Source organism: Zea mays, chromosome 9, assembly GCF_902167145.1.
Source record: "Zea mays cultivar B73 chromosome 9, Zm-B73-REFERENCE-NAM-5.0, whole genome shotgun sequence".
Classification (NCBI taxonomy): domain Eukaryota; kingdom Viridiplantae; phylum Streptophyta; class Magnoliopsida; order Poales; family Poaceae; genus Zea; species Zea mays.
The window spans coordinates 87,981,524-88,053,612 of record NC_050104.1 but is presented as its reverse complement, the minus strand read 5'-3'; the positions used below and the strand labels follow the sequence as shown (position 1 = coordinate 88,053,612).

The 72,089-nt window shown below is 49.3% G+C and overlaps 2 protein-coding genes across 3 annotated transcripts; both read left to right on the top strand.

Annotated features, from left to right (window-relative positions):
- Positions 1–19,886: 19,886 nt before the first annotated feature.
- Positions 19,887–28,436, top strand: LOC100284378 (peptide transporter PTR2). 2 transcript variants are annotated; one of them, NM_001157273.2, is given in 4 exon segments: positions 19,958–20,106; positions 20,269–20,377; positions 21,673–21,890; positions 26,721–28,296. In NM_001157273.2, coding segments are annotated over 4 exon segments (1,779 nt in total). In that variant the 5' UTR covers positions 19,958–20,103; the 3' UTR covers positions 28,170–28,296.
- A 21,223-nt stretch (positions 28,437–49,659) lies between these two features.
- On the top strand, positions 49,660–50,189 carry LOC118473362 (LOB domain-containing protein 13-like). The gene is made up of 2 exons (XM_035962604.1): positions 49,660–49,776; positions 49,872–50,189. Exons 1-2 carry the CDS (start codon positions 49,681–49,683, stop codon positions 50,022–50,024), a joined length of 249 nt encoding a protein of 82 aa, XP_035818497.1. The 5' UTR covers positions 49,660–49,680; the 3' UTR covers positions 50,025–50,189.
- Positions 50,190–72,089: the final 21,900 nt, after the last annotated feature.

Sequence of the window (72,089 nt, the reverse complement as noted above, 5' to 3'; positions counted from 1 at the left end):
CACTTTCCGATATTTAATATCTCTGGCAGTACAAAATCGTCTATCTATGCAGTTGATGGACGTCGTGACCGCATACCTATATGGGTCATTAGATTCAGATATATACATGAAGGTTCCGGATGGAATAAATGTACCGGATCCAAAGGCAAATCGTAACATGTATTGTGTAAAATTGCAAAAGTCATTGTATGGCTTAAAACAATCAGGGCGTATGTGGTACAAACGCTTAAGTATTTTCCTTTCTAAAAAGGGATACACTAATAATGATGATTGTCCATGTGTTTTCATTAAGAAATCCACATCAGGTTTTTGCATCATATCAGTGTATGTTGATGACCTTAACATCATTGGAAGTGATATTGATATAAATGAAGCACGTCATCATCTAAAGACGGAATTTGAAATGAAAGATTTGGGTAAAACCAAATTTTACTTGGGTTTACAACTTGAGCATTTGCCCTCTGGCATATTCGTATATCAAGAAGCCTATGTCCAAAAAATATTGGAGAAATTTAATATGGATAATTCATATCCCTCCAAAACTCCTATGGTTGTGAGATCTCTTGACATGGAGAAAGACCCATTCCGACCTAGAGAGGAGAAAGAAGAGATTTTGGGTTCAAATTACCCATATCTAAGTGCAATTGGTGCGCTTATGTATTTAGCAAATAGTACCCGGCCGGACATTGCATTTGCAGTGAATCTACTTGCAAGATACAGCGCTGCTCCTACTAAACGTCATTGGACAGGAGTAAAACATATCCTTAGATATCTCAATGGTACAAGAGATTTTGGTCTTTTTTACGCAAGAGGCCAAGACTCGACTTTAATTGGATATACAGATGCTGGCTATCTTTCAGATCCTCACAATGCCAGATCTCAAACAGGCTTTGTTTATTTATATGGTGGAACAGCTATCTCTTGGAAATCAACCAAACAAACTTTGGTAGCCACTTCCACAAATCATTCTGAAATAATTGCTTTATATGAAGCTTCCAAAGAATGTGTATGGCTTCGTAGAATGATTAATCATATACTACAATCTTGTGGTATAGGTTCAATAGAATCACCTACCATTATCTATGAAGATAATGCAGCTTGTGTTATTCAGATGGAAACTGGTTATATTAAGAGCAATATCACTAAGCATATAGCTCCAAAATTATTTTTCCCTCATGAATTACAAAAGGATGGAGAAATAAATATTTTGCAGACTAAATCATGCGACAATCTCGCAGATTTATTCACTAAGTCCCTACCTTACTCCACATTTTCAAAATATGTTGAAGGTATAGGTATGAGAAGACTTAGAGACCTGCAAAATTCAGGGGGAGTAACTCTCACTGATACATAACAAGTTCACATCATATTGCACTCTTTTCTTTATGTGGTTTTTCTCTCACAAAGAGTTTTTATCATATAAAGTTTTTAATGAGACAATATTAATACAAGCGTATACCATATCACTCTTAATTTTCCCACAGGGTTTTTGTAAGGTGATATGAGGTATAGTAGAAATTTTAAAATGCAGGATTTTCATTTGATGGACTCAATCAAGGGGGAGTGTTAAGGATAAAATGATTTCGTCCACGTCAGCAATCCGGAGGAAGAAACACAATTAATATCAAAGGTGGAGATTAACAAGATCGACGGTCATTAGTTAATAGGATTAGTGTTAATAATATTCCTTTATGTAAATCCTGTTCCCGAACAGGCACCTTTCTCCCTCTCTCCTACGACGAGGAAACCGTCCTTAGCGAACGGACAAGTTTTCTGTCGTTTCACTATGTATAAATACACACCATCATTGAATGAAAAAGTTACACATCATTTGCTTCAGTCCCTTCGTTTTCTAACACATCCGATGCGCTACGCCGCTTGCTAGCTCTGGCCTTTTCGGCTTTTTTTTTTTTTTTTTTGCAGCAGAACACCGTCGGCGCTGCTAGGAGTTTAAGACACAAAACACACTCCTATATCCTGAAGTGCCACTGCTACGTACCAAAGACGAAGGGCAGCCGAATTGGTAAGAAAATGCATGACACATACATCTGTATATACATGCATGGCCGTGCTTTCGTCTACGCCTAGCTAGCTAGGACTCCTCGATCGACTTGCGTACCACGGCCATCTGCATGCCCAAATCCCACCATGAATTACTAGCACATAAGTAGTAGAGCATGTTATATATACGTGCGTGCGCGTGTGTGTACATGTTTAGAGCATTTAATTTATAGTAGGTATTTTCCCTCGTGCTTCCGGCACACCGAAAGCACGCACCCCCAGATTCTGAAAATGAGGGGCCACGGGATGAGGAGTGAATGCATGCACAAACAGAGAGAAAGAACCATCACGAATAACCCTCATTAGTCCCAGCCTTTGCATTTATATATCCCCTACCCATTAATTTGCAGTAGTGTGCAAAGCATGCATGACCACAGGAATTAAACACGCCACACATAGTGGTTCCAGCAAATAAACGACCACAGCTAGCTAAGCTATCTACACCCATCATGCATGCTGATGGAATGTACACGAGCGAGCGAGCGAGCGACCAAGTGGCCATGCAACTCGTGTTGCTTGCAGCTCATGAAGTTAGAGCCACCAAGCGTCATACGCAACCAAAGGTTCTTGGCTCATTTGCTCACAGTAACCTCATGTCCTCATGAGAACCAGGTTGGTTGGCTGTAAGAAGGGCACCAGAGAGAGAGAAGGCAAGGGCGAGCGTTGTCTTGTGAGCCAGCTGGACTCCCTGCATGGTCAGTTAAGGGAGGTCTTCCTCGTTTTGAGATGACCAGACGCTTATCGACAAAAAAATGTGCGTCTTTCATCGTGATATGTTTGTTGGACGATGTGGTGTCATCCAACAAGCAAGCTTGTCGGCTAGTCTGTTCACTTCCAGCGATATATATAATATTGGAAGTCTAGAGTTTTCAATAGTTACAGAAAGTCTCAGCCGCCCCCTCCCGCACCATGGACCGGCCTGGACGCTAGCCCCTCCCAGCCGTATGTGTCTCATTCCTTCCTTGCATGTGCGTAGTTTGTTTTCATTTGCATGCGCGAAAAATTAGGAAGCGTTAACTGCTGCATGCATGGAAATTTTTTTGATTTAAATATTTTATTCTGTCCATAAATATAGAATCTCTATAACAGCCCTTCAGCTAGACTCGTTAGAAAATATTTTATGAAATATACTGCTACTAACTATGCTACACCGTGTACATATTTATGCAATATGAAACGTTGCGTAAAAAATCAGTTTCCTATTGCATGTGCACAAATTTAGGATGGCTATAATGTGCGTTGATAGAAAATAGATTGACATGCATGGAAATAAAAAAATCTGATTTTAATGCTTTATTTCGTCCATAAAAATAGGATCTCTACAACAACAATGCAGATAGGCTCGTTGGAACCAGTTTATGACATATATTGATACTAATTATGCTACACTGTGTAGATATTTATGCAGTGTGGTACACCGCGTAAAAAAATTATTTTCTGCTGCATGCGCATAGATTTAGGATGATAACAAATGTGCATTGAAAAGGAAATGGACCGGCATGCACGGAAAAAAAATCTAATTTAAATACATTATTTCTTGCATAAATATAGGATTTCTCCAACATCTGTGCATCAAGGCTATTTAAAACCAGTTTATGATATATACTAATATTAATTATACTACACAGTGAAGGTATTTATGCACTGCGGTAAGCTGCCTAAAAATATGTTTTCTGCTGCATGTGCACAAATTTAGGATGACAAAAATGTGAGTTGAAAAGGAAATAGATTGACATACGAGAGATTTATGGAATCGTGGCAAATGACCTCATTTCTTAGAGCGATTACCTTTTTCTAAATTTCTATTTCATTGCGTAAATGTATACATCGTAAATATATCTTATACATATAGCGTAAATGGTAGGAACCCAATACACACTGGATTAAGTAAACGAGATAATGCATAAAATCAATATATTATTTTGCGTAAAATGCGAATAGAAATATCATAAACAGACAAATAGATTGAAGCGGAGCCATGAACTAAAATATATGTTGTAAAAACCTATTGAGGTTGATATAAATATGTATACAAAATAGCATAAAAACAGGGCCGCCGCCTCGCGTCTGGGATGTGTCGTAGCTTCGTGCCCAGTGGAGGCTGTCGTCATTGCTCGCGTCTAGGGAAGTCCGTCGTTGCCGCTCCCACCTTGGATGGCGTCGCAGTCATGCGCGGCTAAGGGGTCGACCCCCGCGCGCGTGCATCCAGGGATCCGCCGCAGCAGTCGCTCCCACCTTGCCGTCGTGCGCGCCTTAGGGGTGTCGTCGTCGCTCGTGTGCCTCCGAGATCCACCGTCGTGCCGCCACAACCTCTCCCACCTCGTCATCGTGCATGCCTCAAGGGGTCGATGCCGCACGCGCCTCAGGGAGACAATGTCGCGCTCATGCTCCCCGCGATCCACCACCACGCCCGCTACCGACTCGCCGTCGTGCGCACCTCAGGGGCCCCCGCCGCGCGTGTGCCCTCGGGATCCGACGCCGCATCCGCTCCCACCTCGCCGTCGTGCGCTCCTCAGGGGGCACGCCATCGTGCACGCCTCAGGGGACCTGCCGTCGCGCGCTTGCCTCAAGGACCCGCCGCCGCGAGCGTGCCCCTCGGATCCGTCGTCGCGCGCTTTCTCCCAGGATCAGCCGCCGCGTGTGCGCTTACTCCCAGGATCCGCCGCTGCGCGCGCACTCTCGAGGGTGGGGGCGTAACCGTCGGCGTCACTAAAACTGAACCCTAGCGGTTTTGAGCTTCTTTTATAGATGCTTCGAACTTTATCACATTCCCTAATAGCAGATATAGGCTAATTTAGGAACATCTAATTTAGGAACATCGTTAATCAAACTGTTTCATTTTTCTACTTAATTTATTAGTCATCACTTTCAATATTTATTTTCGTATAGACAGACCATGCACAATTGATCACTGAAGTTATTAGACAGTCACCATGAAAAAATAATGCGCTGGTATATTGGAAACTGTGATGTGGTGGCCTAATTGACTTATATATATAAATATGTGATAAAAGATGTAAATTATGAAGACAATTATAATACTACATAGAAAAAGCACAACAGAGTTGACTAGACAGTCTCTGTAGTGGTGGTTAATTATCTCAGTCATCTACACGGATTTCCAGAGGTGGCTAAGGATAGATGATTAAAAACAGAAATGGCCTCTAGAAATCGATTTGTTTAGTACGGTGTTTCAAACCGTCTCTCTGCAAATTGTCCTCCATAAATCATAAATCTGGAAAAAAACTAATTTTTGAAGAAAAAAAGAACAGGAATACGCCAATGGGGCTGGGTGAAATGACGTGGCTCGTCGGCTCACTTGGTTCGTGGTCAGCTCGGTTCGGTAACTCGGTTCGATAACGAGTTGGCTCAGTTCGTTAACGAGTCAGCTCGCGAACTAAACGGTTAACGAGTCAGCTCGCGAACTAAACGAGCTATCACATTTCAGCAGAATGAAACTATATACATATCATTTACCAATATTTGATGAACATATTATATCTGTGTGATGTCTATGATATATAAGTTAAAGTGATGATTGATGAACTGTCTATATGCGTTAAATTGGTCTGTGCAACTATAATTGTGAGTTAAACTGATTAACATATGTGTGAATTGTGAATTGATGATGAATTAATGAGTGATGAGTTGTTTATAATTTAGTGTTACATTGATGTGGTATGTAAAACTATGAGTATAATTAATATTTTTTATTGTTAAATTGGTTTAAAATTAACTAGAAATTGATTATTATATAAATGTTTTTCTGTTATGGCTCGCGAGCTAATGAGCCAGCTTGTTAAGCTCATAAACAAGCCGAGCCAAACTGACTCTATGGCTCATTAGCTTAACGACGAGTCATCTCGAAATCGAACGAGGCGAGCTGCCTGGATATACGACCTTAGCCCTACGACATCAACCACAAGTGGCCGACATCACATAAGATATGTTTTTTCAGAAAAAAAAACGAGTGTTTCAAATAACCGGGATTATTCCTCTATTTGTTCCATCTCCACTCCATCCATAACACTTATTTTCGTCTGGAATATCCGTCCTTCTAATTTTATATTTATCTAATTTTGAATGAATAGTTGATATTCTAAAGAAATTTTAAAAAAAAATGTATATTTTTTTAACTTTTCAAGATCTATAACTTTAGTTTTAGTTGTTTCTCAACCATTTCGGTTTAGAATTTAAAAACATAAAAATCAAATTTTGGTCAATAAAATGGTTTTCGAAATTTGCAAACGAAAAGGTAACCTCCGATCCCAGGTTGTTTGAATTTTTTGAATTTCAAATGTGAGAAATTGAAACGTGATTTCCTATTTGCAGATGATTTCAAATAAAAAAGGTTATCAACTAAAGAATTGCATAACTAGTCAAGATTTATAACATTTTATTTTAATCGTTTCCCCCATCCAAAATCGTTCAAAAAAAGCTCAAATTTTACTACCCATATATGCATATCATTTACGCAGTATTTGATGAACATATTATATCTATGTGGGATGTCTATGGCCTATGAGTTAAAGTGATAATTGATGAACTGTCTCTATGCGTTAAATTGGTCTGTGCAACTATGATTGTGGGTTAAACTGATGAACATATGTGTGAATTGTGAATTGATGATGAATTAATGAGTGACGAGTTGTGTGTAATTTAGTGTTACATTGATGTGGTCTATAAAACTATGAGTATAATTAATATTTTTATTGTTAAATTGGTTTAAAATTAACTAGAAATTAATTATTATATATATTATTTTTTGTTGTGGCTCTCGAGCTAATGAGCTAGGCAGCCAGCTTGAGCTCATAAACGAGCCGAGCCGAGTTGATTATGTGGCTCGTTAACTTAACGGCGAGTCATCTCGAATTCGGACGAGCCGAGTTGAGCTGGCTCGATATACCAGTTGAGCTGGCTCGATATACAACCCTAGCCCTAGGACACCCACCACACTTGGGCCACAACATCACATAAGTCACACGATTTTTCAGACAAAAAACGAGTGCTTCAAATAACTAGGATTATTCCTCTATTTGTTCCATGTCCACTCCATCATAACACTTATTTTCGTCTGGGATATCCGTCCTTCTAATTTTATATTTATCTATTTTTGAATGAATAGTTGATATTCTAAAGAAATTTAAAAAAATTGTCAACTATAATTTTTAACTTTTCAAGATCTATAACTTTAGTTTTAGTTTTTCTCAACCATTTTGGTTTAGAATTTGAAAACATAAAAATCAAAATTTGGTCAATAAAATGGTTTTCGAAATTTGCAAACGAAAAGGTAACCTCCGATCGCAGGTTGTTTGAATTTTTTGAATTTCAAATGTGAGAAATTGAAACGTAATTTCCTATTTGCAGATGATTTCAAATAAGAAAAAGGTTATCAACTAAAGAATTGCATAACTAGTCAAGATTTATAACATTTTATTTTAATCGTTTCCCCCATCCAAAATCGTTCAAAAAAAACTCAAATTTTACTACCCATATATCCTATTTTTAGTGGCGGCTGCAAAAAGAATCGCCTCTGGAAAACTGATTTCTAATGGCATCCGCTAGAGCCACCTCTAAAAATAGAGGCATTTGTATGCACTGCAGCTAGAGAACTACATACGCCTCTATAAATGCAATTCTAGAGGCCTCTATAAATGCAATTCTAGAGGCAGGTCAGTTGGAAGACGAGAACTCCGGTCGCTTAAAATCAATTTTGTAGTAGTGCTAATTAACTCTGTGTTTTATCAAGTGCTCCCTTTGCCTTGCTTCTGATACTAGTTGTCGGGTACCGTAATTAGGGGTACCCCCAACACTCCTAAACACGGCTGGTAACCACCATCAGCGCAAGCTGCAGAGACTAATGGGCACGATTCAGGTCAAGGCTTCGTCTACTCAAAGGACGCGATCTCGCCTCGCCCGAGCCCAGCCTCGGGCGGGAACAGTAGTCTCAGGCGAATTCACGCCTCGCCCGAGGGTCTCCTCAAGCAACGGGCACGCCCTCGACTCGCCCGAAGCCCAGCTCGGGCAGACTTCGTTGTGAAGCAACCTTAGCCAACTCACTTCACCAACCGACCGTATCGCAGGCGCATTCAATGCGAGGAGCGCCTGACACCTTATCCTGACACACGTGCCTCAGTCGGCAAGGTCGAAGTGACCGCAGTCACATCGCCCTTCCACTGACCGACCTGACAGGAAAACAGCGTCACTCGCCCCTCTCCGACTGCTGTGCCACCCGTCAGGGTGAGGCTGACAACAGCTAAGTCCAGCCTCAGGCGCAACAGGAAGCTCCACCTCGCCCAACCTTGGACCTCGGCCTCAGGAGGAGGTCTCCGCCTCGCCCGACCCCAGGGCTCGGCCTCGCCCTCGGCCTCGGAAGGTGGTCTCCGCCTCGCCCGACCCCAGGGCTCGGCCTCACCCTCGGCCTCGGAAGGTGGTCTCCGCCTCGCCCGACCCCAGGGCTCGGCCTCGACCTCGGGAGGAATCGCGTCCTCGCCCGACCTTGGGCTCAGACCGACTGCGCCACAGGGGATACATCATTACCCTACCCCTAGCTAGCTCAGGCTACGAGGGAACAAGACCGGCGTCCCTTCCAGGCTCGCCCCGGTAACAAGTAATGATGGCTCCCCGCGTGCGTCCATGACGACGGCGGTTCTTAGCCCCCTACGGAAGCAAGGAGACGTCAGCAAGGTCCCAGCAGCCCCGACAGCTGTGCTTCTACAGGGCTCCAGCGCTCCTCCGACGGCCACAACACCGCGTACACAGGGCTCTAGCACCTCTCCGACAGCCACGTTGGCATGTACACAGGGCTCTGGCACCTCTCTGCCGGACACGTTAGCGCATAGCTACACCCCCATTGTACACCTGGACCCTCTCCTTGCATCTATAAAAGGAAGGTCCAGGGCCCTCATGCGGGAGGGTGGTCGCGCGGGAGGACGGGCTGACGAATAGGCTCGCTCTCTCTCCCTCGCGAACGCTTGTAACCCCTACTGCAAGCGCATCCCCCTGGCGCAGGATAACACGGGCCGCGTTCTTCCCCCCTTGTGTTCCATCTCGCGCCAACCCATCTGGGCTGGGACACGCAGCGACAATTTTACTCGTCGGTCCAGGGACCCACCGGGGTCGAAACGCCGACAGTTGGAGCGCCAGGTAGGGGCCTGCTGCGTGTTGACGAACAACTTCCCGTGGAGTTCCAGATGGGTAGTCTCTAGCATCTCTTCAGCCTGGGACACTGCTCCGTTTTGGGAGTCTCGAGTTCATGTCCTTCGACGGCAGCTACGACATGGTACTCCTTCCCCCGCAGCGCGACAGCGACAACGACGGCTGTCAGCTCGCCCGGCGACGGCGGACTCGACGACGTCTTCCCCCAGTGGCGGAAGAGCAGTATCCGGGTTTGTCCCACCACCTTCCTCGCCGCAGGAGGAGGAGGCGGGGCAACCGTGGCCAGGCAGGAGGCGACACCTCGTCGGCTGTCGAGCGAGTCGACGACGCCGGCACCCCAGCAGGGGACATGTCGGACGTTGACCTCGCGCCTGAGACGACGGCGAGTGTCGTTTCCCCGCAACGTGCCAACCCCAAGCGAACAGATGACGCCAGCACTCTCGTGGAGGACTTGCTGGGCGTTAGCCTTGTACCTGAGATAACGGTGCAGTCCGCCCCCGACGCGACTTTGTCACCGTCCATCGATCGAGAGGTACCGTCCGTTTTCCACCCTGTGCCTTTTAGATTCAGCTTCGATCCACCAAGCGACCCCGCTTCGGTGAGCGCTTTCATAAAGGCATATCCTAACCTTCCGGGGTACCATATGTGGTCAACCTGGGACCGACTGACGGCCGTCTCGACCTACGGGCCCCCGGGTTCCGAGGAAGAAGACGAGCCTGACTCTGGTTGGGATTTCTCTGGGCTCGGTAATCCCAGTGTCATGCGAGACTTCATGACCGCATGTGACTACTACCTCTCCGATTGCTCCAATGATGGCCACATCCTTGACGACGAGGGTTGTGGCCCAAGTCGCGAATGTTTCCACGTCGATCTAGGGGGTCACGACGAAGGCAACCACCTTGGTATGCCGGAGGATGACGATCCCCCTGGGCCTGCGCCTCGCGTTGACATCCTGCGGGAGCTAGCTGTGGTCCCAGTCCCTGCGGGGGGTCAGGACACACAGCTCGAGCAAATCCGCGAGATGCAGGCCAAGCTCGACGAGGAAGCAGGACAACTTGTGCAGCTCCGGCAAAACATCGAGCAGGAGTGGGCAGGCCGAGCACTCGCCGGAGAAGCGCGTCATCAGGCCCGGGACGTCCAGCGCCGTATCGCTGACAATGCCAGGGCAATGCTGCCCCCGGCTTCCAGCGGGGTCGGCCAGAATCTGGCTGCAGCGGCAATGCTGCTCCGAGCGATGCCGGAGCCATCCACCACCGAGGGGCGGCGTATCCAGGGAGAACTCAAGAATCTCCTGGAGGATGCCGCGGTCCGACGGGCCAAGAGCTCTGCCTCCCGAAGGCAAGGGTGCCCCCCGAAGCATCGCGCAGCGACTTCCCGATTCATGCTGGAAGCCTCGGTCCACACCGGGCGCACGCGGGACGCGATGCCTGCAGCCCCGGGTCGCCTCGGCAACGAGCACCATCGCCGCAACCGTCGAGCCCGCCTCGACGAGAAGGTGCGCCGAGGCTACCACCCCAGGCGTGGGTGACGCTACGATAGCAAGGAGGATCGGAGCCCCTCGCCCAAACCACCAGGTCTGCAAGCCTTCAGCCGAGCCATACGACGGGCGCCGTTCCCAACCGGTTCCGAGCCCCGACTACCATCACTAAGTACTCGGGGGAAACGAGGCCAGAACTGTGGCTTGCGGACTACCGGCTGGCCTGCCAGCTAGGTGGAACGGACAATGACAACCTCATCATCCGCAACCTCCCCATGTTCCTCTCCGACGCCGCCCGTGCCTGGCTGGAGCATCTGCCCCCTGCGCAGATCTCCAACTGGGACGACCTGGTCAAAGCCTTCGCTGGAAACTTCCAGGGCACGTACGTGCGCCCTGGGAACTCTTGGGATCTCCGAAGTTGCCGCCAGCAGCTAGGGGAATCCCTGTGAGACTACATCCGGCGGTTTTCGAAGCAGCGCACCGAGCTACCCAACATCACCGACTCGGATGTCATCGGGGCGTTCCTCGCCGGCACCACTTGCCACGACCTGGTGAGCAAACTGGGCCGCAAGACTCCCACCAAGGCGAGCGAGTTGATGGACATCGCCACCAAGTTCGCCTCTGGTCAGGAGGTGGTCGAGGCCATCTTCCGGAAGGACAAGCAGCTTCAGGGACGCCAGTAGGAAGACGTCCCCGAGGCGTCCGGCCAGCGCGGCACGAAGAAGAAGGCCAAGAAGAAGTCGCAAGCAAAGCGCGACGCCGCCGACGCAGATCTTGTCGCTGCCGCCGAGCACAGGAACCCTCGGAAGCCTCCCGGAGGGGCCAACCCGTTCGACAAGATGCTCAAGGAGTCGTGCCCCTATCACCAGGGCCCCGTCAAGCACACCCTTGAGGAATGCGTCATGCTTCGGCGTTACTTCCATAAGCCCGGGCCCCCGGTGGAAGGTGGCAAAGGCCAAGACAACGACAAGAAGGAGGGCGACAAGGCAGAGGAGTTCCCCAAGGTCCACGGCTGCTTCATGATCTACGGTGGGCAAGTGGCGAACGCCTTGGCTCGGCACCGCAAGCAGGAGCACCGGGAGGTCTGCTCGGTAAAGGTGGCGGCGCCAGTCTACCTGGACTGGTCCGACAAGCCCATCACCTTCGACCAAGGCGACCACCCCGACTGTGTGCCGAGCCCAGGAAAGTACCCGCTCATCGTCGACCCCGTCATCGGCAACGTCAAGCTCACCAAGGTCCTCATGGACGGAGGCAGCAGCCTCAACATCATCTACGCCGAGACCCTCGGGCTCTTGGAAATCGATCTGTCCACGATCCGGGCCGGTGCGGCGCCCTTTCACGGGATCATCCCTGGGAAGCGTGTTCAGTCCCTTGGACAACTCGATCTGCCCGTCTGCTTCGGAACTCCCTCCAACTTTTGAAAGGAAACCCTCACGTTCGAGGTGGTCGGGTTCCGAGGAACCTACCATGTGGTGCTGGGGAAACCATGCTACGCCAAGTTCATGGTTGTCCCGAACTACACCTACCTCAAGCTCAAGATGCTGGTCCCCAACGGGGTCATCACCGTCGGATCCACGTACCGACATGCGTACGAATGCGACGTGGAGTGCGTGGAGTACGCTGAGGCCCTCGCCGAGTCCGAGGCCCTCATCGCCGACCTAGAGTGCCTCTCCAAGGAGATGTCTGATGCGAAGCGCCACACCGGCAACTTCAACCCAGCTGAGGCGGTTAAGTCCGTCCCTCTCGACCCCAGCAACGATGCTTGCAAGCAAGTCCGGATCGGCTCCGAGCTCGACCCCAAATAGGAAGCAGTGCTCGTCGACTTACTCCGCGAGAACGCCAAGGTGTTTGCGTGGAGTCCCTCGGACAAGCCCGGCATACCAAGGGATGTCGCCGAGCACTCACTGGATATCCGAGCTGGAGCCCGACCCGTGAAGCAGCCTCTGCGCCGTTTCGACGAAGAAAAGCGCAGAGCCATAGGCGAGGAGATCCACAAGCTGATGGCTACAGTGTTCATCAAAGAGGTATTCCATCCCGAATGGTTAGCTAACCCTGTGCTTGTGAAAAAGAAAGGTGGGAAATGGAGGATGTGCGTAGACTACACTGGTCTAAACAAGGCATGTCCGAAGGTTCCCTACCCTTTGCCTCACATCGATAAAATTGTGGATTCCACTGCTGGATGCGAAACCCTGTCATTCCTCGACGCCTACTCAGGTTATCACCAAATCAATATGAAAGAGTCCGACCAGCTCGTGACTTCTTTCATCACACCTTTTGGCATGTACTGCTATACTACTATGCCATTTGGCTTGAGGAATGCAGGTGCGACATACCAAAGGTGCATGAACCACGTGTTCGGAGAGCACATCGGCCGAACGGTCGAGGCTTACGTCGATGGCATCGTAGTCAAGACGAGGAAAGCCTCCAACCTTCTCTCTGACCTTGAAATGACATTCAAGTGTCTGAGAGCGAAGGGCGTGAAACTCAATCCCGGGAAGTGTGTCTTCGGAGTCCCCCGAGGCATGCTCCTGGGGTTCATCGTCTCCGAGCGGGGCATCGAGGCCAACCCGGAGAAAATCGCAGCCATCACCAACATGGGGCCAATCAAAGACTTGAAAGGAGTACAGAGGGTCATGGGATGCCTTGCGGCTCTGAGCCGCTTCATCTCGTGCCTCGGTGAAAAAGGCCTACCCTTGTACCGCCTCTTAAGGAAGACCGAGCGCTTCACTTGGACCCCCGAGGCCGAGGAAGCCCTCGGAAACTTAAAGGCGCTCCTTTCAAAGGCGCCCATCTTGGTGCCCCCCGCTGCGGGAGAAGCCCTCTTGATCTGCGTAGCCGCAACCACTCAGGTGGTCAGTGCCGCGATCGTAGTCGAGAAATGAGAAGAAGGGCATGCACTGCTCGTCCAGAGGTCGGTCTACTTCATCAGCGAAGTGCTATCCGAGACCAAGATCCGCTACCCACAAATTCAGAAGCTACTGTACGCAGTAATTCTGACGCGGCGAAAGTTGCGACACTACTTCGAGTCTCATCCGATGACTGTGGTGTCATCCTTCCCCCTGGGGGAGATCATACAGTGTCGAGAGGCCTCGGGTAGGATAGCAAAGTGGGCGGTGGAGATCATGGGCGAGACAATATCGTTCGCTCCTCGGAAGGCCATCAAGTCCCAAGTCTTGGCGGACTTCGTGGCTGAATGGGTCGACACCCAGCTACCAACAGCTCCGATCCAACCGGAACTCTGGACCATGACTTCGATGGGTCGCTGATGAAAACAGGAGCAGGTGCGGGCCTGCTCTTCATCTCACCCCTCGGGAAGCACCTCCGCTATGTGCTGCGCCTCCATTTCCCGGTGTCAAATAACGTGGCCGAGTACGAGGCTCTGGTTAACGGGTTGCGCATCGCCATCGAGCTAGGGGTTCAGCGCCTCGACGCTCGTGGCGACTCGCAGCTTGTCATTGACCAAGTCATGAAGAACTCTCACTGCCGCGACCGGAAGATGGAGGCCTACTGCGACGAGGTTCGGCGCCTGGAAGACAAGTTCTACGGGCTCGAGCTCAACCACGTCGCTCGATGGTACAACGAGACTGCGGATGAGCTGGCTAAAATAGCCTCGGGGCGGACAACAGTTCCCCTGGACGTCTTCTCCAGAGACATACATCAACCCTCCGTCAAGACTGACGACACGCCCGAGCCTAAGGAAGCCTTGGCCCAGCCCGAGGAGGCCTCGGCCCAGCCCGAGGAGGCCTCGGCCCAGCCCGAGGTATCCTCGGCCGCCGAGGGTGAGGCACTGCGTGTCGAGGGAGAGCAGAATGGGGTCACGCCTAATCGAAACTGGTAGACCCTGTACCTGCAATATCTCCACCGAGGAGAGCTACCCCTCGACAAGGCCGAAGCTCGGCGACTGGTGCGGCGCGCCAAGTCGTTCGTCTTACTGGGAGATGAAAAGGAGCTCTACCACCGCAGCCCCTCAGGCATTCTCCAACGGTGCATATCCGTCGCCGAAGGACAGGAGCTATTGCACAGAGATACACTCGGGGGCTTGCGGTCACCATGCAGCACCTCGAGCCCTCGTTGGGAACACCTTCCGACAAGGCTTCTACTGGCCGACCATGGTGGCCGACGCCACTAGGAACATACACCGGCACTCAAGGTGCCATTACAAATGGAACTTCGGTTCCACTCCCGCGGGTATGAACAACCTCTACATCGGAGGGCCTGCGGGACGACAAACTCCGGGTGGCTCGCCGGCGGCCACTGCTGCAGCAGCGACAACGACCTCCGTCTCGGGCGGCAAGACAGCTGCGGCGACGGCCTCAGGGAAAACGCTGCTGCTGAAAGGCCCTCGTTCACGTCCCCTCGCGGGGGACGAGAACCAGCCATTAAAGCCAAAGAGTCGGAGGCCCGGGCCGCAGGTGGCGCCGACGGTCTCGTCGGTGGAGAAACCTTCTCCGGTAGCCACCTACCCACCAACACCGCACCAGCAAGCAGCGGCCGCCCAGAAGCGCACCGGCAGGTCCTCACTCCCGTTCTCGCCACGAGAACGAGAACGGGACCGTCCCAGAACACGAGTACCGCCCTCGCGGCGTACGACGTGTTGTGCGACCCCCTAGTGCAGCCGGCCACAGTCGCCCGGACGGAGGATGGAATGCTGCACCCTGGCCAGGCAGCAGCAGTTCGCCTTCCCCCGCATGGCTGGAGGATGCCTCCTCCATAGAGCTGGAGGATGGCTTCCTCCCCCGGATGCCGGAGGAAGAAGCGGGTCGCCAGCCCACATGGAGGCAGGCCCCGGCTCGCCCCGCCCTCCTCCCCAGCAAGGATGATGAAGATCCTTGAAGCTGAGGGCGGGGCAGAGGCCGCAGCCCGGCTTGCTTCTCCCCACCATCGAACTGGTGGTCACCATCCTGGGTGACCATTGGTGAGGGAATGCAGCTGGGCTGCCTGATAAAAATCCTTGAAGCCAAGCGATGGCTGAAGGGTGCCAACCTCCGTGAGGTTGCGCTCCTCCAACAACAAGACGAAGGCAACGCGGGCGCTCCCCATCCGGGGGCTCGGAAGGTGGAAGGGCGCAATGCATGAGGGGAGTGCGAAGGCATGGCTACCGCCCGGGGGGTCGATCCCTTTTTTAAGGCGGCTCTCCCCACTCGCGTCCTCATGCGTCACGGACAAAGTCTTCACCAACGTGCTCCAGGGTCCTCCCCCTACGACACGGGGGCTGGGTCCCACATGTCATGCAAGCTGACCCGAAACGGAAGAAGCCAAACTGCCGCACACGGAGCGTGTAACCGCCCTGCGGTTACAAGCACTCCTCCATCCTCGCCGAAACCAGCGGTTGAAAGGGCGGACCGCCATGCAGGTGGCGTGCAACCGCACCACGGGGGCGCACCCCTTCGACTTCGTCGCATCCAGCATGGAGGCCCAGACCCACATGTCATGTAACCGACGCGCCGGTTACTACATGCAAGAAACTGCACCGCCACTTGTGCTAATGCCACGCCTTCTCGACTGCAGAACCAGTGCCGCGACTCGAGGTAGGCCTACGCGTGGCCCAACAGTGCCAATCGAGCACATCGATCATGGGTCAGTCAGCCGCGGGAGGAAGCGCGACGGTCGATATGGCCAAAAGTGGGCCGACAGTAATGGCGGCAGCAGGCGAGCGAAAGCAGCAGTCAAATCGTATGCAGGCTCACGTCCCCTTCTGGGCAGCAGGGGAGCCCTCTCCCACGGCGTGAAGACGACGCGCCCGTGTTCCGTTCCTCGAATGACTCGCGCACGCGCAACGGCCGCCCCGCGAACCGCCCGTCCCGTCGCATTAACTCCTCGGTAGGGCAAGCACCACCTTTGGCAGGCGAAGCAGGCGTCGTTTCACCTCCGCCATGATGACCGCGTCAAAAAAGGTGCGCCACACCGTTTAAAATTCATATCCTTTTCTTCTTCCCCTTTCTCTCTCTTGATACAGGGACCGGCAAAGGGGGTATTTCGAAAGGGATCCTTCTCCGCGAAGGAAGTGGGCCCCGAGCCCTCCTACTGATCAGGGGTTCGAAGGCTGGCCCCTCAGAAGGGTTCGACGGCCACCCCAGAGCACTCGGGCTTCAAGCTCATTACTGATCAGGGGTTCGAAGGCTGGCCCCTCGAAAGGGTTCAACAGCCGCCCTAGAGCACCCGGGCTCCGCGCCCACTACTGATCAGGGGTTCGAAGGCTGGCCCCTCAGAAGGGTTCGACAGCCGCCTCAGAGCACGCAGAGCGAAGGATGACTCTGGGTACGTCCGTTACATGGCCGAGGCTCGAGCTACGCTCCCGAGGTACCCTAGGACATTTCCGAGACCAGCAGGAGCGATTTTGTAACGAAATCCCATCAGAGGGAGGCATCGAGCCCTCGGACCCTATCGAACGGGACCGGGTCCGGCAAATCACCTGCAGGTACTTTTGGAGTGCGCCTCTGGGCCACTAGCCGACTCTTATTGAACGGGGCACGAGCGTCCACTCGGATCACCCGTTAGCAACTCACTGGAGACACCATGTTCGGCGCCCTCCGAGGGCAACATGGCGCTTCCCCCCCTTCCTCCTTGCGGAAAGGCGACGAAGGGGAGTATAATAAAAGTCGAGACAGTCCTTGATCGTCCTCTCGCTCCGTGCAGAGGCTCGGGGGCTGCTCTCGCAAACCCGGCTACGGCCAAACCGTTGACAGCGTCAACAAAGCAGCCTGAAAACTCGGAACCTGACCATGCACCCAGGCTACGATCAGATCGCATGAGGGAACAACCAGACCGACCGAGGCATCACGAAAGGCATTAAGACCTCAGAGGAGTCAAACCACTCCTCCGAGGCCTCGGGGGCTACACCCGGCGGGTGCGCTCGCGCGCACCCACCGGAACAAAGTGTAACCGAGAAGGGCCGGTCCCCTCGCAAAAAAGTGCGGCAAAGCCTCCAAGCGAGTACCAACACTCCCTTTGAGGCTCAGTGGCTACTGTCGGGTACCGTAATTAGGGGTACCCCCAACACTCCTAAACACGGCTGGTAACCACCATCAGCGCAAGCTGTAGAGACTGATGGGCACGATTCAGGTCAAGGCTTTGTCTACTCAAGGGACGCGATCTCGCCTCGCCCGAGCCCAGCCTCGGGCGGGAACAGTAGTCCCAGGCGAATTCACGCCTCGCCCGAGGGCCTTCTCAAGCAACGGGCGCGCCCTCGACTCGCCCGAAGCCCAGCTCGGGCAGGCTTCGTTGTGAAGCAACCTTGGCCAACTCGCCTTCACCAACCGACCGTATCGCAGGCGCATTCAATGCGAGGAGCGCCTGACACCTTATCCTGACACACGTGCCTCAGTCGGCAAGGTCGAAGTGACCGCAGTCACTTCGCCCTTCCACTGACCGACCTGACAGGAAAACAACGCCACTCGCCCCTCTCCGACTGTTGTGCCACCCGCGCGCCAGGGTGAGGCTGACAACAGCTAAGTCCAGCCTCAGGCGCAACAGGAAGCTCCGCCTCACCCGACCTTGGGCCTCGGCCTCAGGAGGAGGTCTCCGCCTCGCCCGACCCCAGGGCTCGGCCTCGCCCTCGGCATCGGAAGGTGGTCTCCGCCTTGCCTGACCCCAGGGCTCGGCCTCACCCTCGGCCTCGGAAGGTGGTCTCCGCCTCGCCCGACCCCAGGGCTCGGCCTCGACCTCGACCTCGGGAGGAATCGCGTCCTCGCCCGACCTCGGCCTCAGGAGGAGTCTCCGCCTTGCCCGACCTTGGGCTCGGACCGACCGCGCCACAGGGGATACATCATTACCCTACCCCTAGCTAGCTCAGGCTACGAGGGAACAAGACCGGCGTCCCATCCAGGCTCGCCCCGGTAACAAGTAATGATGGCTCCCCGCGTGCGTCCATGACGACGGCGGTTCTTAGCCCCCTACGGAAGCAAGGAGACGTCAGCAAGGTCCCAGCAGCCCCGACAACTGTGCTTCTATAGGGCTCCAGCGCTCCTCCGACGGCCACAACACCACGTACACAGGGCTCTAGCACCTCTCCGACAGCCACGTTGGCATGTACACAGGGCTCTGGCACCTCTCTGCCGGACACGTTAGCGCATAGCTACACCCCCATTGTACACCTGGACCCTCTCCTTGCATCTATAAAAGGAAGGTCCAGGGCCCTCATGCGGGAGGGTGGTCGCGCGGGAGGACGGGCTGACGAACAGGCTCGCTCTCTCTCCCTCGCGAACGCTTGTAACCCCTACTGCAAGCGCATCCCCCTGGCGCAGGATAACACGAGCCGCGTTCTTCCCCCTTGTGTTCCATCTCGCGCCAACCCATCTGGGCTGGGACACGTAGCGACAATTTTACTTGTCGGTCTAGGGACCCCGGGGTCGAAACGCCGACACTAGTTGTCTTTTTTTTTTACAGTTTTGGCATGCAAAGAAAGCATGGATAGTATATATCTAACAATAATTTAGATCTTGTTTTGGATGCACTATCTGCTAATATATAACTACCAAGCTAATAGCTTGTAACTTATATTAGCAAGCAAACTATTAGCTGTTTTGCTCCAACAAGTGAGATAGTTTGCTAATAAGTAGCTGGAATTAATATTAGTTAGACCATTTAGATCTAAAAATAGATAATTAGTAACAGCTAACTTTTAGATTTATTACTGACTCTATTGAATGCAAAGAGGACCTTAGAACGACTGACGGAGCTTAAAAATGGCTTTACCATCCCTTAGTTAATTCAGAGGAAGAGAGTTAGGAAAAAAACAACTCTTACTGCAGTGACATAGGTAGGGTATGTATGGATAGTAGACTCACGTGGAAACCGAAGCTAGAAACAAAGCTCCCAACTGATTCTAAACAAACGGACAACAACACTGGGGCCGGCGTGAGGAAACAGCGCAGTGCAGCGTTGCCGCCGTACACCAGATGATTTTCGCCTTTTTTTGATTTGGCAAAAAGAAATGAAATAAATGCAATTAAAGCACAACGGCATGCATATTTACAAACATACTATACGCATGCCCCCCATCCTTCTCCCTGGTTTGGTTTGGTTCTATGAAGTTGACATCCCCGACCCAGGGCTGCACCGCACCGCACCCCTTGCTGCGTTGCGTCCTTCTCAGCGGCCCTGTGTTCTGTGCTGGGCACCTCACGGCCCCAGGGAAGGGAAGGGACGGCACGGGACGGGCCCCTCCTCCTCCTCCTCCTCCTCCTCTCTCTCTCTCTCTGCCCTTCTCTCTCCTCCACACTTTTAAATACACCACCAGCCCACGGCTGCCCAGCTCTCTCTGACTCTCTCTCGCGTCGGGCACGCAGTCGCACAAGTAGTGAACTCAAACGGGATCTCCTGCTCTGCCTCCCTCGTCTTCCTCTGCCCGTGCGCGTTTCAGAGCACGTACGGAGAGGGCGAGCAGCAGCTTGCGGCCGGGCACCATCATGGTGAGCTACTACTACCGACTACACATCTTCCTTGGTCGTCTTGCCCGTCGTCGCTGGGCATTTGTCTGCTACCCTACTACCTCCACCACCGTCTCGTTGCTGATCGGTGGAGTACGTTCTCGGCCGGCCGTACCTGGTCGTGTTGGCGGTGATTCGTTGCAGGAGGACGTCGCGCCGGGTGCGGAGCCGTGGGAGGGGTACGTGGACTGGAGGAACCGGCCGGCGACCAGGTCCCGGCACGGCGGCATGGCCGCCGCCTCCTTCGTCCTCGGTAAGCGATCGATCACTGCCTGCCTGCCTGCCTCCATCCATCTGGGTTATTCTTCTTCTGGAAAACTAGAGCTCCGTTGTGTTGGTTGCGGCCGGTGCCCGGCAGGCAGCAGGAGACCTGCTGGATGGGATTGGGGCTGGGGCCGTGGAAAAGGCAGCGCAGCACGAGCGAAGGCCTGCACGACGGACGGATCGAATAGGGCACTGGTGGTGTGGGTGTCCAATCCATGCACGGAGGAGGAGCCTCCTCGTCCCTCGCCTCCTGGTGGCCTGCGCAGCGCAGCGCAGAGCAGAACTGAAAATTAAGCCAAAGGCGCGCGCCTTTGGCTTCCATTCCCTCTGCTTTTTTTTTTAGTTTCTTCTCCGCCCGTGCCCGTGCTCCTCCTTTCCCCCGATCACCTCGCAGCCTTTCCATCCTTCCTCTCCTGCTTTCGTACGTCCGACAGGTGGTGCTCGAGACCCTTTCGCGGTCGCTGGCTGGCTCCCCTCTCTCCCTCCTTTTGCTACCAGTGGCCTTCCATTTCCCCCCTCCTTTCGCTCCCTTTCACATACAGTTCCTGCTCGCTCCCCACCCCTTCGCCTGCAACTTGCCCGGAGAATTCGGCGCCTTTGGCCCCAATTGCGCCCCAGAAAAGCAAACCAACTTGCACGCACTGCATCCGCATGACCCGACCCGTGGGGGGTGCAGCTGGTGCTGGTGGATTCCTCTCCCGCTGCTCGCACGCACGCACCACCGCTCGAACAGAACAGAGCACAGTCGCGTCCTGGGAGCTGAGCTGGTAGCTGCCCTGTGCCCTCGTTCCGAGGATATGGGTTCCTGTCCGCCGATCTGGAAGGCGCCTCTCGCTGCAGACAAGTTCTTCTCAGCGGACGGTTGCATGTGCGACGGGGAAACGAGTGCTGTCGTCGTCACGGATCCTGATGAGAGCGAACTAGTCCGTTTTCTCTCTCCTCTGATCTGATGACGAGCGAGGGCGGTTGGTTGGACTTGTTGGATGGGTGGGGTTGAGGGAGGCCGTCGTGCTGCCCAAAGCCCGCATTAAAAAGCGCGGCACGAATCGCAAGGCACAAAGAGGTCGCGTCGCGGTGTAAACATGGCCGGCCGGCCGGTACGCATCGGGAACGGCACCACAGCCCGCGCACATCATGGGGAGACGTTTACGACCGATTAAAATTTGACGCGAAAAAAAAGCTATGTGCCTTTACAGAGAATATGATTAATTAGGGAGTGGTTTGAACTATTTCCTTTCCCCGCTGATATTTCAAACTGATCAACCGGTCGACGCACATGTACAGTGGTGGAGGTGCTGGAGAACCTGGCGTTCCTGGCGAACGCCAGCAACCTGGTGACCTACCTGATGGGGTTCATGCACTACTCGCCGTCGCAGTCGGCCACGGCGGTCACCAACTTCATGGGCACGGCCTTCCTGCTCGCGCTCCTCGGCGGCTTCCTCTCCGACGCCTTCTTCACCACCTACACCATCTACATCGCCAGCGCCTTCATCGAGCTCATGGTACGTACGCACCGCACTACTACGCGCCAAAAATACCCATCTCTTGTTGTATCACTCATGGTGTCATGCAAGTTCCTCCTATCCTGTATCACGTCATGGGAGTGGGATGGTCGTACGTACCAAAGTAGACAATAATGCGCGCGTACGCGTGCCCCGTTCCTCCTCCTATCCTATATATATCGACAAATTCAGGTGCTATGGTAAGGAATCTCCGAGCGGCCAAGCTGTGCGGCCACGTAAGCGCTTGACTTTTTCTTTCTCCAGCCCGGCCTAGAGAACGTTCCCTAGCAGTTCTTATGACGAATCATTTTCACCACTAATATATAATCTCATCCTCACCAACGTAAGAGGGTGGGATGGATGTTTTAGTTTGCGTGTTATCACCCTTTTCTAGCCTAGCTAGCTAGTTTGCTGCTCATCGAGGTAGTCATGCATCAGGTCAATTGCGATCCATATAGCTGACCACAGCAGCAATATGTATATGCTAGGTGCAAGCTCATCCACATATTTGGGTTAAGGGCTAATAATGGGACAATGATTAATGGTAGCAATTATGTTAGGGCATGTGCAATTCCATTTAATATAGCTGAACAACAGACAATCTCTTCGCGAATAGCCTGTCTTTACACGATTTTCTATATATATATATCCCTTGACTGCATTTATGATCCAAAGGCTTAGAGTTGCATCGTATATTCTCTTAGCTGTCTCTTGTACTTGAAAAACCGTTCTAGAGTCTATATGTTGTACATGCCCTTAGGTCCTATTACCTCCGTCCCAGAAAGAATGTCGTTTGACTTTTCTGAGATCAAGTTTGACTGGCTCAATTTATTTAAAAAATCTCATAATTATCATTTATTTTCATTCTGATTTAGTTTATCATATCATTTACTTTAACTATAAAATAAATTTTTCTTATTTTCAGAAATAATTTGAATAAGAAATATTGGTCAAATTTGGTCTAAAAAAAGTCAAACGATATTCTTTCTGGGACGGAGGTAGTATTTGATTTCTTTAGTCACCCTTCTAAATTTTAGTCTCTAAAATACTTATGTTTGGTTTTAAGAACTAAAACTGATTAGAGAGCATTATATATTACTTAGGACTAGTTTGGAAACACCATTTTTCTATAGGGTTTTTTATTTTCCCAAGGGAAATTAGTTCATTTTTCTTTGGGAAAATAGAAATCTCTTGGAAAAATAGAGTTTCTAAACTAGCTCTTATAAAGACAAAATAAGGTGGTCCAATTCTAGCCTGCGCTGCACTGCTGAGGGGCAGATACTGAAAAAGGTGGAAGTTTAGTCAACTTCAGACACCCCATTCGTGACTAAAGGACTAAATCTTAGGGGACTTCTTTTAGCTGTTTGGTAGTTTAGAGATTGAGATTGACTAAACTTTAGCCACTAGAGAGAGGAACCAAACACATGGCCTTATATATTCGCCCACCACGCTATATAGCTACATAAGATGATGGGTCGATTTGACAGCATACATACCCTGGGTCAAAGGGAAGCTAATCACATCTCCTTCACACATTGTGCTGTCACTGCATCTGCAGCCTACTGGTATGTGTTTAGGGCCGGCCACGCATGCGCTGAACCATCCGACCCGTCACCCGTATCGGCTGGGCCTGGTCTTGTTCTGTTGTTCACGCAGACCTCCCGTCGCTTTTAGAAAATAAATAACCCGGAGGCGCAGCAATATCCATGTGAAACCCGTTTGTTGCGCGCAAAGGCTAGCTTTGTTATTAGGTCCTTCCCTTTTCATCATTTTGTCGCGGCATCCATCAGGACCCGGACAAGCAAAACCGCGGGAACGTTCTGAGGCTTTTTGCCGTCGTCCGTTCCGTACCAGAACCTGATCACCACACACACGCATAGACTATGCTAGAATATTTGTGACTTTGAACAGTGCAGGGCATGACTGATGGTTGCCCCTCCAGTAGATTCCGTCCGTGTACGGGCCCAGCATATCTGCCACGTCGGAAAAAAAACCCGCTGTCCCTGTACCGCAGCACCCGGCCACCCGCCACATAAACCGTCAAATCACTTCAGGCCCTGCTACTGGGCACAACCTGCCAACTGCCACGGGCCCGCGTATATATATCTAGCTTCGTGGGGAACCGGGGATGCTTCGGGCCGGGGCCTTTGATGGGCCGATCAGCCTTTTGCGTACCAAAGTCACCACCGGGTCAAGGTTAGGCTCCTGTTTTTTTTTTTCTCAAGAAAAAGCAATTCCGAGCCATGCAAACGTCTCAACCTCGCCGAGTCGCCGCGCTGCCCTTGATTTCATTTCCCGGAGCCCCGGCCCCACATGGCTGGTCACGCCAAAGACTCAAAAGGGATGACGGGGCGCTAGGGTCGGTCTCCTCCCCTGCTTTGGCACTCGGCTCACGGGTGCAAAGCGACGCCTCGCACAGCCGGCCCCGGCGCAAGCAGGGCCGCCGCCGCCACTTGCTGCATTATTGCCACGCCCGTGTGCCCGCTTTTCTCGCCGTCGCCTGATATTTATCCAATCATTCGACATGATGGACAACCAAACACGTATCTCAGCAGTCAGTCCAAACAAGGGCGTAATCTCGCCAAATGACACGTTGCCAAGTCGCGCAGAAGATTCATTCATCGCGAGGTTAAACTAGGAAGACGATAATGTATCAAGTGTCCTTTTATTTTAGGGAAATAAAAAAGGGAAAAATAAACGGACCAGGACTCACCCCAATTCGTCATCTCATGTTGGCAACTAGTGTCTTGCGCGCGCGCAGCGCGCGTAGTGTTGTGTGTGTGTTTTGTAATTTTGTAATGTTCGGATTTAATCTATAATTTACATGGAATGCAAACAAAAGGTGCATTGTGTTTCTTATATGCATTTAGATGCATGTACAAGCTAGTATTATTTACATGTCACACATAACATTCATAGTTTTATAGCCTCCAGCATAGTTCTTGGTGCAAATAAGATAAACACATGAATTACTAAAGATGACGGATAAGGTTGCAGTTCGTATTTTTTCCTAAATTTTGGTTCTTGATTTGGATCTGGTACCTTCTGGTAGAGCAAGATGTTGTCGGCATCGAACATTCCTACAAAGCAAGTATGAAATAGTTAAGCATCCTGACACTCGTAAAATAGCAAAGCTAAAACAAATTAGTTACTCCTATAAACATTTAAATTATACAATCAGTACATGTTTGGCTCCAAACTAATAATGAGGATGTAGCAATATGCTAAACTTTAGCTATATGGATATAAATAGGTCTAGATAACAGATGGGAATAAACTTTAGATTGTTTCTAAATCCCCATTATCTTACTATCTACCCAAATAATGGGGACTAACAGGAACATTACTCTCCACTTATTAATTAATCCATTAGTTATGGATCTGAACACCACAACCTACTATCCACTCTGCTAGGCAGTAGTTAGCAAATATTAGCTAAATAGTGATAATATGTACTACATCCAATAGATCCTAAGAAAGGTCGGGACAACCAAATAGCAAATAGCCATGCATGGTAATCCACATGCAATCAGCAAATTGGAAAGAATAGCTCATCAACATTATGTGATGGTCATGGCACCAATTGAAAAAAATGTAGGTTAGTAAATGTTGGGTATTTATAGAATCTGACTCCAACAATTTGATTGTTGTGAAAGCTTATATTATGAAATAAAAAAACACTTCTTAGGCCATAAGAATTGAAATCTAGAGCTTGAAGAGGTTGCAGAGTTAGTTATTACTTTAGGTAAGGATTTTTTGCGACATATGCTAGGGTTCGTAAAGCATGAGCACATAAGTTAGCCCTGTACGAAAGTTAGAAAGTGTGGGTGTAAATAAAAGGAATTCATGACATAAGGAATAAATCAAGATCGGCTCTCGGTTACTGTACCTATTCTTGCTCGCCCATCCCTCCCATCAGCTCACTGCATCTCATCTAGGTCGGCCTAGCGCTAGCGAGCCGTGGTGGCTGCTGCTGTGGACCAGGCGCCGTAGTTGCTGGCCTCTGCCGAACCGAGGCGACGGACACGGGAGCACTCCGTGGAATCGTTTCCCAGCCTCATTACATGATGTTTCTAGACAGCAGCGGACAGACTGAGAGAATATATAGGAATGTGTCTTCTCCCTCTCGCTTATGGGGGTGATGCCTTTTAGGCTTCCACGGAGAGGAGGTCGTGGAACTGTGGGTTCCTCATTCCCAGATCCGGCTAACGCGAGCAGAACTGCGGCATTGGGGGCGGGGATGGGATTCCTGGCGAGGAGACAGGGGAGGGGAGGGGATGGCGATACGAGCACAGTTGCGGCGTCGTGGAGAGGGGGAGAGGAGGGGAAGGATTGGGGATCCCGACACCTTTAGATTCGGCCGGAGCAGGCATAGTTGTGGCGTCATGCATGGGGAAAGGACGTAGGGAGGAGGAGAATGGCTCACATCTGTTGGGAGCGTCAAGCTGCTCCATCGTCGTCGTTGTACCCATCGCGGTCGACACCCTCTTCACCATGGATAGTGCCGCCCGGCAGCCGAGAGGAAGATATATCCTCTGGAAGCGTCGCGATTTATCCAGCATGAGGAGGCCGCCTGGCGCCCGGTGCGTGATAACACTCGTGTAGCCGTTGGAATCCGATCCTATGGTCGAAAGCTTAATGGACGACGTGGATAGGCTCAGAAGTCACTTTTTGGAGCTGGTTTCATAATAAGGAAATGTGTGTAGAATATGGGCCCGGCCCATAGATAATGGGCTGCGAACGTCAAATTCTCTCTGACAACTTACCTGCTGTCGTCTGTGCATGTCTAAATTGTTTGTATGTTTCATACATGGCGGCGGTGGCGCGCAGGGGCTGGTGATCCTGACGGTCCAGGCGCGGACGCAGTCGCTGATGCCGCCGCAGTGCGCCAAGCCGGGGGCTCCGTGCGAGCCCGTGTCGGGCGCCAAGAAGGCGATGCTGTTCGCGGGGCTGTACCTCACGGCGCTGGGCGTGGGCGGGATCAAGGGCTCCCTCCCCTCCCACGGCGCGGAGCAGTTCGACGAGCATGCGGCGCGGGGGCGCAAGGGCCGCTCCACCTTCTTCAACTACTTCGTCTTCTGCCTCTCCTGCGGCGCCCTCGTCGCCGTCACCTTCGCCGTATGGGTCGAGGACAACAAGGGCTGGCAGTGGGGGTTCGGCATCTCCACCATCGCCATCCTGCTCTCCATCCCGCTCTTCGTCGCCGGCTCCAGCCGCTACCGGAACAAGGTGCCCACGGGGAGCCCGCTCACCACCATCGCCAAGGTCCTCATCGCCGCCGCGCTCGCGCGCCGCGGCTGCGCGCCGAGCTCCAGCAACGGCGCCGTCATCGACCGCGCGCCCAGCCCCACGGGGAGCACCGACATGAAAGAGTACTGCAAGCCCGGGGACATGGAGGAGATCACGGTCTCCGGCGCCGCGATCGTGGCGTCGTCGCCCGCCGAGCCGTCCCGCGAACTCGCGTTCCTCAACCGCGCGGTGCAGTGCCAGCCGCCGCGGCACGGCCGCCTGGCGTGCACGGTCCAGGAGGTGGAGGACGTCAAGATCGTGCTCATGGTGCTGCCCATCTTCTTGTCCACCATCATGCTCAACTGCTGCCTGGCGCAGCTGTCCACCTTCTCGGTCGAGCAAGCGGCCACCATGGACACGCGCGTGGGCAGCCTCACCGTGCCGCCGGCGTCGCTCCCCGTCTTCCCTGTCACGTTCATCATCATCCTCGCGCCCGTCTACGATCACGTCATCGTCCCGTTCGCGCGCCGCGTCACGGGGACCGAGATGGGCATCACACACCTCCAGCGTATCGGCACCGGGCTGGTGCTGTCCATCGTCGCGATGGCCGTGGCCGCCGTCGTCGAGGTCAAGCGCAAGAACGTGGCGTCCCACAACGGGATGCTGGACTCCACCAAGCCGCTGCCCATCACCTTCTTCTGGATCGCGTTCCAGTACCTGTTCCTGGGTTCCGCGGACCTGTTCACGCTGGCGGGGCTGCTCGAGTTCTTCTTCAGCGAGGCGCCGCCGCGGATGAGATCCCTGGCGACGTCGCTGTCGTGGGCGTCGCTGGCGCTGGGATATTACCTCAGCTCGGTGCTGGTGTCCATCGTCAACAGCGCGACAGGGCGCGGCGACCACCGGCCGTGGCTGCAGGGTGCCAGCCTGAACCACTACCACCTCGAGAGGTTCTACTGGGTCATGTGCGTGCTCAGCACCATCAACTACCTCTTCTTCCTGTTCTTGGCCGTCAGGTACAAGTACAGAAACGCGGGGGTCATCAAAGGCTAATGCCATCTTCATATGGCCAGTCGGCGTTGCCATTAATCCCCGTGGTCTTGAGCAATGCTGGGTGTAACTAACTGTTTATATAGGTGGAAAGCAGAGGGTTGAAGAAAATGTAGGTTAATTTTCTGCAGGATGTGAGGAATGATGGTGGTTTATGAAGCTGTAATGGATTTGGTTGATTGGTTCAACAAGTAAATCAACAAGAGAATCGGATGTCCAAACCAAAAACATAATATTGTTCAAACATTTCTAATTTAATGGATTCATGAATTGGTAAGTCCATAAAAATGTATTTGGTAAAAAGGCAATGTTGAATCATCAAAGAATTAGTCCATAAAAATGTATTTAGTAAAAAGGCAGTGGACATTGAAGCCATTTCTTCCTCTTCGCTAAAAATAAAGTTCAAACTGAATGAAGTTAGATCTATTCACTACTAGGACACAGCCTCTCTAATGAAGACTTTGTTTGTAACACTCGGGGATCCACTTAACCCCGAAATGCTAAATAACACAACGGCAACATCTCGTTTGTAAACATAAGAAACGGGAAAGCTAAATAGACATAATTTAGTGACAGAAGCATACGATAGAAGCGATAACTTCCTATCGGTGAATGATTAACCACAACGATAGAACTCAACATTCACACCAAAGATTAAATTAACACCCTCACAACTAAAATATTTAACTAAATTAACATGTATAAAGAATAAATAAGTTTGCATAGTGCAATGTAGATGTGCAGCTACTTCCCGCTTCCTCAAGACAATCATCAAACGCCTGAAAAGTGTAATGTGAAGGGTGAGATTAAACATCTCAGCAAATGAACTGTTTGACAAGCTAATAAAACCATAGTTCAATTAACAACAATTTAGTACTCAACATGCATAATATAGTAGCTAAACTTCAATTCAACCCGATGGTAAGTCAGAGCTTCATAATACGAATAACCTACTGCAAGTATTCTTCATGAATGCATAAGAGATGTAATGCAACTGCCTTCTGCCTGCATATCCAACAAGGTATGGAGCAGCATCCAAAGATGTTGTATAGGTACGAGTTGGATCATTGGTCACGACAAACTTCAATGCAAATGTAGGGTGCAATGCATATGTCATGCTGCAATTTGCAACAAACTTGTAACTTCAGAGTTGTGGATTAGCACATACAACATGCTCGAACCATAAAAACATTCTAATAATAAGGGATAAATATTCACCACCAAAATTAGTAAATTACAAATACAACTACAAATATTAGTAGAATAATAAGATTATAAGAATTAAGTGAAGGTGGAAGGAATACAAGTCAAACGTAGCAACAACCGCTATAGATCCACTTGCCTTCGCCAATGGAGAAAAGCGTAAGACCGATCCAGAGCACTAACATCTGCATGGAATACGAAACTCAGACAAGCACTCCTATAACACTCATAAGCAATAATTATAGCACTCCTACAATTTAACCCGAAAACCGATGAAATAAGGAACCCAAAACATCAGTTGATGGTTGTCTTCTTTGTATCTTTCAATTAATAATAGCTAAAATAAAAATTAAGCACTCTATTAGCATCTAATTTACATAAGGTACATCTTTTATATTCACACTGTTGGGGCGAAGGCAAAGGCGCCACCCCTCGCTCGAAGTCTTCGCTGATAACCGCTGGTCAGACAGACAGAACAGGCAGGGACACCCTTCGCTTGACCGGCACCAGACGAAGACCGTCGACGAAGTCATCCCACAGTGCGGCCTCGTCCAGTTCAGAGGCCCACGTGCGTTCCGGCCCATTGTAACGGACCCTGCGTGGCCGCCGCCTGTTACGGGCCTAACCTGTAAAGGCACCCCTGTAATTACAGTCTGTAACCCCGCTTTATGGGAATATTCTAGGGATAACCTAGGTAGCTGAGGGCACATGCGTCCTTAGCACAAGGCGCTGGGCGCTCAGGTACCTATAAATACCCCTGTACAGTGCCCGTGAGAGGCCAGATTGACAGAGCTATTGCCTTCTAGCACGTAACCCTGTAGTCACCACTGTTCACCCTTGTTGGCCCCCTTGCGATTGAGAGCAAGTTCCAACATTTGGCGCCCACCGTTCGTGCTACGACAAAATCACCCGCGATGGCACCCAAGAGAGCTAACCCGAAGGCTGACGAGGCTGCGAAGGCAGCACTGCTCGCCGCAAGAAAGGGCAAGGCCCTCGTCCTCACCCAATCCACCCACCAAGAGCCCACTGAAGACAACGTTCCCCGCACCTGCGAAGACGACACCTTCCGCACCTGCGGGCCCGAAGGACAATCGCAGCCGCGCCCAGGCCTCGCCCCACTGGAAGGCGCGGACCTCACCGAGGACGGTGAAGTCCTCGGCGTCTCAGCGGAAGAACAGCTACAGCTGCGCGCCCTGCGCCTCAAGAACCGCAATCTCCAGAGGCAGAAAGAGATACTGGAGGCCAAGCGCCAGCGTGTGTCCGCACTAGCCAAAGTGCGGCAAATGATACGCGACGAGGAGCAGAAGGCCCAAGACCTCGAGCGTGAGATCGCGCTGATGCAGCGCGAAGGCCACCTTGGCCTGCAGCAAGAGCCACCCCTCCAGCAGCGCGCACAGCCGGAAGACACGCGCGAAGGCCACCTCGGCCTGCAGCATGGGCCACCCCTACAACACCGAGCACAGCCGGAAGACCCGCGTTTCCCCCAGCGTGACTACACCTTCCAGCACGGCGCGCCATTCCAAGGGATCAACTACCTCGACGAGCGAAGTCCCCTGGCGCCACACCTGCAAGTGACGCCTTGGCCAGCTAACTTCCGAGCAGGGACCTATCCCAAGTACAACGGCAGCACCGACCCGGCGCAATACATAATGAGCTATCAGGTCGCCGTTGCATCCGCCGGAGGGGACGACGCCACAATGGCGAAGTCTTTCATCATCGCCCTAGAGGGCCCAGCACTCACCTGGTTCACCAGATTGCCTCCGCTGTCCATTGATTCATGGAGAAGTCTTAGGGACAAGTTCCTGCTCAACTTCCAAGGATACCGCCCAGACACTGATGCCTTGGCCGAGCTCTCGCTTTGCAAGCAGCTGGAAAAGGAGACCCTGCGGGAGTATTACCGCAAATTCTTAACACTCAAGTCACAGCTGCCCTCCGTCGATGATCAGATCACTATCCATTACGCCATCAGTGGCCTTCGTGCCGGCGTCCTCTACAGCCACTGTATCAGAGATCCACCCAAGAACCTCCAGGAGCTATATCAGCTCTTTGAAAAATATGTCAAATCCGAAGAGCTCCACCAGCGCAAGGTTGAGTCACAGCGGAAACCCAAAGATGCCCCGCAGTCCAGCCGCACGTGGACGAGGACTCCGCAGCCAGACTCCGGTCGAGACGGCCGCAGTCAGCAGCAAGTGCACAACATCGCCAACCAGCATCCCGCTGCTGACCCCCCTCGTCGCCAGGAATATCCCCCCCCAGGGCCGCGGAAATGGAACTCGCGGCAGGGGCCGAGGGTGCGCGCAGCCGCCGCGCCGATTCTACTGCCTTTTCCACGGCGAAGACTGCGCCCACCAAACCAAAGACTGCCCCGAAACGAAGGCCACCAAAGACAGAATGGCGAGGGCGCAGCCAACCGACAATCCCAGAATTGTCGTGCATAATTACCAGCCACCCCCTCCACCATATATCCACGCTCCCGCCCCGCACCCACCGCACCACGCTTACCAACACCATCAGGAAGTACAAATCTGTAATACCCAAAAATGTATTCAAGGGAGTATATTCGATCTCCTTAGTTTGTGTATCATATGTTCATCATAAAAGAGCATACCTATAATTAAGAGAGAGGAATTAAAACAAATGATACAAAAAAATGGAATATGCATCATGCTGAAGTTTTATTTTGTGTGCATTTTGTGATAACGTAAAAATAAAAGTAAAAGGGAATATATTTGTACCCAAATTGGAATTTAGACTTGGTTTACAATTTAGAATTTGAAATAATAAAGAAAGAGAGGAAAGATGCCATGAAGGAAATACCTACATAAAACATTATACCGTGTTCATCACTAGATTTGAATTTTTACAATTGAAATATGAACGAGTCCAAAACCAAAATTTAAAACTCAAAATTTGAAATCCAAAATGAGAAAAAGGAAATCAGAAAAGAAAAAGGGAAAATACAAAAGAAAAAAAAACTCGCGTTGGGCGCTCCTGGGCCGTTTCACCTCCATTTTGGCCCAATTAGCTTCTATCCCCGCGCAGCCCAATCTCCTATCAGCTACGCCGGCCCCAAATCCCAGCTCGCCAGCCGCTCGACAGATTCACGCATGCATTCCTTCACTCACCGACCGACGGAGCCCACCTGCCATTCACACGACCGGCTGGGAACCCAGCATCCGATTCACGGGCCGTCCTTCCCCACGCGTCTACCGCTCTCCCGTTCACTGTGGATCGTCCCCGATGATCCTATCCTCCGGAAGCTCCGGCGCAGACCTCGCGAATTCAGTTCAACCACCGCCCAGATTTGGCTCATTTGGGTCTACAGGTAGGGCTATCGGCCTCACAACCCTCTCCGTGCGCAGTCGCTTCCATGCCTGGCATCGCTAGTCCGCGGGTTCCCCTGGAGTCCGTGATGCCGCAGTGAACCTCACCGGTATCCTCGTCGGTCGTTGGCTCGTTGCTTGCGCTAGGATAAAATTGCACCGCGCCCTCCTCCTCTTTCTCTCCTGCCACCATGCCGTGCAGCCGCACTGTCGGTCTGCCTCGCCAGGTCGCTAGGATCCCGGCAGCCCTGCCTTGGTGCCCTGACTGACACCACCACCATGCTGCATCAGAGAGATTCGACAATGGGAGAGATTGAGGAGTTGATGTTGGACCATTGATTGCATTGGCGCAAGGGCGGTCAGGCTCCAGAATATCGCTCGCCATCGTGCTGTGGGTGCTGCGAACCGGGTGGTCGCTGGCGTTGTCCTCGCCACGGCTGGCGTCCGGGGGTCCACTGGGAGCTTTGGAGGGTGTCCACGATGTCCTCGTCCGGATTCGGTGACCGGAGAACCTACGATTCGTCGCCGTTGCTAGTGCTCCACCGTGGAGCCGCATCGCCTCGTGGGCAGAGCATTCACCGCTCCGATTTGAGGTAAAACCACCCCCATCCTCTTTGTCTCACTCACCGCTGTGCATTGCACCTTTCGGAGGTAGATTTAGGGGGCTCAGGTCTGGGGAGCGAGAACACCATTCGTCGGGTCTCCGGCGGCGTCTCAACGGTGGTTGTGGGCGGCGCCGCCACTGTGGTGGCCCAAGGTTGGGGGGAAAGCCATGATCCGTTGGATCTGTTGAGAACGGATAGGATTAGACCATAGTATGGTGTTGCGCGTGCCGTTGATCTTGTTGTTTACGGCTGTGATTAGTTCGCGCAGTACCGATTCGATGGGGCCATTTGAACCGTACATCACGAATTGAGCGGCTCAGATCGGATCTCGTGCTCCAACCTGCGGATCGATTGTGGGCCGTGGATCTTAGATCCAATGGCCGTTGGCGCGCACCGGTTCACTTCACCTGAGATCTAATCTGGGCCGATCAGTGGCGATCGGACGGTTAGATCTCTCCGATACCCCTTTGACCACCCATTTGACACATAAGCCCTCGGGAAATTTGGAAAACAACGCGCCGTCCCCTCGGGGTGTTTACTGGGTCTGGGGAATTATCGCACCAAGGCCCCTGGACTTTCTGGTAATGGTGCGCTCGGTCCAGATAATTAGAAAATCAAATATATTCATTAGGAAAATACTTTTTAGTGTAAAAATAAATACCAGGACTTGTTCAATTCATATAAAATTCATATTCAGTCCAAATAAGTTCATTCCAATTTCTATAATTATATAATATTATTGTTTATCACGTAGTAACTCTGTTGTGACATGAATGTCGCATTAAAATTTATATCCTATTTAATCTTGTACAAACACATATAACCTTTATAAATTCATAACTCCTCCGTTTTAACTCCGATTTGATCCGTTCAAGTTGTGTTAGTCTCGTAGCAACGCGTAGATAATTATTATTCAGTTTGTTCTTATGTTTGGTGTGATGTTAATTTTATCTATACCATGTTTGTTTGTATTGTTACGACTAGCGCGAGGATGCGTGTCATCTGAAAAGCAAGTTGGTACCTGGAATCTCAAGTGCCAGGCAAGTTGTGCCCTTGACCACTTTTTACCCAATAATGTTCTTTAATGTCACTCATTCATGCATAGGTTAATTTTGATGGGACCCAATAGGTCACCCTAGATTGTTTGTCTCATTACCTTGTTTACCCCTGAATCACTTGGGTAGTTTGCTATTGCTTTACATGGTTTTGGGATAATCATTTATATCTATGTTCCAATTATTCTTGTTATTCTATTTATGTTCATGTCAAGTTCATTAATGTTAATTGGAACATAGAGCTTAACTTGAGAACCACGTGCCACCACAAGGGTTTATGGACGCCCTTGGCTGATTAATTAGGAAAGCTAGTGGAAGACTACCTTACCCGAAAGGGGCAAGGGCAGTAGGGGAGTTGCATGCAAGGAGGTTCTCGGGTTGATTTAGCTGCGATGGCGGTCGGACGGGGGATTCTTGCAAGTGCTCTTCCCATAAACTGTAGCGGGTTTTCGGAAGCTAGTGGAACTTTGTAAAGGCCTCGTAGTGGATCCCTAGCCATTCACCTCGGTAGTGTCTAAGGGCCTAGCTAACCCTGGCGACATGGGATACACGACTTGTGGGTAAAGGGTACAACCTCTGCAGAGTGTAAAACTGGTATACTAGCCGAGCTCACGGTCATGAGCGGCTCAGGACTCTCTGATGATTAAATTATGAAACCTAAATTCAATTTTGTCATTTGCATATGCATGGGTTTATTATTAATTTTGTTCTATTATTTTATTTAAGGTTTGGTATTTACTTACACTTAGTAACTGCTAATAAAAGTTTGACCAACATTAAAAGCAATGCTCAGCTTTAACCATTCTCTTTGATAAGCCTTACACTCCATGAGCTCCCACCTTTGGTGAGTTCATGTCACATTATTCCCCACAACTTGTTGAGCGATGATCATGTGTGAGCTCACCCTTGCTGTCTCACACCCCCCCCCCACAGGAGAAGAACAGGTGGTTTCAAGTGGAGTCAAGTATCGAGGAGTTTGATCTGATCTAGGTGGCGTTTCTCAGTTGACATTGGCGCCGACGATCCTTAGTTCGTTTTATATTTATAAGTTATTTTGTAAGTCTTCCGCTATGTAATAAATACTCTGATTATTATGACATTTATCTCTATACACTCTGTTATTATATATGTTGTCTTCTTTGGCGCATGTATGAGATGCACCTGGCTTTGTCCCTTAAAGCCGGGTGTGACAGTACCTCCTCCACCCCCACCACCACACCAGCAACATCAAAACATCCCCCATGCCCCAAAGCAGGAAGACTTCGCCGATCAACCATATCGCGGAGTCATTCACATGATAACAGGGGGGTCCAGCGCTGACTTCGACACCAAGCGGCAGAAGCGGGACCACTACCGCAACATCAACCATGTCGCCGTCACTGGCCCAGTCGTGCAGACAAAGTGGTCCCACATACCGCTAACCTTCGACGCACGAGACGTCGACCTGCGCAGCGCCCCCCACATCGACGCTATGGTCATCAATTGCAGCGTGGCAGGCTGGGACTTACACAAAGTCCTAGTCGACAACGGCAGTCAGGCGGACATCATCTTCCTCCACGCCTTCGACCGCATGGGTATAAGCCACAGCCTGCTCAAGCCTTCGGACAACCCGTTGTATGGCTTCGGCGGCAAGGGCACCTTTCCCGTTGGCAAGATAGAGTTGCCCCTCTCCTTCGGTGTAGCACCCAATGCCCGAAGTGAGCAAGTAACCTTCGATATCGTGGACATGGTATATCCATACAACGCCATCATGGGCCGGGGCTCCATCAATAAGTTCAAAGCTGCCATCCACGGACTGTACCTATGTATGAAGATACCAGGTCCGCTAGGCGCTATTACGATCTACGGCAACCAGCAGACGGCGCGCAACATAGAGCGGGACTTCGTGCCTGGTCAGAGGAACGTGCACTGTCTCAAGACCCAGCGCGAGGTACCTGCGCCCGCCAGCCCAACCGATAAACAACACGACAAGGCACAGCTGCAGAGCTAAGACGGGACCAAGACTGTCCCCCTCGATCAGGCCACGCCCAAGCAGACAGTCACTATCAGCGAAGACCTTACCTCACATGAAGAAGAGACGCTTCTCTGCTGCCTGGCCAAGAATAAAGATGTCTTCGCCTGGTCCGCCCTCGACCTGGTCGGAGTCAGCCGATCCATAATTGAGCACAGCTTGGGAATTGACCCTTCGGTGCGACCAAAAAAGCAAAGGCTTCGCAAAATGTCCGACGAAAAGACAGAGGCCGCCAAGGCAGAGGTGCACCGCCTCCTAGAGGCTAAATTCATCGAGCCAGTGGTTTACCCCACGTGGCTCTCCAATGTTGTAATGGTGCAGAAAAAAGCGGGAAATGGCGAATGTGCATAGACTTCACCAGTCTCAATAAGGCCTGCCCTAAGGACAATTTCCCGTTGCCACGGATCGACAAAATAGTCGATAGCGCGGCCGGATGCGAGGTCATGTCACTCCTCGACTGCTTCTCCGGCTATCACCAGATATACATGAAGGAGGAAGACAAGGCTAGCACCAGCTTTATAACACCCTTCGGCACTTATTGCTTCATCAGAATGCCGGAGGCAAGAATGCCGGGTCCACCTTCTCCAGACTCACCAAAACAGTACTCGAAGGGCAGGTTGGCAGAAATATATTCACATATGTGGACGACATCGTCGTCGCCAGCAAGAATAAGGAGGACCATCTCGCCGACCTCGCCGAGACATTCGCGAACATGCGAGATGCACGACTCCGCCTAAACCCGGAAAAGTGCGTCTTCGGTGTTCGCCAGGGCAAGATATTGGGCTACCTGGTATCACACCGCGGCATCGAGGCCAACCCAACCAAGATCCTGGCCATCGTAGACATGTCGCCTCCGCAGTCCGCCAGGGACGTCCAGCGTCTGACAGGCAGATTGGCTGCTCTCAACAGATTCATCTCTAGGTCCGCCGAGCGAAGTCTCCCTTTCCTCAAAACACTCCGCGGTGCAAAAGACTTCGCCTGGGGACCGGAGCAAGCAGCGGCCTTCGCCTCACTAAAACATTACCTGTCGGAGCTGGCCATCCTCACAAGCCCCGACTCCTCGCTCCCCCTATTGCTCTATGTCGCGGCTTCGCCGCACGCGGTCAGCGCGACACTAGTGCAGGAGCAGACAGTTGAGGGTGCGGTCAGACAGTGCCCTGTTTACTATGTCTCCGAGGTACTGACACCGTCCAAGTGCAACATGACAGAGCTGGAGAAGATCGCCTACGCAGTCGTTATGTCTTCGCGCAAACTGCGCCATTACTTTGAAGCATTCAAGGTCCGAGTCACCTCAGACAGGGGACTCGGCGAACTATTTAGAAACCCGGAGGCATCGGTGAGGATTGCCAAGTGGGCAGCCGAACTATCCGGCTACCACATCAGCTTCGAGCCCAGGACAGCCATCAAGTCACAAGTCCTGGCAGACTTCGTCGTCGACTGGACTGGGTCAATAACACAGCCAGACCCGTCCACAGAGAAGGTTTGGACTATCCACTGCGACGGCGCATGGTGCCATGCGGGGGCAGGCGTAGCTGCAGTCGTCACCTCACCAGCCGGAGTCAAACACAGATATGCAGCACGCCTCAGTTTCGCTCTGGAATCCGACAGATGCACAAACAATATAGCAGAGTATGAAGCGGTTATCCTCGGCCTCCGCAAGCTGAGGGCCCTCAGAGTCACCACATGTATCATCAAAACAGACTCCAAGATAGTTGCCGGCCAGGTCGAGAAAGACTATGCAGCAAAAGACCCCGCGCTCATGCAATACCTCGCGGCCATCCGAAGTCTCGAGAGACAGTTCAAGGGATTCACTTTGAAGCATGTGGATAGGGCCAAGAACGAGGAGGCCGACGCATTGGCCAAGGCCGCCGCTAGGGGCGAGTCCTTGCCCTCCGACGTGTTCTTTCACATCATCGGCACGCCAGCCGTCCGGAGCCCCGAAGGGCTCCAAATAACTAATGATAGCGAGGGCCACCGCATAGTCAACCTAATCATGACCGAGGACTGGCGGGCACCAATAACCCTGTTCCTGCAAGGGTACTATCATCCAACCGACGTCAGCGAGGCCAAGCGCCTCAGACATCGAAGCCGGGACTTTGCACTGATCGAAGGCCAACTCTACAAGAAAGGGGTCAGTCAGCCAATGCTTAAGTGCGTCACAGAAACCGAAGGCATGCAGATCCTACGTGAAGTCCACAGTGGCACGTGCGGCTCACACGCTAGGCCAAGGGCCTTGGCCGCCAAAGTGATCCGCCAGGGTTTTTACTGGCCCACAATGATCTGCGCCGCAAACCGGGTCTCAAGGTCCTGCGAAGCCTGCCAGAAATTTTCTCCTCGGTCAGGCAGCCCCTCGCAGTATACAAAGCTGATCGCCCATACATGGCCTCTCTAGCGCTGGGGCCTGGACATCGTCGGGCCCCTGCCCACCGCTCAGGGGAACCTTAAGTTCGCCTTCGTCGCCGTCGAATACTTCACCAAATGGATCGAGACAAGGGCTGTTTCTACAATAACGTCAAAGACTGCCCAGAAATTTTTCTGGCAAAACATTGTTTGCCGCTTCGGAGTGCCGTCCGAACTAACAGTCGACAACGGCAAGCAGTTCGATAACCAAGACTTCAAGGATTTTTGTTTTTCCATCGGCACCAAGCTCACCTTCGCTTCTGTTTATCATCCGCAGTCCAACGGGGTCGTGGAACGCGCCAATGGGAAAATCTTCACAGCTGTCAAGAAGATGCTCCTTGATGAAAAAAAGGGGAAATGGACCGATTTGTTACCTGAGGCAGTCTAGGCACTAAACACGACTGAGTGCAGAGCGACCGGGTTTACTCCCTTCCGCCTTCTATACGGATCGGAGGCCATGACCTCGCAAGAAATAAAACATGGGTCCCCGCGAACAGTTCCGTCAGCCGTCCCCGACGTGGACGAGCCAACTTCAAAGGACCTCATTGACGGAGACCGAGTCTTCGCCCTACAGGCCCTAAACAAATACCAAGCCCAGACCAAAGCATGGCGCGACCACACAGTCATCCCGAGGGAGTTCAGCGAAGGGGACCTCGTACTCGTCCGGACAGCTCGGACGGAGTCTAAGGGCAAGCTGGAGCCCAAGTGGGAGGGCCCCTTCATAGTCAAGACGAAAGCTTCCCCCAGCGCTTACAGGCTCACAACGCCAAACGACGAGGACCTGGAGCACTCCTGGAACATCGACAACCTCCGCAAATTTTTTGTTTGACTCATCAGGGCCGATTCTGCCCTTGTAATTCGCCAAAAACAATTTTGTACCGGCCCGCACTCTTTTCCTCCCGGGGGGTGAGGTTTTTAACGAGGCGGAGCCATGTAATATATGTGTGAAAAATCCCCCGCGATAACATGTGTCGAAAGAAGACCGCGACAACGGTCTTCGGCATTCGACCAATTCGAGGTCACCGCGAGGCTAAGCGCTAGCCACCCTCGCGTGCGACAAATCCGCGCAGAAGTCGCCTAAGGGTGCAGCCGGACTAGCACAACAAGTGCGCAAAAAATCAAAGTCCACCGCGAGGACTATCCGTGCAGAAGTCGCCTAAGGGTGCAGCCGGACTAGCACAACAAGTGCGCAAAAAATCGAAGTCCACCGCGAGGACTATCCGTGCAGAAGTCGCCTAAGGGTGCAGCCGGACTAGCACAACAAGTGCGCAAAAAATCGAAGTCCACCGCGAGGACTATCCGTGCAGAAGTCGCCTAAGGGTGCAGCCGGACTAGCACAACAAGTGCGCAAAAAATCGAAGTCCACCGCGAGGACTATCCGTGCAGAAGTCGCCTAAGGGTGCAGCCGGACTAGCACAACAAGTGCGCAAAAAATCGAAGTCCACCGCGAGGACTATCCGTGCAGAAGTCGCCTAAGGGTGCAGCCGAACTAGCACAACAAGTGCGAAAAGACCGAAGTCTACAGCGAAGACTATCCGCGCAAAAGACGCCTAAGGGCGCAGCCGGATCAAGCACAACAAATACGGAAAGCCGAAGTCTACCGCGAATACTGTCGCACCAGCACAGCATAACAAAACATACCAGACAAAGTACACAACGCCTTCGCAGGCACATGCAAGCGAGGGCACACAACTTCATCATACAAGCCTTTACACATATACAAGCGAGGGCGCCACACTCTACATCGGCTCAACCTTAGGAATAATTCCCATCTCCCTATAATTAAATAACATTATCCTAAGCTCCTCACCCGCAAAAAGACTTCGCAGTTCCCCTTCCCCTGTACTCGCGGCGGCCGGCAAAGACAACAGTTCCTGCCGACCAGCCCTACTCACACGAAGCCGAGCCCCTTCCTCCGTACTAACCCTACGCTTTGCAACCGCCCTTCGTCGTCGGCGCCCGGTGCTAGGACCTGGCACATCTTGCGCGTCCGCGGCGCGTGGCGAAGCCTCCGCCGCAGCCACGTCCAAGGCTGCAAAATAGTCCAAGTCCTCCTCCGACGACTCCTCAGTCCACTCAACCGAGCTCCCAGAGTCAGTAAAACCAAAAAACTTAGATGCAGATCCACCATATTCATTACCACCTTCCGCGGTCGAAGCCGCCAAAAATTCAGTAGTAGCGGTTGCGTGCGCAGGCCCAAAATCTTGAACCTGCGCAGCAACCAAAATTCAGCAACTTATCCAAAATTCCCCAACCCTATACACCCACTACGCCACCTGCGAAGGCCCTGACGCTGCGGGAGCCTCCGCCGTTGGCTCCGCCGCTGCTTCCGCCGTTGTCTCCACCGCCTCCGCCGCGGGATCTTCAGCACTCGGCACAGCAGCTGCGGGGGCATCAGGTGCGCCTTCGGCCACCTTTGGGGGCAGGTCTTCGCCGGCCGCAGCAGATGTGGGGGCATCCGGTGCGCCTTCCGCGGTCTCCGGGGTTGGCTCCAGGGCGACCCCAGGCACGGCCACCGCGGGGGTCGGCTCCGGGTCAGGCAGCGCGCTGTTCAACGCCCCGAAGTCGTCCACCCGCTCGCCACGCGCCGCCTAAGACAAAACACACAAAATTCAGCAAACACACGCACAGCCCACATCCAGCAAACGCCAAACAAACGACAACGTTACCTGAGCCCTCGCAGTCTCGGCCCACTCCCTGACCACCTCACGATCGTGTGGACCCCACATCCGATCATAGAGGGCCCCGGCGGATTCCTTCACTACGGGGTCTTCGACCTTATAGACATCTCGCTCAAAATCTTCATCTGCCTGGTCGAAGACCTCGAAGTGCCGGCACCCTTCGCGGGAGAGTGCGTTCATCGCCCCCTCGCAGGTGACCAGGGAGGCGTACGACATAAACCCCCCACGACAGTGGGGAGTTCCTGCAGCTCCTCCCGCACCCATTCCAGACAGCGAAGCCCGGGCTCTCGGTCCGGCACCTCGAAGTCACCGGTCCGCGCACCCAGCTCACGATATGTATCCATCAGCTGTGTGCGCGTCCGATCGGCCTCCGCACGCATCGCGGCCTCGGCCCCCTTCACGCGGTTCTCCAGGGCGGTGAGCAGCTCCTGCAGATGTTCGGCGCGCTCCCTGGCAAGATTGCCTTCCGCCCGCGCCAGCCTGGCCTCCGCCTGCGCAGCCTGCTACTTGGCGACGGCCTCGTTGGCCTCCCTCCTCTCCTCCGCCAGTTGGCGCCGGAGGTCAGCCTTCTCCCTCTCCAGTGCGGCCACCTTGTCCGTCAGTTTACGACACTTGCTGTCGGAGGCCGATTTTTCACGAACAGCGTCAGCATGTTGCGTCCGAAGTCTCTCGACTTCGGCAGACACTGCTGCCATGAGGGCCCCCGACGCAGTACGGCTGGCGAAGTCAGCAACCTGCAGAGCACACGTAAAGTAGTCGCCCAAAAAAAAAACGTAAGGGAGAGAGTATAGCTCAGCGGACCTGACTCAGCGCCTCCGTCACCTCCTTCAGCCGGCGGGTCGCTGCGCCCGCCTCGTCCCTGACAACCGCGAGGGCCGACACCTCGCCTCCGGCGCCAAGGGCCTCGCCCCTCGCCCTCGGCACTATGGCAGCCGTCGCGATCGCCGCGGCAGGCGCAACTACAGCAAGCTGGCCCTCGTCTGACCCTGCAACGCATCAACGAATTAAAAAAAAACAAGCCAACGACTTACCACCAAGATAGTCGTCCACATTAATGTCGGTGCCGAAGTCGGCAACACGTCTGCCCGACAACGGCAACGCTCGGGCTGCCTTCGCGGCCTCCGCCACTCCGCTGGCCGGCGGCACCACCTTCGTCGATTTGGAGCCTCCGGCGCCCGCCGTTGCCTCCGGCGCCTTGCTAGATGCAGAGGCGCCCGATTTCGCCGCCAGTGGCGGCTTGCCTCCGCCGGAGGCCGCAGCCTTCGCAGCCCCCCGCTGCCTCTTCGGCCTAGCTTCATGCAACCTGACAGCTGCCTGGCGTTTGTGCGCTGCCCCTTGGCGATCCTTGTCCATCACTGCCGACACAACAGCAGCAATATTCCGCCCGTAAGGAAAAACTCTCCACTCACGAGCCATGCGAGATGTAAAACAGTCCTCGCCAGCCGCGCGGGGGATAGGAACATTCCTAGGCCATCAACCCCCGGTAACCCTCAGCATCCGAGCCGAAGACTCCCGGAGCTCGGGCGAAGACATCCTTCCCCCCGGGGCCGCGCACGTCCTCATCAACTCTCTAGCAAAACTATCAGACACCCCAAGTCCTCCCATAGCAGTACCTAATTTTCTCTTTTTGGAGGAAGGGGCGGCCGCCGGCGCAGGGTCGTCTCCAGTCTCCACCATCGGCTTCTTTCCACGACGGTCCGCGTCGTCTTGCCCAGGATAGCCGTCGTACGGCAATTGATTTAATTCGAAAACCCTGTTCAAACGGTCATTTGACCCGCGGATATCAAAGCTGCGCTGGCCTTCCGTCCTCGGCACGTAACGTCCCATGAGCCGCACCGCCCCATCCTCCGCATCACGCACAAAGGCGGCCGGGTCGCGGTTTCGCAGATTCAGTGCGAAGGCAGGACTCCACACCTCCCTTCCACCGTGAAAAGGCATCTGGCGAGGGCACACTTCGCCCAACGCCCAGCCATGCGCCAAGGGCCACACCCCGTACGCCACGAACTCTTCAACTAAATCGCGCCCACTGCTCTGGCCGGCGGCGCACCGAAGGGCCCCTTCGTCCACATCCTCCTCTTCCACTTCAAAGGCCGGGTACGCTGAGTAAAAATGAGAGCACATCTCGGACACGGGAAGTCCCTCATGGCCTTCGACGGTACCCTCAGCAACGTAAAACCAAAATTCATTCCAGTTGCCCCACTTGTTGCGGGCACATGGAACCAACTCCACCACTTGCATTGTGGTCTTGCCGGTCTTCGGCGTGAATGTGCATGACCCAAACTGAGCAACTTCGTCCCCAATCATCCTCTTCTGCCAGTGCAAGCAATAATACTTCGCAAAAACTTCAACAGATGGCTGTCCGCCGTACGAAGTCGTCGCCCAGACATACTTCGACAGCGCCACCACGGCATTCGGTGTCAGCTGATGTATTTGAACGTTGAATCTACGCAGGACTTCGCCAACAAACCGGTGCGCAGGCAAGCGGAGACCGGCGGCGAAGAACGCCTCGAAAACGACCAACTCACCCTCCGGCTCGGGGACTTCCTCCGTCCCCGGAGCACGAGCAACTCCGCCGCCAAAGTAGCCCAACCGCTGCATATCTTGAACGCGGGCTGACGTCATCCGCGACACGCCAAAATCAACAGAATCGCCGGCGCGCAACTCCTCCGCCATCAAACTACTCAACGTCTCCTCAGACGAGGCGGCGGCCGGCGGCGAGGAATCGGCCGGCGGCGTAGCGGCAGCGGAAGAAGAAGAGGACGGCATCGCTACGTACCGTCGGCGGCGGCGGGCGGTCTGCTTCACTCGAGCCAGATCTCCGGCGAACAAGAGCACGGCGGGAAGACGAGCAGCAAGACGGTGGGCGGCTAGGGTTTTCACGGAGCGCGAAAGGCGAAGTTCAAAAAGCGCCGACCCCCGCCCCCTTTTATAGGCAGGGCGCGGCTCTTCGGGAAACCCGCAATCTGACAGGGCGCGGCGCTTCGGGGAACCCGCAATCCAACAGTACGCCGTCCATCAACGGTCACATCAAAAACCCCCGCGGAACCACTTCGAGCGAGGGCAGCGTCTCCGCCATCTAGCGACGTCTTCGGCACCAGGTGACTTTGTCGAACTGGTCCCTCGGAGGGCAAATGTTGGGGCGAAGGCAAAGGCGCCACCCCTTGCTCGAAGTCTTCGCTGATAACCGCTGGTCAGACAGACAGAACAGGCAGGGACACCCTTCGCTTGACCGGCACCAGACGAAGACCGTCGACGAAGTCATCCCACAGTGCGACATCGTCCAGTTCAGAGGCCCACGTGCGTTCCGGCCCATTGTAACGGGCCCTGCGTGGCCGCCGCCTGTTACGGGCCTAACCTGTAAAGGCACCCCTGTAATTACAGTCTGTAACCCCGCTTTATGGGAATATTCTAGGGATAACCTAGGTAGCTGAGGGCACATGCGTCCTTAGCACAAGGCGCTGGGCGCTCAGGTACCTATAAATACCCCTGTACAGTGCCCGTGAGAGGCCAGATTGACAGAGCTATTGCCTTCTAGCACGTAACCCTGTAGTCACCACTGTTCACCCTTGTTGGCCCCCTTGCGATTGAGAGCAAGTTCCAACACACACAAAGTCCAGATTTCACCATCTTATATGGTATTCCTCGATACAAATGTGATAGACTTCCATGACAACAACTTTTCTGCTTTAGAAAATCCATAACACCCAAACAACTTATCCAAATTGGGTGAGTAAACACTATGTGGAAAGCTTAATTAACCTAATACAAGACATTCCATAGAAGTCGAGCTTGATTCTACACCTAACATATTCTAAAGTGCATCCCAAAACTGTGACGCAAAACTGAAACAGATTCAAACTGAACACAATTATCTAAATTCATAACCTCATAACTTTCCTCGTACTCGACAAACAATTGCAACCAACCATTCAATTGAAAGATCACAAAATTCTCTACAAGTTTATATCTTATGGTTTCCCTTAAGATTGCCTCTAGATCTCTCAAAATAACTCTGATCTGCAACTGCACCAAAACTAAATTTTCTACTGAAACTGCTGCAATGAAAAAAGTCGATAGCTACATTCAGATACCTATAACTTATTGGAAAGGTTCTACAATACTCTAAAACTTTTGTATTCACAGGATAATTGAATTTTGAGGTGTACTGCTTCTTAAACTGGTACAATCTAATTGCATATTTCTGTCGTAGACAGTAATCTAGTGGACTTCAAAAATTCATATCTCAGAACCTACTGCACCAAAATTGACGTTTAAGCATTCTATGGAGAGATAAAAACACGCCTTACAAATTACTCCATAGTGGTTAGAACAAACTAGGTCTTAAACTAACTCAAAATGTGCCGAAACTGCTACTACCCCAACTGAACAGACCAAACTGAATCGATTCTTGCCAGTTCCTAACGATTGCATATAATGCAACGAAACAGCAGGGCGATAAGGCAAGGATTAACTCGCGCATTACATAAGGGAAACAAAATTTCTATTCCTTTTCTCCTCCCCATTCGTCGTTCATCCTTCCTGCAACACCATGTCCGGCACCAACACAATGGAAAAGCAAATAGGGATATATTGAGATGGGGAAGGACTAGCTCCCCATAGAGACAGGAAGTGGCGATCTAGAGAGGAGCACTACAGTAAACTAACAAAAATCCGACGGTCAATTTATCTCCGACGGCTGTCTACGATGCCGTCGGACATAGAGTTATGTCCGACGGCCACCAAGAACTCTCGGAAATACCGACTTACCTCCGACGGCTACCCTGACAGCCGTCGGACATAATCTTATGTCCGACGGCCTCGTACGTAGCCGTCGGACATAAGCTTATGTCCGACGGCATCGTACGTAGCCGTCGGAGGTAAGGTTTTTTAACACGGCAAGCCCGGCGCGCGGTTCATTTTTCATGCGCGCTCGCTCTCTCCTCTCTTCTCTCTGCCCGTCGCCGCCGCCGCCGTGCTGTCACCGCCCGTCGCCGCCGCCGCCCCGCCCACCCGCCGTCGACACCCGCCGCCCGCCCCGTCACCGCCCGTCACCGCCCGGCGCCGCCGCCGCCCCGCTCGCCCGCCGTCGACACCCGCCGCCCGCCCCCCGTCGACACCCGCTGCCGGCCGCCACTGCCCTGCCCACTGCTAAGTAAGTATTTTTATTTTTATTTTGTAGTTTCTACTGTTGTTATTAAATTATTAGTATGTTAAATAATATTTATCTTATTATATCCGAGGGCCTAAATTTGATTATATGGCGAAATTTGGTTATGTAATTAATTAAGTTTGTTTTCGTTTACTTAGTGTTGCTTAGATAATTTAAATTTTTAATTTCCGAGGGTAATTATTATGCCCTCGGAATTAAGGTCAGTTTATATGATTTGTCACCCGTAATAATGTTATGTAGTGGTGTCTATATAATTTAAACTTTTAATTTTCGAGGGTAATTATTAGCCCTCGGAAATAAGGTTGTTTTATTTGATTTAGGGTCCCGTGAAATGATTTTTTGTAGTGCTATTGTATTAGTTTGGTTAATTAGTGGCTATTGTATTAGTGTGGTTAATTAGTAATCATAACTAATTAAGTTAACGTCTCATATCTAGTATGGTTAACGATGATTCTAGTTATTCATAGTGTATCGTAGTGTCAACAAACGAAACTTAGGCGTCACCCGTTTCGGTCCAACACACCTTACATGCGACGCATGTGAGGTATGTTGGGCCGGAATTGTCCCTTTATTGGACAGCCTCGGGGTGACCGACAGAGTCCGTGTTTATGACAAAAGCATGTGCTCCTGCTTAGTTTCGGCAGCATAACATCTCTGTTCTCCAATTGCACCATTTTTAGGCGTGCGATTGGAGAACAACGGGGTTATGCTGCCGAAATTTCGCACGACCATATGTCTTGTCATAAACACGGCCTCGTCGGTCACTCCTGGGTGGGTTTAGGACCTATCCTTTCCTACAGATGTAGGGGCGTGATTTCTTCGTAAAAACGGATGGCACGTGCATTACTTATCTAATTAAGTTAACGTCTCGTATCTAGTATGGAGGAGAATCGTCGATGGATGTATGAAGGTTGGAAGAAAAGAGGTGCTCTATCAAGTGAGTGGGTGGCCAAGACTGATGCTTTTCTCGACCATGCTTTTGCTCGGTCAGAGACTGGAACCGATGTTAGGTGCCCTTGTAGCAAGTGTCGGAACATTAATTTCCTTGACAGGAGGACTATGTCGATACATATTTGCAAGAACGGTTATATGCCAGGCTATGAGGTGTGGGTGCACCACGGTGAGGACCCACCTCCTCGTATTGTATCGGAAGTTCAGTCACATGAAGAGGAGGACTACGATAGGATGGAAGAGATGCTTGACGATGTACGCCATGAGTTTCTAACCGTCGATTCGGAGAACCCCGGTCAACCCACCGAGTTTGAGGATCCAGCTACACCTGAGGTTCAGAAGTTCTTCGAGCTCCTTAAAGCTGCCGAAGAGCCGTTGCATGAACACACTAAAGTGACTGTCCTTGTATTTGTGACTCGACTTATGGCTATTAAGTCTAAGTTTGCATTCTCAAACAACTGTTACAAGGAACTTTTGAACTTGATCAGTGATGTACTTCCGGAGAATCACAAGATGCCAAAGGACATGTATCAGTCTAAAAAGCTGTTATCTGGCCTTGGTATGGACTACGAAAAAATCGATGTCTGTGAAAATCGATGCCTTGTGACTTTGCCTACTGGCGAGTCTGTCCCCGCCACCACTTGGGAGCATTATCGCTATGGTGTCTGTAGAACGTTTGGCAACACACAGGCACTAGTTTGGGATGCATTCTGGGTATGACTTGTTTATACTATTTTAGTTATTCCATATATGTTTGCTTTTATGATAACACTATGGTTTTTGCAGAAACGGTACAAGTTGCCGGACGATGGATCATATGATATGAACGCTCGTTACGTGTTTGAGTTTAACGCGAACGATGTCGTTGCAGATGCAATGTACTATGCACGAATTCAGGCTATAAAGGCATGGTACAGAGCAAATGCTGATGATCGACCGATGCCAAATACAAAGGCCGAGTGGTCATCAATTTACTTGACGGAGGAGCAATACCTAGAGGTAAACAGGTTGTTGCCTCTCATATCGCACAAAGCCATGTATTTGCTTGCTTTATTTAAAAAATTTCATGTAGGTGTCCGTGCCGTGGATGGCCACCCGATCAGACGGTTATCGGGCATTGTGCAGATGGTGGGCTTCCCCTGACTTTCGTGCCATTTCCGAAAGGAACAGGGGAAACCGTGGGACTGAGTCGTTCCACAACTACGGCGGTGATGGTCATGTGCGCTTGGCTAAGCGAATGGTAAGTCACAGTTTGTCGTAACTTTGAATCACATAGAAATGTGTCATTATAACTTTTATGTACAGGAAGTCAAATCCGGCCGTACGCCCACGGATGTGGAGGTGTATATGCAAGGGCATAGGGGTTCTGATCCTCAGAACCCTGATGTGTTATGCACTCAGACGGCCACCGACCGTCTAGTGAGTTTTTGATACTCTATTATGTGTGTTGATATTGTTTGCAAGGGCATAGGGGTTATGCACTTATATTTGATATTGTTTGCCTACAGGCTTCGTATGGGCAGGAGATGGTTCAACGCCATGGGGAGGAGTACGATTGGAGGAGCCAGCCAATCGACCCTCAGGCAGCCTATGCTAGCGCAGGAGGACAAGCCCATGGACGGTGAGATTATTTGATTTGGTTTTCAAAATTGTCATCATATGCTTGCGATTCAACTGAGCCATGAGTTACTATACTAAGTGCATGGTTCACTCTTGTAGGTTGGGTATTTTTGATTCTACGATTGATTCCAGAGAGCTGAGACGCCGTGGACGACAATCCACATCGTCGTCTTCACAGTCGTCCCGTTCACGATCAGCAGCCCATGAGATAGAGCTTGCAGTGTTGCGTCAACAGGCAGAGTACCATCAATCAGTCTTGAGGGAACAATTGGAGTACCAGAGGCAACAATCTGAATACCAGAGACAACAAGCCGAGTACCAGAAGAAGAGGGACGAGTATTATGCAAGCCTCCAGGCCCAAAATCAAGCTCTTCTCTCGGTAAGTTGAAGTAACATTTTGTAGCTTATTTTGCAAAACACTTGATGTGTATCTTGTTTGTTCAACAATGACTTGTATATAATTTGTAGCAACTAGCCCAACAAGCGGGCGTCCCGATGCCGACATATGGGATGCCGCCTCCGGACTTTGCACTGCCAATGCCAATGTTGGCGCCTCCACCTCCGCCTCCGCCTCCGTCACAATTCCCTATGGTATGTACACATATGCGTGTGTGACATGTTCATAACTGTCTTATGTGTTTAAATGAACAACTGAGTGGTTACTATTTCATGTGCTTGTGTTATAGGGATTTCAGACACCACCCGCTTCAGTTGCCGCACCTGGAGATGGGTCTGGTCAGGACGACACAACAAATTCGTGGGTGAACACCATTTTCAACACGCAGAGTCCAGCCGGAGGAGGTGGCTACTCGAACCATCCAGACGATGGATATGATTGATGTGTCGTGATGTTTTTTTATGAAACACTTTGCAACACTTGTTTGTGAGACACAATTTCAGTTTGCAACAACCGTCGAACCTATATGTTGATGTTAAATTTGTGAATGTTAATATTTATGTGAGAATATTTGTGATTGTGAATACTTATTAGAATGTGTATATTTATGATTGTGAATGTGAATTTGTATATGTGCATGAATCTGTTTTTGTTTTGTAAATGTCAGATTTTTTAAAAAACAGAATTTTGTGTAAATTCTGTAATTTGTTATGTCCGACGGCCAAATGGTAGCCGTCGGACATAACAACGAGTTATGTCCGACGGTAGTTAATGCCGTCGGACATAAGAGATGCTTATGTCCGACGGCTACCATTAGGCCGTCGGACATAAGAGATGCTTATGTCCGACGGCCTAGTGGGAGCCGTCGGAATTAATTCTGTGGGGCCCACGTCCCGACCGTTAAAACGGTTGGGATTTGTTATCTCCGACGGGCATAGGCAGCCGTCGGAGATAACTTATGTCCGACGGCAGCCGTCGGACATAGCACTATTTCCGACGAGTTATCTCCGACGGCTTTAAGCCGTCGGAGATAAGGCGTTACCGTCGGAAATAATCTATTTCCGACGGTTTATTCCTTACGTCCGACGGCTTTGGCCGTCGGACGTTTCTGCGTTTACTGTAGTGGAGAGGGGAGAGCGCAACAAAACTAGGATGGAAAAGAGCTGTAGGTCTAGGAGAAAAGGGCACAACTAATATGTAAGCACGTATTAGGTGTAAGTACGCATACAGATATTTTAATCCGTTAGATCTAAATTCAACAATATGTTATATTTACCACCTAAACTCTTTCACCATCACCTGGTATAATTTTATAAAAAAATCCTAACAAATTATAATTATATTTACCGTTGGATATAGATCTAACGGACTAAAAAGTCTGCTTACACGCTTGCACCTAGTACCTGCTAGCATATTAGTCGTTGACAAGAGATAATGAGAGGATCAATATGTTTGTCTCCCCATACGTAACCTACAAGGAGCAACCAACGACCAAAAAAATAAACAACTCATCTGATCTTTGAATCCAACACATTAGTAGACAAATAGATTCGTTTAGTTGAGATCTACGCATCGACGGTCTCCTATCGCTCATCCGAGTAACAGTCCAAAATGTCAAATTTAGTGCAGTTTTCTGTTTTTGTTCCAACGGCTATAATATCTCTTGGGGCTATAAATAGACCCTCCCTCACCTCAATCTGTACACAAGTGATACCCCAAGGCAACAAAAAACTGTAGAATCATTCTCTATCCCTCTCTATTATATTCTATGATATATTTAGTGCTTGGCGTGTGTTGCAGCCAAAAGAAAGAGAAGTGTTGTTGTGTGCAAGATCTAGAAAATGTAATTGTTGGGGCCTTCCTCTTCCGAAGGTCCTCAAAAACACGACTAACCATTTGTTTCTAGCATAATATTAAATAATATAGGAGTTTATCATAAGTAAAGGTCGTGATGGGAGTCTTTTTCTCTACTGAATGTCCTTAAGACGAAGATACAGCTGGAAAATGACAACGATGAATAACGAAGCCATAGCCGAAGAGCAACCGCTTCGGCTTAAAGTGACGACCAAGATCAAGTATGATGCTGAGCCGAAGAGGAAAAAACTAGCTGGTCCCTAATGATTTATGTTACAATTATGAGCACATGTTAATGTCATACATGTATTTTTACCTAGGCTGCATCCTATGCATATAAATAGGTGAACAATACCCCCGTACTGTTCATGCTGAATTATACTTGCTCTCGCGTCAAGACCTTCAAACAAGCCGAAGGTATTCATGTAATATAAATTATGTTAGTGTTCATGTGTATATCATAAAACGAACATATAAATGAATAAATGAATTACATATATTATCCCTATTAATTCCTGTCTTCACAAACCATGAAGGCATGTCCTTCACGACCTTCGTCCGAAGATCATTATATTCGAAAGGAGATAATACTTCGAAGGACGAAGGTCCTTAATCTTTAACAATTGTGTTGCCTTGATTTTTAATCACAACATTTAGGAACAAGTGACCAACATTGGTGCCCACCTCCGGTGAACTCAAACGACCACCTTCGATAACAGCTTGAGCAACCACCATCGTCATGCCGCCGAAGAAAGCAATAGTGCCAGGGGCTGCCCTTGCACTGCTGGAAATAAGCCAAGAAATGCTCCCTCTGAGAGAATCCCGAAACCAGAAAAGGAAGGCCATCAACCAACACCGCAAGAAGAGGAGCTAGACCAAGAGATTAGAGACCTATAGGCCATCCAACAACAAGTGGAGAGAAAGAGAGAGAAAATGCTTCGGCTAGCTGAACTTTAGAAGAAGATTGATGAAGCTGACGAAGAAATGTGCCATATCACGCAAGACGAGCAAGGGCGAAGGCCACAACAGAGAGAGCTTCGTCAAGAAAGCCCAAGCTACGATGATATATGGTATGATGATTTCCATCATGATAACTTTGTTTTTGATGATGCTTCTCCTCTATCAGTAGAGTTGTAGGCTACCCCATGGCCACCATCCTACAAACCACCACAACTCCCCATGTATGATGGGCATTTCGACCCGAAGCAGTTACTCATAAGCTATGAGGCGACCATATCATCATATGATGGCAACACTAATGAAAGTCGCCTAGAGGGGGGGGGGGGGTGAATAGGGCGAATCTGACATTTACAAACTTAAGCACAACTACAAGCCGTGTTAGCGTTAGAATTATGAACGAGTCCGAGAGAGAGGGCGAAAAACAAATCGTGAGCAAATAAAGAGTATGACACGATGATTTATTTTACCGAGGTTCGGTTCTTGCAAACCTACTCCCCGTTGAGGTGGTCACAAAGACCGGGTCTCTTTCAACCCTTTCCCTCTCTCAAACGGTCACTTAGATCGAGTGAGCTTCTCTTCTCAATCAAACGGGACACTAAGTCCCCGCAAGGACCACCACACAATTGGTGTCTCTTGCCTCGGTTACAATTGAGTTGATCACAAGAAAGAATGAGAAAAAGAAGCAATCCAAGCGCAAGAGCTCAAATGAACACAAGTCACTCTCTCACTAGTCACTATTTGATTGGGGATGATCTATGGACTTGGGAGAGGATTTGATCTCTTTGGTGTGTCTTGTATTGAATGCTATAGCTCTTGTAAGGTGTAGGAAGTCTGAAAACTTGGATGCAATGAATGGTGGGTGGTTGGGGGTATTTATAGCCCCAACCACCAAACTAGCCGTTTGGTGAAGGCTGTCGCATGGCGCACCGGACAGTCCGGTGCGCCACCGGACACTGTCCGGTGCACCTGCCACGTCACCAAGCCGTTGGATTCTGACCGTTGGAGCTTCTGTCTTCTGGCCCACCGGATAGTTCGGTGGTGCACCGGACAGGCACTGTTCAGTGTCCGGTGCGCCATCTGCCTCTTCTCTGACTCTGGCGCGCACTGTAGCGCATTTAATGCCTTCTGCAGACGACCGTTGGCGCGAAGTAGTCGTTGCTTTGTTGGCACACCGGACAGTTTGGTGCGTCACCGGACACTGTCCGGTGCGTCACCGGACAGTTCGGTGAATTATAGCGGAGCGACCTCCAGAATTCCCGAAGGTGAGCAGTTCGGAGTTGGAGTCCCTGGTGCACCGGACATTGTCCGGTGGCACACCGGACAGTCCGGTGCGCCAGACCAGGGCACACTTCGGCTGACTTTAGCTCTCTATATTTGAATCCTTTTTCGGTCTTTATATTGGTTTGTTGTGAACCTTTGGCACCTGTAGAACTCATAATCTAGAGCAAACTAGTTAGTACAATTATTTGTGTTGGGCAATTCAACCACCAAAATCAATTAGGAAAAGGTGTAGGCCTATTTCCCTTTCAATCTCCCCCTTTTTGGTGATTGATGCCAACACAAACCAAAGCAAATATAGAAGTGCATAATTGAACTAGTTTGCATAATGTAAGTGCAAAGGATACTAAGAATTGAACCAATAAATTCTCATAGGATGCGCATGGATTGATTTCTTTATTTTTAACATTTTGGACCACACTTGCACCACATATTTTGTTTTTGCAAATTATTTTCAAAGTCCTTTTGCAAATAGTCAAAGGTAAATGAATAAGATTTTGAGAAGCATTTTTGAGATTTGGAAATTTTCTCCCCCTGTTTCAAATGCTTTTCCTTTGACTAAACAAAACTCCCCCTCAATCAAATCCTCCTCTTAGTATTCAAGAGGGTTTTAGATATTAGTTTTGAAAGGGTTGAACCAATATGAAATTCTATCAAAAATAAGATATCGATTGAAAAATCACCAATTGAAAAATCTTTTCTTAACTCAAATTTTTGAAAATTGGTGGTGGTGCGGTCCGTTTGCTTTGGGCTAATACTTTCTCCCCCTTTGGTATGAATCGCCAAAAACGGATGTTTGAGTTAAATATAAGCCCTTCTATAACTACTTTCTCCCCCTTTGGCAAACAAAATATGAGTGAAGATTATACCAAAGACGGAGAGCGGCGCGGAGCGACAGCGAAGGGTGAGTAATTCAATGGAGTGGAGTGGAAGCCTTTGTCTTCGCCGAAGACTCCAATTCCCTTTCAATCTATGACTTGGTTTAAAATACACTTGAAAACACATTAGTCATAGCATATAAAAGAGATATGATCAAAGGTATATTAATGAGCTATGTGTGCAAAATATTAAAAGAAATTCTGAGAATCAAGAATATTTAGCTCATGCCTAAGTTTGTTAAATGTTTGTTCATCTAGTGGCTTGGTAAAGATATCGACTAATTGTTCTTTGGTGTTAATATATGCAATATCGATATCCCCCTTATGTTGGTGATCCCTTAAGAAGTGATACCGAATGGCTATGTGTTTAGTGCGGCTATGCTCAACGGGATTATCCGCCATGCGGATTGCACTCTCATTATCACATAGAAGAGGAACTTTGGTTAATTTGTAACCATAGTCCCTGAGGGTTTGCCTCATCCAAAGCAATTGCGCGCAACAATGGCCTGCGGCAATATACTCGGCTTCGGCGGTAGAAAGAGCTACGGAATTTTGCTTCTTTGAAGCCCAAGACACCAGAGACCTTCCCAAGAACTGGCAAGTCCCCGATGTGCTCTTTCTATTAATTTTACACCCTGCCCAATCGGCATCCGAATAACCAATTAAATCAAATGTGGATCCCCTGGGGTACCAAAGGCCAAACTTAGGAGTATAAACTAAATATCTCAAGATTCGTTTTACGGCCCTAAGGTGAGCTTCCTTAGAATCGGCTTGGAATCTTGCACACATGCATACGGAAAGCATAATGCCCGGTCGAGATGCACATAAATAGAGTAAAGAACCTATCATCGACCGGTATACCTTTTGATCTATGGATTTACCTCCCGTGTCGAGGTCGAGATGCCCATTGGTTCCCATGGGTGTCTTGATGGGCTTGGCATCCTTCATCCCAAACTTGTTGAGAATATCTTGAATGTACTTTGTTTGGCTAATGAAGGTGCCCTCTTGGAGTTGCTTCACTTGAAATCCTAATAAGTACTTCAACTCCCCCATCATAGACATCTCGAACTTTTGAGTCATGATCCTACTAAATTCCTCACATGTAGATTCGTTAGTAGACCCAAATATAATATCATCAACATAAATTTGGCATACAAACAAATCATTTGCAAGTGTTTTAGTAAATAAAGTAGGATCGGCTTTTCCGACTTTGAAGCCATTAGTGATAAGAAAATCTCTTAGGCATTCATACCATGCTCTTGGGGCTTGCTTGAGCCCATAAAGCGCCTTAGAGAGTTTGTAAACATAGTTAGGGTACTCACTATCTTCAAAGCCGGGAGGTTGCTCAACATAGACCTCCTCCTTGATTGGTCCATTGAGGAAGGCACTCTTCACGTCCATTTGATAAAGCTTGAAGCCATGGTAAGTAGCATAGGCAAGTAATATGCGAATTGACTCAAGCCTAGCTACGGGTGCATAGGTTTCACCGAAATCCAAACCTTCAACTTGTGAATATCCCTTGGCCACAAGTCGGGCTTTGTTCCTTGTCACCACACCATGCTCATCTTGCTTGTTGCGGAAAACCCACTTGGTTCCTACAACATTTTGGTTAGGACGTGGAACTAAATGCCATACCTCATTCCTAGTGAAGTTGTTGAGCTCCTCTTGCATCGCCATCACCCAATCTTAATCTTGAAGTGCTTCCTCCACCCTATGTGGCTCAATAGAGGAAACAAAAGAGTAATGTTCACAAAAATGAGCAACATGAGATCGAGTAGTTACCCCCTTATGAATGTCGCCGAGGATGGTCTTCACGGGGTGATCTCGTTGGATTGCTTGGTGGACTCTTGGGTGTGGCGGTCTTGGAACTTGTTCATCTTCCTCATCTTGATCATGGGCATCCCCCTTGATTATTGCTCTCCTCTTGAGGTGGCTCAATTTCTTGATCTTCTCCTTCATCATTTTGAGCCTCATCCTCATCTTGAGTTGGAGGAGATGCTTGCATGGAGGAAGATGGTTGATCTTGTGCTTGTGGAGGCTCTTCGAATTCTTTAGGACACACATCCCCAATGGACATGTTCCTTAGCGCGACGCACGGAGCCTCTTCATCATCTAGCTCATTAAGATCAACTTGCTCTACTTGAGAGCCGTTAGTCTCATCAAACACAATGTCACAAGAAACTTCAACTAGTCCAGAGGACTTGTTAAAGACTCTATATGCCCTTGTGTTTGAATCATATCCTAGTAAAAAGCCTTCTACAGCCTTAGGAGCAAATTTGGATTTTCTACCTCTTTTGACAAGAATAAAGCATTTGCTACCAAAGACTCTAAAATATGAAACATTGGGCTTTTTACCGGTTAGGAGTTCATACGATGTCTTCTTGAGGATTCGGTGTAGGTACAACCGGTTGATGGCATAGCACGTGGTGTTGACCGCCTCCGCCCAAAACCGATCTGAAGTCTTGTACTCATCAAGCATGGTCCTGGCCATGTCCAATAGAGTTCGGTTCTTCCTCTCCACTAAACCATTTTGTTATGGCGTGTAGGGAGAAGAGAACTCATGCTTGATGCCCTCCTCCTCAAGGAAGCCTTCGATTTCTGAGTTCTTGAACTCCGTTCCGTTATCGCTTCTAATCTTTTTGATCCTTAAGCCGAACTCATTTTGAGCCCGTCTCAAGAATCCCTTTAAGGTCTCTTGGGTATGAGATTTTTCCTGCAAAAAGAACACCCAAGTGAAGCGAGAATAATCATCCACAATAACTAGACAGTACTTACTCCCGCCGATGCTTATGTAAGCTATCGGGCCGAATAGGTCCATGTGAAGGAGCTCGAGTGGCCTGTCGGTCGTCATGATGTTCTTGTGTGGATGATGAACACCAACTTGCTTCCCTGCTTGACATGCGCTACAAATCCTGTCTTTCTCAAAATGAACATTTGTTAGTCCCAAAATGTGCTCTCCCTTTAGAAGCTTGTGAAGATTCTTCATCCCAACATGGGCCAGTCGGCGGTGCCAGAGCCAACCCATGTTAGTCTTAGCAATTAAGCAAGTATCGAGTTCAGCTATATTGAAATCAACTAAGTATAGCTGACCCTCTAATACTCCCTTAAAAGCTACTGAATCATCACTTCTTCTAAAGACAGTAACACCTGTATCCGTAAAAAGACAGTTGTAGCCCATTTTACAAAATTGAGAAACAGAAAGCAAGTTGTAATCTAAAGAATCTACAAGAAAAACATTGGAAATAGAGTGGTCAGGTGATATAGCAATTTTACCCAATCCTTTGACCAAACCTTGATTTCCATCCCCGAATGTGATAGCTCGTTGGGGATCTTGGTTTTTCTCATAGGAGGAGAACATCTTCTTCTCCCCTGTCATATGGTTCGTGCACCCGCTATCGATGATCCAACTTGAGCCCCCGGATGCATAAACCTACAAAACAAATTTAGTTCTTGATTTTAGGTACCCAAACGGTTTTGGGTCCTTTGACATTAGATACAAGAACTTTGGGTACCCAAACACAAGTCTTTGACCCCTTGTGTTTGCCCCCAACATACTTGGCAACTACCTTGCCGGATTTGTTAGTCAAAACATAAGATGCATCAAAAGTTTTAAATGAAATGTTAGAATCATTTGATGCAATAGGAGTTTTCTTCTTAGGCAATTTTGCACGAGTTGATTGCCTAGAGATAGATGTCTCACCCTTATACATAAAAGCATGATTAGGGCCAGAGTGAGACTTCCTAGAGTGAATTCTCCTAATCTTGTGCTCGGGATAACCGGAAGGGTATAAAATGTAACCCTCGTTATTCTGAGCCATGGGAGCCTTGCCCTTAACAAAGTTAGACAATTTTTTAGGAGGGGCATTAATTTTGACATTGTCTACCTTTTGGAAGCCAATGCCATCCTTGATGCCAGGGCGTCTCCCACTATAAAGCATACTACGATCAAATTTAAATTTTTCATTATCTAGCTCATGCTCGGCAATTTTAGCATCTAATTTTGCTATATGATCATTTTGTTGTTTAATCAAGGCCATGTGATCATGAATAGCATCAATGTTAACATCTCTACATCTAGTGCAAATTGTAACATGCTCAACGGTAGATGTAGAGGGTTTGCAAGATTTTAGTTCAACAATCTTAGCATGTAAAATGTCATTTTCACTTCTAAGATTTGAAATTGTAACATTGCAAACATCTAAGTCTTTAGCCTTAGCAATTAATTTTTCATTATCATTTCTATTTCTTCAATCTTAGCAAGTAAATTACCATCATCATCTCTAAGATTGGAGATTGAATCATCACAAACATTTGAATCAACCTTAGCAATTAGTCTAGCATTCTCATTTCTAAGGTTGGCAATAATATCATGGCACGTGCTTAGCTCACTAGATAATTTTTCACATTTTTCTACCTCTAGAGCATAAGCATTTTTAACCTTAACATGCTTCTTATTTTCCTTAATTAGGAAGTCCTCTTGGGTGTCCAAGAGTTCATCCTTCTCATGAATAGCACTAATTAATTCATTTAATTTTTCTTTTTGTTGCATGTTTAGGTTGGCAAAAAGGGTGCGCAAATTATCCTCCTCATCACTAGAATTATCTTCATCACTAGAGGATGCATATTTAGTGGAGGTTCTTGATTTTACCTTCTTCCTTTTGCCGTCCTTGGCCATAAGACACTTGTGGCCGACGTTGGGGAAGAGGAGCCCTTTGGTGACGGCGATGTTGGCGGCGTCCTCGTCGGAGGAGGAGTCGGTGGAGCTCTCGTCGGAGTTCCATTCGCGACATACATGGGCATCGCCGCCCTTCTTCTTGTAGTACCTCTTCTTTTCTTTCCTCTTGCCCTTCTTGTCATCGCCCCTGTCACTGTCACTTGATAATGGACATTTTGCAATAAAATGACCGGGCTTACTACACTTGTAGCACACTTTCTTTGAGTGGGATTTGTAGTCCTTTCCCCTCCTTTGCTTGAGGATTTGGCGGAAGCTCTTGATGATGAGCGCCATCTCCTCATTGTCGAGCTTGGAGGCGTCAATGGGGAGTCTACTTGATGTAGACTCTTCCTTCTTCTCCTCTGTTGCCTTGAATGCGACCGGTTGTGCTTCGGGCGTGGAGGGGCCATCTTGCTCGATGATTTTCTTTGAGCCTTTGATCATCAACTCAAAGCTCACAAATTTTCCTATTACTTCCTCGGGAGACATTAGTGTATATCTTGGATCATCATGTATTAATTAAACTTGCGTAGGGTTAAGAAAAACGAGTGATCTAAGAATAACCTTGACCATTTCATGGTCATCCCATTTTTGCTCCCGAGGTTGCGCACTTGATTCACCAAGGTCTTTAGCCGGTTGTACATGGCTTGAGGGTCCTCGCCTTGGTTGAGTCGGAACCGACCGAGCTCCCCCTCGATTGTCTCTCGCTTGGTGATTTTGGTCACCTCATCTCCTTCGTGCGCGGTCTTGAGCACGTCCCAAATCTCCTTGGCGCTCTTCAATCCTTGCACCTTGTTATACTCCTCTCGACTTAGAGAGGTGAGGAGTATAGTGGTGGCTTGAGAGTTGAAGTGCACGTTTTGGGCCACCTCATCCTCATCATAATCTTTATCCCCTACGGATGGTACCTGTACACCAAACTCAACAACATCCCATATACTTTTGTGGAGTGAGATTAGATGATATCTCATCATATCACTCCACCTAGAATAATCGTCACCGTCAAATGTCGGTGGTTTGCCTAATGGGACGGAAAGTAATGGAGTATGCTTAGGAATGTGAGGATAGCGTAGGGGAATCTTACTATACTTCTTGCGCTCTTGGCGCTTAGAAGTGACGGACGCGGCGTCGGATCCGAATGTAGAGGGCGAGGAAGAGTCGGTCTCGTAGTAGACCACTTTCTTCATTTTCTTCTTCTTCTCGCCACTCTTGTGCGATCGAGTGCGTGAAGGGGATCCATCCTTCTTCTTGTTGGCGGACTCCCTTGATGGAGCCTTCCCGTGGCTTGTAGTGGACTTCTCACCGCCGATCACCATCTTCTTGGCGTGATCTCCCGACATCACTTCGAGCGGTTAAGCTCTAATGAAGCACCGGGCTCCGATACCAATTGAAAGTCACCTAGAGAGGGGGGGTGAATAGGGCGAATCTGGAATTTACAAACTTAAGCACAACTACAAGCCAGGTTAGCGTTAGAATTATGAACAAGTCTGAGAGAGAGGGCGAAAAACAAATCATGAGCAAATAAAGAGTATGACACGATGATTTGTTTTACCGAGGTTCGGTTCTTGCAAACCTACTCCCCGTTGAGGTGGTCACAAAGACCGGGTCTCTTTCAACCCTTTCCCTCTCTCAAACGGTCACTTAGACCGAGTGAGCTTCTCTTCTCAATCAAACGGGACACTAAGTCCCCGCAAGGACCACCACACAATTGGTGTCTCTTGCCTCGGTTACAATTGAGTTGATCACAAGAAAGAATGAGAAAAAGAAGCAATCCAAGCGCAAGAGCTCAAATGAACACAAGTCACTCTGTCACTAGTCACTATTTGATTGGGGATGATCTATGGACTTGGGAGAGGATTTGATCTCTTTGGTGTGTCTTGTATTGAATGCTATAGCTCTTGTAAGGTGTAGGAAGTCTGAAAACTTGGATGCAATGAATGGTGGGTGGTTGGGGGTATTTATAGCCCCAACCACCAAACTAGCCGTTTGGTGAAGGCTGTTGTCGCATGGCGCACCGGACAGTCCGATGCGCCACCAGACACTGTCCGGTGCGCCTGCCACGTCACCAAGCCGTTGGATTCTAACCGTTGGAGCTTCTGTCTTCTAGCCCACCGGACAGTCCGGTGGTACACCGGACAGGCACTGTTCAGTGTCCGGTGCGCCATCTGCCTCTGCTCTGACTCTAGCGCGCACTGTAGCGAATTTAATGCCTTCTGCAGACGACCGTTGGCGCGAAGTAATCGTTGCTCTGCTGGCACATCGGACAGTCCGGTGCGTCACCGGACACTGTCCGATGCTTCATCGAACAGTCCGGTGAATTATAGCGGAGCGGCCTCCAGAATTCCCGAAGGTGAGCAGTTCGGAGTTGGAGTCCCTGGTGCACCGGACACTGTCCGGTGGTGCACCGGGCAGTCCGGTGCGCCAGACCAGGGCACACTTCGGCTGAATTTAGCTCTCTATATTTGAATCCTTTTTCGGTCTTTATATTGGTTTGTTGTGAACCTTTGGCACCTGTAGAACTCATAATCTAGAGCAAACTAGTTAGTCCAATTATTTATGTTGGGCAATTCAACCACCAAAATCAATTAGGAAAAGGTGTAGGCATATTTCCCTTTAAACTGCCGTCATGGCGAAGTCCTTTGTCATGGCCGTCGGGAGTGTGGCTCAGACGTGGTATTCTTCCCTTCGACCGGCAACATTCACGTCATGGCAGAAGCTGAAGGACATGCTGGTAACCAGCTTCCAGGGTTTCTAGACGAAGCCAGTGATAACTCAAGCTCTGTTCCAATGCACATAGGACCATGAGGAATACCTGCAAGCGTATGTCCGACGGTTTTTGTGTCTCAGAGCTCATGCGCCAACGGTGCCAAATGAGATCGTTATTGAGGCTATGAACAAGGGGCTCCGACCTAGACTAACAACACAGTATTTCGCGAGGAAGCCCCCACAAACTTTGGAGAAGCTTCTGCAGAAGATGGACGAGTACATCAGGGCCGACAATGACTTTCAGCAGAGAAGGGAAGAAGCCTATAGATACTTCGAGATGACCAGGGGCTTCGAAGGAAGACTCCACCCTAGGCATGTCAGGACGATCCATAATCCTAGCACCAACGACGACAAAGGAAATCAAACTCAAGGGCATCAACACAGCTCCCAATCTTCAGGGACACAACAAAGCTCCTTCAGGCCACCAGCTCCAAGAGGCAGAGGAGGTAGAAGCTTTGCTGTAAGCAGGTCGTTTTGCCTATTCTGTGGGACATGCGAAGTCACGATTCAGAAGCAAAATGAAATAGCTGAAGCCGAAGCACGATAGAATGAGACAAAGCAGGTCGTGCAAACGGCTTCGTGCTATTCCCCATACATCCCCGAGTATGTGGGCAACCAACAACCCACAACATCAGTTGCTTCGGCAACCCACTTACAAGCTGCGTGGGCCTCGCTACCACCACCACCACTCATGGCTCCAACCTCGTCTCACAACCAACAGCTAGAAGGGCACCGCCAGGTACAACAACAACATGATGTACGCGAAGAATCTGAAGCTCGGATAGTCAACAACACTGTACCAGAGTCGAGACACATTTAATGAAGCGGTACAGGGGCTCAATCAAGAAATTTTTCATACATACTCAATATAATCTTTGTTTCTCTTGCTTTTATGTTATTACCCAAAGACAATATAAGAAGGTACGACCTTCGCCCTGTTGTAATAAATCTAGGGTTACACCATCGAGTGTAACAGAAAAAGTCACGAAGCTCCAAAGTCGTTCCTACAGGATGCAGAGCTAGAATGCCACCTAAGTAAAAGGTGAAGAAGCTACAAAGTCATTCCTACGGGATGCAGAGCTAAAATGTCACCTAAGTAAAAGGTGAAGAAGTTCCAAAGTCGTTCCTAAGGGGATGCATTGCTTAGCTCCAAAGTCGTTCCTACGGGAACGCAGAGCTAAAATACCACCTAAGTAAAAGGTGAAGAGACTCCAAAGTCGTTTCTAAGGGAATGCAGAGTCTTATTTTTATGAAGCATTCATGCATTAACATCAGTTGCATCATATCATCATACCATACTGCATAGCATCGCATCATTCATCATCTTGCATCATCCGAAACAGTGGAAAAAGAAGGAAAATTGCTCCTTCAAACATACTGGCTAACCCATGAGGTTGTTAAGACTATCTTCGACAAAGAATTATGAAAGGACGTATCAACAATGCAAGATCTATGCCTTCGACAGCGGTATTTTTATACAAGATTTATGCCTCTGACAACGGTACTCATGCAATATCTATGACAAGACCTTTGAGTCCAATAAGCTGCTTCAGCAGAAAAGGGGATTTGTATCTTTATGAAGCGTGAAAAGAAGGGATGATGTTTTTTCGCGTGCGGCTCAAAAAGGTACGTACGAAGGTTTCACACTCCACAAAGTAATATATTACATCATTGAATATACATATAGTTGATAATTGTTTCTTACAAAAGGAAAGTACATACAAAAATTCTATGGTTCAAATAAACAAGGTCTTCATCCTCTTTTAGGACTTTATCAGCAGCTTCGTTTAGAAGCCTATCTACAACTTCGTCAACAACTTAGTTAGCTATTCTGATTACTTCAAGAGCCCCCTTCAGAGATGAATCAACTTCAAGGTCATACGTGTAAGGCCCAAAATCTGTATAAGAAAAATATATATTAATAATAAAATAAATACGTGAAGAAATAAAATATTAAATTCAGATATCTCAAATTATCCTTGAGTGTTAACAATTGAGAACTGAATTTTGAAAACCAAGAAATATTTTAGAAAAGAAGTAATAGAAAAGTTTTCTATTCAAGTAAAAGATTATGCATTATTAAATGATGCATCATAAGCAATCATTTACATGAATATCTAATTTTGAAGTAATTTTTACCTCTTAACCCGCATTCAAAATATTATTTTTCTAAAAAGAAAGAAAACAATATGAGTGTCTCATATTTCAAATATTTAATCAATTAAAATAAATGTATATCTATTGTTTCATAATTGATTTAGAGTATGTAGTGAAAATGTGAATTCCTAAACTTTATCTTGGGTTTGAATTGAAACCTAAATACGAAACTATAAAATGAGAAAAGGGGTGAAAGAATATAAAATATAAAGAAGATAGATATGAGCAAAAATATCCATTATATGCTAGTAAATTATTTATTTTTATGCGCTTAACCTTCACGGTAGATTTCCAATCCAAATTTGAAATTCAAAGCACCAGATTTGAAATTTGTAAGTCAAAATGGGAATTTCAATTTGAATTTGGGATTTGAAAAATGGAAAAGAAGCGAGAAATACTATAAATTACAAAATGAATTTATAAATAGATAGACTCAACCCATAATGGAATGTCCAAGTCATACATTCAAATCTAAGTACAAATTCACTACAAAATTTGAATTCAAAATTTAGACTCAATGATAAAAAGAAAAAATTAAATGATGAAGTGGCTAGTCTTAATGCCCAACTTAAGACTAGCAAGAGTGAATTTGATAAGCTAAAATTTGCTAGGGATGCCTACACGATTGGTAGACACCCCTCAATTAAGGATGGTCTTGGCTTCAAGAGGGAAGTCAAGAACTTAACAAGCCATAAGGCTTCCATCTCCGCCAAGGAGAAAGGGAAGGCCCCTATGGATAGTAGTGCTCAAAAGAACCATGCCTTCATGTATCATGATAGGAGACATTCTAGAAATGTTTATAGAAGTTATGATGCTCTTGATTCTCATGCTATGGTTGCTTCTAGTTCTTCTATTATGCATGATAGAAATTTAGCTAGGAGAAATGCTATTAATCACATGCCTAGAAGAAATGTTGTTCATATGCCTAGGAAAACAAATAGTGAACCTTCTACAATTTATCATGCTTTAAATGCTTCCTTTGCTATTTGTAGAAAGGATAAGAAGGTAGTTGCTAGAAAATTAGGGGCAAAATGCAAGGGAGATAAAACTTGCATTTGGGTCCCTAAAGCTATTTGTACTAACCTTGTAGGACCCAACATGAGTTGGGTACCTAAGACCCAAGCCTAAATTGCCTTGCAGGTTTATGCATCCGGGGGCTCAAGCTGGATTATCGACAGCAGATGCACAAACCACATGACGGGGGAAAAGAGGATGTTCTCTTCCTACGTCAAGAACAAGGATCCCCAAGATTCAATCATATTCGGTGATGGGAACCAAGGCAAGGTGAAAGGGTTAGGAAAAATTGCTATTTCTTCCGAGCACTCTATTTCTAATGTGTTCTTAGTTGAATCGCTTGGATATAACTTGTTGTCTGTGAGTCAACTTTGCAATATGGGATATAACTGTTTATTCACAAATGTAGATGTGTCTGTCTTTAGAAGAAGTGCTGGTTCATTAGCTTTTAAGGGTGTACTAGACAGCAAACTTTATTTAGTTGATTTTGCAAAAGAGGAGGCTGGTCTAGATGCATGCTTCATTGCTAAGACTAGCATGGGCTGGCTGTGGCATCGCCGTTTAGCACATGTGGGGATGAAGAACCTTCACAAGCTTCTAAAGGGAGAACACGTGATAGGTCTAACAAATGTTACTTTCGAAAAAGATAGACCTTGTGCAGCTTGTCAAGCAGGGAAACAGGTGGGAAGCTCTCATCATGCCAAAAATGTGATGACAACATCAAGACCCCTGGAGTGGACCTCTTCGGACCCGTTGCCTATCTGAGCATAGGAGGAAGTAAGTATGGTCTTGTTATAGTTGATGATTTTTCCCGCTTCACTTGGGTATTCTTTTTGCAGGATAAATCTGAAACCCAAGGGACCCTCAAGCGCTTCCTAAGGAGAGCTCAAAACGAGTTTGAGCTCAAGGTAAAGAAGGTAAGAAGCGACAATGGGTCCGAGTTCAAGAACCTTCAAGTGGAGGAGTATCTTGAGGAGGAAGGAATCAAGCACGAGTTCTCCGCTCCCTACACACCACAGCAAAATGGTGTGGTAGAGAGGAAGAACAGGACGCTTATAGACATGGCGAGGACGATGCTTGGAGAGTTCAAGACCCCCAAGCGCTTTTGGTCGGAAGCCGTGAACACGGCTTGTCACGCCATCAACCGGGTCTACCTTCATCGCCTCCTCAAGAAGACTTCGTATGAGCTACTAACCGGTAACAAACCCAATGTTTCGTATTTCCGAGTTTTTGGGAGTAAATGCTACATTCTAGTGAAGAAGGGTAGGAATTCCAAATTTGCTCCCAAAGCCGTAGAAGGGTTTTTGTTAGGTTATGACTCAAATACAAAGGCGTATAGGGTCTTCAACAAATCATCGGGTTTGGTTGAAGTCTCTAGCGACGTTGTATTTGATGAGACTAATGGCTCTCCAAGAGAGCAAGTTGTTGATCTTGATGATGTAGATGAAGAAGACGTTCCAACGGCCGCAATACGCACCATGGCAATTGGAGATGTGCTGCCACAGGAACAAAATGAGCAAGATCAACCTTCTTCCTCAACAATGGTGCATCCCCCACTCAAGACGATGAACAGGTTCATCGAGAGGAGGCGTGTGATCAAGGGGGAGCACAAGTTGATCGTGTAATGGAGGAAGAAGCACAACCGGCACCTCCAACTCAAGTCCGAGCGATGATTCAAAGGGATCATCCCGTCGACCAAATTTTGGGTGACATTAGCAAGGGAGTAACTACTCGATCTCGGTTAGTTAATTTTTGTGAGCATTACTCCTTTGTCTCTTCTATTGAGCCTTTCAGGGTAGAGGAGGTCTTGCTAGATCCGGACTGGGTGTTGGCCATGCAAGAGGAGCTCAATAACTTCAAGAGAAATGAAGTTTGGACACTGGTGCCTCATCCCAAGCAAAATGTTGTGGGAACCAAGTGGGTGTTCCGCAACAAACAAGACGAGCACGGGGTGGTGACAAGGAACAAGGCACGACTTGTGGCAAAAGGTTATGCCCAAGTCGCAGATTTGGACTTTGAGGAGACTTTTGTTCACTACAAGCATCAACATTAAAATCTTTGCACCTATTGCAAATCATAACATGTTCTACACAAGAGTTAGATTTATTTGCTACTTCTAGTTTAGCATTTAAATCATCATTAACACCTTTTAAAGTAGAAATGGTTTCATGACAAGTAGATAGTTCACAAGAAAGCATTTCATTCCTTTTAACTTCTAGAGCAAGAGAATTTTGTGCACTAACAAATTTATCATGCTCTTCATACAAAAGATCCTCTTGCGTTTCTAATAACCTATTCTTATCATTCAAGGCATCAATTAATTCATTAATTTTATCAACCTTGGTTCTATCTAGGCCCTTGAATAAACATGAATAATCTATTTCATCATCATCACTAGACTCATCCTCACTTGAAGAAGCATAAGTACTAGTATTACGAGTGCTTACCTTCTTTTCCCTTGCCATGAGGCAAGTGTGATGCTCGTTGGGGAAGAGGGATGACTTGTTGAAGGCGGTGGCGGCGAGTCCTTCATTGTCGGAGTTGGACGAGGAGCAATCCGAATCCCACTCCTTTCCAAGATGTGCCTCGCCCTTCGCCTTCTTGTAATTCTTCTTCTTTTCCCACTTTCCACTCTTCTTTTCCTGGTCACTATCATTATCGGGACAATTAGCGATAAAATGGCCAATCTTACCACATTTGAAGCAGGAGCGTTTCCCCTTCGTCTTGTTCCTGTTGGGGTGCTCCTTGCGACCCTTTAGCGCCGTCTTGAACCGCTTGATGATGAGGGTCATTTCTTCTTCATTAAGCCCGGCTGCCTCAACTTGCGCCACCTTGCTAGGTAGTGCCTCCTTGCTCCTTGTCGCTTTGAGAGCAACGGTTTGAGGCTCGTGGATTGGGCCATTCAATGCATCATCCACGTATCTCGCCTCCTTGATCATCATCCGCCCGCTTACAAATTTCCCAAGAATTTCTTCGGGCGACATCTTGGTGTACCTAGGATTTTCACGAATATTGTTTACTAGATGTGGATCAAGTACAGTAAAGGACCTTAGCATTAGGCGGACGACGTCGTGGTTCGTCCATTGCGTGCTTCCATAGCTCCTTATCTTGTTGACGAGAGTCTTGAGCCTGTTGTATGTCTGGGTTGGCTCCTCCCCTCTTATCATCGCAAATCTCCCGAGTTCGCCTTCCACCAATTCCATCTTGGTGAGCATGGTGACGTCATTCCCCTCATGTGAGATCTTGAGGGTGTCCCAGATCTGCTTGGCATTGTCCAAGCCGCTCACCTTATGGTACTCGTCCCTGCACAATGAGGCTAACAACACAGTAGTAGCTTGTGCATTTTTATGAATTTGTTCATTGATAAACAAAGGACTATCCGAGCTATCAAATTTCATTCCACTCTCTACTATCTCCCATATACTAGGATGGAGAGAGAACACGTGACTACACATTTTGTGACTCCAAAATCCGTAGTCCTCTCCATCAAAATGAGGAGGTTTACCAAGTGGAATGGAGAGTAAATGAGCATTGGTACTTTGAGGAATACGAGAATAATCGAAAGAGAAGTTTGAGTTAACCGTCTTCTTTTTCTCGTAGTCGTTGTCGTCGTCCCTTTGGGAAGAAGAGGACTCGTCGCTGTCGTCATTGTAGATGATCTCCTTGATGCGCCTCGTCTTCTTCTTCTTTCCATCTTTTTGTTTGTGGCCTGAGCCCGAGACTCCTTCTCCTTATCATTGATCACAATCCCCTTGCCCCTAGGATCCATCTCTTCGGGCGGTTAGTCCCTTTCTTGAAGAGAACGGCTCTGATACCAATTGAGAGCACCTAGAGGGGGGGGGGGGTGAATAGGTGATCCTGTAAAACTTGAAACTTAATGCCACAAAACTTGATTAGGAGTTAGCGCAATAAAGCCAAGTGGCTAGATAAGAGTCTTTGCAAGACACGATAACCACACGAAGATCAATCACAGATAGACACAGTGGTTTATCCCGTGGTTCGACCAAGTTCAACACTTGCCTACTCCACGTTGTGGCGTCCCAATAGACGAGGGTTGCAATCAACCCCTCTCAAGCGGTCCAAAGACCCACTTGAATACCATGGTGTTTTGCTTTGCTTTACTATATCCCGTTTGCGAGGAATCTCCACAACTTGGAACTTCTCGCCCTTACACTTTGATGTTCACAAAGAAGCACAGAGTAAGGGAGGGATGAGCAACGCACACAAGACATGAAATTAGAGTACCAACATGCACACAAGTCGCAACAAGAGCTCACAACACAACTCAGCGAGTTCACAACTCAAATGGAGCTCTAATTGCTATCGCAAAGAATCAAATGCGCGGAATCAAAGTCTTGATGCTTAGGAATGCTTGGTGTACTCCTCCATGCGCCTAGGGGTCCCTTTTATAGCCCCAAGGCAGCTAGGAGCCGTTGAGTGCATTCCAGGAAGGCAATTCTTGCCTTCTGTCGCCTGGCGCACCGGACAGTCCGGTGCACCACCGGACACTGTCCGGTGTGGATCTCCTTCCTTATATGGCGAAGCCGATCGTTGGCGCTTTGGAGCCGTTGGCGCACCGAACATTGTCCGGTGCACACCGGACAGTCCGGTGCCCCCTTCCGACCGTTGGCTCAGTCACGTGTCTCGCGCGGATCGCGCGGCCGACCGTTGGCTCACCGGACAGTCCGATGCACACCGGACAGTCTGGTGAATTATAGTCGTACGCCGTTAATCACTTCCCGAGAGCAGCGAGTTCGCCTGAGCCAGCCTGGCGCACCGGACACTGTTCGGTGCACCACCGGACAGTCCGGTGCACCCAGACAGAGCTGACTTTGGCTGAACAAAGCCATCTTTAATTTCAACTTGATTTTTCCTGTTTCCAGCACTTAGACACAATACATTAGTCTCTAAAACAATGTACAAAGTCTAAGAAACATACCTTTATACTTGATTTGTACTTTGTCCACCATTTAACACTTAGGCACTTGTGTTGGACACTAAATCACCAAAATACTTAGAAATGGCCCAAGGGCACATTTCCCTTTCATAAAGGAAGCCATCTTCGTCGTTTCCTCCGTATACCAAGGACCCTCGAGCGTATTTCAGGTCCTTAGCATAATGTTGCACTTCAGCAATTTGCTCTTCTGATAGTTGCTTCCCCGAAGCATGTCGAACGATAAATTCTAAATCACCCTGAGAAGGTGCCTCATGAATAGGTGATGTTGGCTTTTCTGGAAGACTATTCTCCACCAGCTCCACTGGCTTAGCTCCCGAAGGTCCCGCTTCAACATGAATAGAAGAAGTGCTTGCAGCGACCACTTCCCTTACATCTTCAATTTTGTCATCAGAAGCTTCAACAGTAGTAGGAGTTGGCATCTTCGTGGATTTCAAAATAACATCCAAAACACTGGCCATTCTCCTTTTCCTAGGAGTCGTTGTTGTAGCAGTTGATAGCTTCGACAACCTCGTCACGGTTGGGGGACTCAACAGTTTTGGATGCTCTTCTGCCATTGAGCTCTTTGTTTCCGGCTCTTCTACCGGACCGACACTAGCTTCGACTGTCACAACAGGAATTATCTCTGGAGCCAAGGGGATAGCTTCGGCATTTTCAACAATCTCCATCTTTTATGTATCAAGCACTGCAGCTGTCCTCTCTAAAGAACGTGGCTTCGGCCTGCGAGTCAAAACCTTAGCTCTTTTCGGTTTAGGCGCGACGGAAGAGGATGAAGTTGCCACTTTTCTTTTTGACCCTTGTTTTCAGGCAGGAAAGCAGTAATCAGGATAAAAAAATACGATCACATCGAAAACTCTATTCAGTCTCCTCTTGCCATGAGCGTCGAAGGTAGTTGTCATGGCTTCGTCCTCTGCCTTCGAATAAGCTCCCAACAGCTCGTCACTGGTGGCCTCAACAGCCTCAAGTCAATCATCATTCGGCTCGTCAAATTGACTTCTATAGCGATAGGTGTATCTTAAGTAAACCAGAACACCTTCGCTGGAGCCGGCAGCAGTCTCCTTCGGCATCTTCTAGTCATTCACAAGAGGTCATACCTTGTAAGCAATATGCTCTTGAATCAAATCCTTGGTGCCAATGTAAGTACACACTGCGTTGAAGGCCATCAAACATGCTTGCACTTCGTTCCCACTTGCGATCGATGGCCTCCTGATACCGAAGCGTGATCATATGGGACGCTGGATTATACCCCTCACATCCTCCCTGTCACTTAGATCATTCTTGACATAGAACCATTGCTTCATCCAAGAGCTCGACCATTTCTTTTAGAATGTTGGCATAGGATACCTCACATCAGAACGATGCACGAAGCTGTAACATCTGAAGTTGTTATGATACTCCTCCTTCCCAATTACCTTCGTATGGTAAGATAATTCATGAATGTTGCAGAAGCACTTGGCAACTGGCTCCAGCCCTTGGTTTCTCATAGCCCAAATAAAAACGCCAACTTTAATTAAGGCTTCAGGAGGAAGCTGATGAAGGTATATCTCAAATGTCTTTAGCACTTCGATCAGCATCTTGTGCAACGAAAAACAAAGTCCATGCTTCATAAAACCTTTAAATACTACCACTTCATCCACTTCAGGAAGATGAACAGTGTTTTCTCTTCCATCCCTCACTATGGATATGTCATGGAAATATTTACTCTTCATCGCTTTAATTTGCCCTTGCTTAACAGTTGATTTCTCGAAAACAACATGGCTTGGCCTCCATGGCCGATCTTCAGCATCTTTGTTTTTACTTTCAACATCAAAGCTCTCCCCAGATAGTCCAGCTAGCATTTCATCATTGATTTTCTCAATGTTGGTCCTTTCCATGGCTTTGTAGAAACTAGCAAGTGTGGGGTCTACACTTTTCTTATCTTCGGCCATTTCG

What these genes read in the sequence shown, in the direction of transcription:
- LOC118473362 (XM_035962604.1), top strand. Translation starts at nt 49,681, where the DNA reads ATGCCGACATATGGGATGCCGCCTCCGGACTTTGCACTGCCAATGCCA. An exon ending in CTCCGTCACAATTCCCTATG is followed by an intron (nt 49,777 to 49,871) that starts GTATGTACACAT and finishes CTTGTGTTATAG; the next exon opens with GGATTTCAGACACCACCCGC.
- LOC100284378 (XM_020543700.3), top strand. Translation starts at nt 21,735, where the DNA reads ATGGGGTTCATGCACTACTCGCCGTCGCAGTCGGCCACGGCGGTCACC. An exon ending in GCGCCTTCATCGAGCTCATG is followed by an intron (nt 21,891 to 26,720) that starts GTACGTACGCAC and finishes GGTGGCGCGCAG; the next exon opens with GGGCTGGTGATCCTGACGGT.